This window comes from Panthera onca, chromosome X (genome assembly GCF_046562875.1).
Source record: "Panthera onca isolate mPanOnc1 chromosome X, mPanOnc1 haplotype 2, whole genome shotgun sequence".
Lineage (NCBI taxonomy): Eukaryota > Metazoa > Chordata > Mammalia > Carnivora > Felidae > Panthera > Panthera onca.
The window spans coordinates 87,413,330-87,484,315 of record NC_138357.1 but is presented as its reverse complement, the minus strand read 5'-3'; the positions used below and the strand labels follow the sequence as shown (position 1 = coordinate 87,484,315).

The 70,986-nt window shown below is 46.6% G+C and overlaps 2 protein-coding genes across 4 annotated transcripts; both read left to right on the top strand.

Annotated features, from left to right (window-relative positions):
* Positions 1-44,703: 44,703 nt before the first annotated feature.
* On the top strand, positions 44,704-51,753 carry WAS (WASP actin nucleation promoting factor). Its single transcript, XM_081793270.1, has 12 exons — positions 44,704-44,898; positions 45,220-45,360; positions 46,208-46,294; positions 46,395-46,497; positions 46,610-46,651; positions 46,744-46,794; positions 47,441-47,615; positions 48,639-48,681; positions 48,888-49,041; positions 49,235-49,638; positions 49,901-50,015; positions 51,228-51,753. The coding sequence occupies exons 1-12, from the start codon at positions 44,767-44,769 to the stop codon at positions 51,281-51,283; spliced, it is 1,503 nt and encodes a 500-aa protein (XP_081649396.1). The 5' UTR covers positions 44,704-44,766; the 3' UTR covers positions 51,284-51,753.
* A 2,954-nt stretch (positions 51,754-54,707) lies between these two features.
* Positions 54,708-69,758, top strand: SUV39H1 (SUV39H1 histone lysine methyltransferase). 3 transcript variants are annotated; one of them, XM_081793271.1, is made up of 6 exons: positions 54,708-54,860; positions 58,532-58,677; positions 60,153-60,815; positions 66,930-67,076; positions 67,159-67,288; positions 68,012-69,757. In XM_081793271.1, the coding sequence occupies exons 1-6, from the start codon at positions 54,737-54,739 to the stop codon at positions 68,143-68,145; spliced, it is 1,344 nt and encodes a 447-aa protein (XP_081649397.1). In that variant the 5' UTR covers positions 54,708-54,736; the 3' UTR covers positions 68,146-69,757. The 3 variants fall into 3 exon arrangements, with proteins under 3 accessions (XP_081649397.1, XP_081649399.1, XP_081649398.1); XM_081793273.1 differs by lacking the exon at positions 54,708-54,860 and adding an exon at positions 56,274-56,497 and having other exon boundaries at positions 68,012-69,755; XM_081793272.1 differs by lacking the exon at positions 54,708-54,860 and adding an exon at positions 56,904-57,066 and having other exon boundaries at positions 68,012-69,758.
* Positions 69,759-70,986: the final 1,228 nt, after the last annotated feature.

Here is a 70,986-nt window from a genome sequence, read left to right as displayed (position 1 = left end):
TGCCTGCTTTCTTGGACTCTGAAATCAAATCTCTGAAGTGTCAACAGCAAACACTCATCAGGCATCATTTCTAGAATTCCATTTCTACTCGTCCTAGGCTTTGTAAGTCTGCCCTCCACCTTAGATCCCAGCGATTTTCCCCTGTTGTCCAGAAGTGCTGGACGCTAAAGGCCTGGAGGAAAGAAAGCATCCCCCAGCCAGGAAGCCTGGAGGGCGAGGGCGGGGGCGAGGGCGGGGGCGAGGGCGGGGGCGAGGGCGGGGGCGAGGGCGGGGGCGAGGGCGGGGGCGGAGGCGGGGAGAGCTGGCTGCCACACCTTCCAGGCCCCAGGTGTCCGCCTCCCTGTGTGGATCCAGACACCAGGCCGGGGGTTCTCAAAGTATACTCCGTGGATCAGCAGCATCTGCATCACTGAGAACGTACTAGAAATGCAAATTATCAGACCCCCAACCCAGACCCACTGTGTGGGAACTGGGGATGCGTCCCAGCAGCCCGTGCTTAAGCAAGCCCTCCAGTGGATTCTGAGAATCAGTGCACCAGTTCTGGTGTGTTCAGTGGGAAGTAGCTATTTGGGGCACGTCTTTGGAGGACCGGTCAGATGGTCGGGATCAGTTTATCGCTGCGCACCGTACTCTGCTCAGAGGACGGGCGCGCGCGCACGCTCCGCCAAGGGGAAGGACAGTTTTGTCTTGTGGTTTTATCACTGATATTGGAGCAGGAACCCTTTCTCGCGCCATTTAGGTAGCCTTCCGTTGCTTCTCATTTCTATTACTTTGATTTCAGGAAGAGTGTTCAGTGTAAATAGAAAAATCCACCTCCCCCTGCCAGGAGCTCCTGCCTGGCTCACTGGGAAGCTTGCGACTCTTGATCTCAGGGTCAAGAGTTTGAGCCCCCACATTGGGGATAGAGATTTCTTGAAGAAAAAAAAAGTCCGTGCTACTTGGAGGCTTTTCAGAAAAGAAGGAGCTATATTGTAGAGCTAGAATGGCAAATATAAACCCAACATCCTAGGAATTTCTCATTTCTTTACTTGTTCATACAAACTTTACATGTTTATATATTTCTACATTTCCATGTTTATATTTGCATAAATATGTCCTTATAAAATTGGATTTACTGGAACACATTATTTTAATTTTTTTGTGTGTGTTTATTTTTGAGAGAGAGGGAGACAGAGCAGGAGCAGGGGAGCGGCAGAGAGGGAGACACAGAATCCAAAGCAGGCTCCAGGCTCTGAGCTGTCAGCACAGAGCCGGACATGGGGTTTGAACCCACGAATGGTGAGATCATGACCTGAGACAAAGTCCGACGCTTAACTGACTGAGCCACCCAGGCGCCCCAGGAACACATTATTTTAAAGTTTATTTATTTATTATTGAAATATAATTAACATACAGTGTTATATTAGTTTCAGGTGTACAACATAGTCCTTCAACAATTTGATACACTACTAAGTGCTTATCATGGTAAGTGTAGTCACCATCTGTCACCAAACAACATTATTACAATATTGTTGACTCTATTCCCTAATGCTGTACTTTTCGTCTCTGTAACTTACTTATTTTGTAACTGGAAGCTGGTACCTCTTTTTTTTTTAGTGTTTACCTTTGAGAGAGAGAAAGAACACGTGTGCTTGCAGGAGGAGGAGGGACAGGGGACCCAAAGCAGGCTCAGAACCGACAGCAGAGAGCCAGATGCAGGGCTCAGGCTCACAAACCCAGAGAGCATGACCTGAGCTGAAGTCAGAGGTTTAACCCACTGAGCCACCCAGGTGACGCTGAAAGTTTGTATTTCTTAATCTCCCTTACCTCTATTTGTACATATATCATTTTGGATTGTGCTTTTTCACTTCTGTTTATACTGTTATATAACATGCAATTTTCCAGTGACAATAATTTGCAAAGGCATATTATACAATTTTAAAATAAAAATGTAATAACTATAGTGAAACAATCAGAAATACACATAAAATAAATATTTCAAATCTCAACTTTCTAGAAATATATCCAGTATTATTGGCCTGATTTGCATAATTCCAAACTCTATTTACAACCATTCAGTTATATCTAATATATATGAGCATGGATACAAAATGCCCAAGGCTCATCAGTACTGATGAGCCCTATAAGATATATTTAAGTATATATGTAAGCACATTTATAAACAACAATACATTGTACATTTTTTTCTTTTATACAATTAAGACCATGTCACATACAATGTTCATGCCCTCAATTCATCATTTACCCTCATAATGTCCCTTCTAGCTATTCTCAAAGTGCCTGCTATTTCTTTATTTTTTATAAGTTAAAAAAAGGTGTTTATTCTTATTGGAAATTCAACACATTCATTTGCAAAGTTTAGAACAGTTAGAAATGATAAATAAGCAAATCCTATACCTTTATCCCTCATAAAAAATACACATTTAAAATGTTTAGGTTCAAGGGCACCTGGCTGCCTCAGTCTGTAGAGCATGTGACTATTGATCTCGGAGCTGTGAGTTCAAGCTGCGTGTTGGGTGTAGAGAATACTTAAAACTAAAATCTTTAAGGGGCACCTGGCAGGCTCAGTCGGTTAAACATCCGACTTTGGCTCAGGTCATGATCTCGCGGTTCGTGATTTCAAGACCCACTCAGGTCATGATCTTGTGGTTTGTGAGTTTGAGCCCTGCATCAGGCTCTGCCCTGACAGTGCACAGCCTGCTTCCAGTACTCTGTCTCCCTCTCTCTCTGCCCCTCCCCTGATCACTCACTCTCTCACACAAAAATAAATATTTAAAACAAACAAAACCAAAAAAAATTTTTTTAAGTTTATTTTGAGAGAGAGAGTGAGTGGAGAAAGAGCAGAGAGAGGAGAGAGAGAGAGAGAGAGAGAGAGAGAGTCCCAAGCAGGCCCTGTACTTGCAGCTTGGATCCTGAGGCAGGGCTCAAACCCACGAACCAAGAGATCATGACCTGAGCCAAAACCAAGAGTCAGACACTTAACTGACTGAGCCACCCAGGTGCCCCAACAACAAAAAGAACATTAAAAAAAATAATTTAAATCTTTAAAAATAAATAAAATTTATAGGTGCATTTCATTTTAGGCTTTTATTTTTTTTTATTTTTTTTATTTTTTTAATGTTTTTATTTATCTTTGAGACAGAGAGAGACCGAGCATGAGGAGGGGAGGGGCAGAGAGAGAGGGAGACACAGAATCGGAAACAGGCTCCAGGCTCTGAGCTGGCAGCACAGAGCCCCACGCGGGGCTCAAACTCACGGACCGCGAGATCATGACCCGAGCTAAAGTCCGACGATTAACCGACTGAGCCACCCAGGCGCCCCATAGGCTTTTATAATATTTATATTTTACATAAAAGTGGAATTATTTTCTACAGAGTTTTATATAATATTTCTCCATCATGTTATGATTATTACTCACAAGTTTGTATTTCCAAAATTATCCAAAAAATAAAGGCCTAAACAGGCTAATCCTATTCTTCAGACCTAATGACTTTTTAACTTAATTAGCAGGATGGTTTAATTTAACTAGTAGTATAACCCCTTATTTTTAATCTACCCATATATAGATATAAATATTTTTACAACAAACTATCAGTCTGTATGTACATTTGTTTCACTTCCTGGATTGATTTAGGGGTTTCTATTTCCTGTTTTCTCTCAATGGCTTAGAAGTTATATTTTCTATTCCCATGATTTTAAACTTTTTTTAAAAGTTTATTTATGTTTTTTGGGGGGGGACTGCAAACTGGTACAGCCACTCTGGAAAACAGTGTGGAGGATCCTCAAAAAATTAAAAATAGAACTGCCCTACGACCCAGCAATTGCACTACTAGGTATTTATCCAAAGGATACAGGAGTGCTGATTAGAAGGGGCATATGCATCCCAATGTTTATAGCAGCACTATCGACAATAGCCAAAGTATGGAAAGAGCCCAAATGTCCATCGATGGATGAATGGATAAAGAAGATGTTGTATGTATATACGATGGAGTATTACTGGCGATCAAAAAGAATGAAATCTTGCCATTTGCAAGTATGTGGATGGAACTGGAGGGTGTTATGCTAAGCGAAATTAGAGAAATACAAATATATGACTTCACTCATATGAGGACTTTAAGATACAATACAGATGAACCTAAGGGAAGGGAAGCAAAAATAATATAAAAAACAGGGAGGGGGACAAACCATAAGAGACTCTTTTTTTTTTTTTTTTTTTTTAAATTTTTTTTTTTTTTCAACGTTTTTTATTTATTTTTGGGACAGAGAGAGACAGAGCTTGAACGGGGGAGGGTCAGAGAGAGAGGGAGACACAGAATCGGAAACAGGCTCCAGGCTCCGAGCCATCAGCCCAGAGCCTGACGCGGGGCTCGAACTCACGGACCGCGAGATCGTGACCTGGCTGAAGTCGGACGCTTAACCGACTGCGCCACCCAGGCGCCCCAAGAGACTCTTAAATATAGAGAACAGAGGGTTGCTGGAGGGCTTGTGGGAGGGGGATGGGCTAAATGGGTAAGGGGCATTAAGGAATCTACTCCTGAAAGCATCGCACTATATGCTAACTAACTTGGATGTAAATTTTAAAATTAATTAATTAATTAATTAAAAAAAAAAAAACACTACCCAAAGAGCTACATACAAATAAAAACAATCACTAGTAATTAGATACCTAAAAAAAAAAGTTTATTTATGTATTTATTTTTGAGAGAATCGCTTCTCGGCCTTTTGGCTAAAATCAAGTGTATTTATTTTTGAGAGAGAAAGAGAGAGAGAGAGCGAGAGTCAGCACGAGCAAGCAGGAAAGGGGCAGAGAGATAGGAAGACAGAGAATCGCAAACAGGATCTGCACTGTCATTGTAGAGCCCATTGTGGTGCTCAAACCCACGAACCGTGAAATCATGACCTGAGCTGAAATCAAGAGTTGGATGCTTGACTGACTGAGCCACCCAGGAGCCCCTTAATCTTTATATAGACTTCTTAAACTGAAACCTACATTTTCCTACCAATAATGAAAGTTAATAAGTTATTGTCTGCTTTTTTTTTTTTAAGTGATCTCTACATCCAATGTGGGGCTTGAACTCATGACCCCAAGCTCAAGAGTCCTACTCTTCAGACTGGGCCAGCCAGGCACCTTCTTTTTTCTTTGTAATTGAAGTATAATTGACATATTAGCTTAAAGTGTACAGCATACTGATTCAACGATATACACCATTAAATGCTCACCACAGTAAGTATAATCAACATGCATCAGCACACAAATTATTACGATTTTTTTTTAGTTTTTTATTCATTTATTTAAGTAATCTCTGCATCCAACATGGGGCTTGAACTCCACAGCCCAAGATCTAGAGTCACACACTCCACTGACTGAGCCAGCCAGGAACCCTTACAACATGATTGACTAGATTCCCTGTGCTGTACTTTTCATCTGCATGACTTATTTTAGAACTGGACGTTTGTTCCTCTTGATCCCCATCACCAATTTGTTCTCTGTACTTGAGTCTGTTTCTCTTTTTTTTATTGCCTGCTTTTTTTTTTCAATTTGTTTATTTGTAAATAAGTAATCTCTACACCCAACATAGGGCTCAAACTCATGACCCTGAGATCAAGAGTCGCATGCTCCACCAAATGAACCAGCCAAGCACCCCTGTTGTCTGCTTTTTATTTTTATTTATTTATTTTTAAATTTATTTATTTTAGAGAGGGAGCATGCGAGTGAGCTGGGGAGACGGGCAGAGAGAGAGAGAGAGAGAGAGAGAATATCTCAAGTAGGCTCCATGCTCAGCCCAGAGCCCCACTCAGGGCTGGATCCATGAACCTGGGATCATGACTTGAACTGAAATCAAGATTGGACACTCAACCGGGGTGCCTGGGTGGCTCAGTCGGTTGAGCATCTGACTTTGGCTCAGGTCATGATCTCACAGCCTGTGAGTTCGAGCCCTGTGTCAGGCTCTGTGCTGACAGCTCAGAGCCTGGAGCCTGCTTCTGCTTCTGTGTCCCCCCATCTCTCTGCCCCTAACCCACTCGCATTCTGTCTCTGTCTCTCTCAAAAAAAATTAAACATTAAAAAAAAAAAAAGATTGGATGCTCAACCAACTGTGTCACCCAGAAGCCCCTTGACTGCTTTTTAAAAGCCTGACATAGCACTTTAGTTTACAAGAACAGATTCATTGGCACTGCAGGACACTCTTCCTCCCATCTCTCATGTTAATATTTTCAGTAATTTAATCTCTAGCTTGTCATCGAAAGTGACTTTTCAAGTTTTTAAATTGTTTTTAAAAGTTCATTTATTTTTGAGAGAGCACAAATGGGGAGGGGCAGAGAGGAGGATAGAGGATCCAAAGCGGGCTCCATGCTCAGCACAGAGCCCAAAATGGGGCTCGATCCCATGAACTGCAAGCTCTTGACCTGAGGTGAAATCAACAATCCGATGCTTAACTGAGAACAAACTGAGGGTTGATGGGGGTGGGAGGGAGGGGAGGGTGGGTGATGGGTATTGAGGAGGGCACCTTTTGGGATGAGCACTGGGTGTTGTATGGAAACCAATTTGACAATAAATTTCATTAAAAAAAAAAAAAGAAACCAATGCTTAACCTACTGAGCCACCAAGGTGCCCCTAGCTTGTCATCAAAAGTTATCAAAAGTTTAATAAACATGCTGTTATCCTATTTGATAGTCAGTGTTTATTTATATATGCTAGCATTCTATACCAATTGTTTTGCTCACTTTTTACTCTTGCATCCCATTACTTCCTTTTCTTACTTCTCTGTCAGCTGAAGCACATTCTTGGAACATTTTTCATCTAGAGTCTCTGGGTATTGATTATTGAATATGTATTTGTCTGCTCATAACCATATTTTGCCCTCACTCTTGAAGGTTAACTGGGAGGTGATATAGATCTAGGTTTAAAGCTATTTTGTTTTTGTTTTAATGTTTATTTTGAGAGAGAGAGAGAGAGAGAAAACGCATGCTCCAGTGGGGGAAGGGCAGAGAGAGAGGGAGAGAGAATACCAAGCAGGCTCCACACTTTCAGCTTAGAGCCCTACACGGGGCTCTATCCCACAAACCGGTGAGATCATGACCTGTCCCAAAATCAAGAGTTGGGTGCTTAACTGACATAGCCACCGAGGCACCCCTAAAGCTATTTTTTTTTAGTTTTTTAATGTTTATTTATTTTTGACAGAGAGAGACAGAATGTGAGCAGGGGAGGGGCAGAGAGAGAGGGAGACACAGAATCTAAAGCAGGCTCCAGGCTCTGAGCTGTCAGCACAGAACCTGACTCGGGGCTCAAACTCACTGACTGTGAGATCATGACCTGAGCCCAAGTCAGATGTTTAACTGACTGAGGCACCCAGGCGTCCCAGCCCTAAAGCTATTTTTAAAGAAACTTCTTCAATCAGTCATTTAACCAGTGTTTACTGAGTGTCTACTATGTGTCTGGCACTGTTCTAAGGACTATATACACCAAAGGAAAAACAGCACTTATCTTCTGCATCCAATTGAATGACAAATGAGATACCACTTTGATCCTTATTCTTACAAATTTAATCTGTTTTTCTTCTTAACCTTTTTTCAGGATGTTCTTTAGATAGTTGCTCTCTTGAAGTTTCACTGCTATCTCTAAAGCTTGGAGAAAGCATCAAGCAAAGTGGAGTAGAAATGTCAGAGATACCAGAGCCTATGGTGGAAGAAGGGTCAAAGACAAGGGCCTGCTGGAGTGTATGTATGATGTGGATCAGGAAATCCCCATAAAAATGTCCCCTGGGAGGGCCCAGGGGATACTCAGTTCATCAAAGTGATAAAGAATGCCATGGTGGGGGGCCCTAGCATCATTCACAGGATGGGTGGAGGCACTCCTCTGTCAGCCATTACCAGTGGGAGCCAGTCAGGGAAGGTGGTGGATGGTAGGGCAGGGCGAAGGGGGGGTGAGGAGTGAGAGCTACAAGAAGGGCCTTGGGATCAGCCTGGGATGCTCCACCCATTCTTTTTTTTTTTTTTTTAATTTTTTTAACGTTTATTTATCTTTTTTTAAAATTTTTTTTCAACGTTTTTTATTTATTTTTGGGACAGAGAGAGACAGAGCATGAACGGGGGAGGGGCAGAGAGAGAGGGAGACACAGAATCGGAAACAGGCTCCAGGCTCCGAGCCATCAGCCCAGAGCCTGACGCGGGGCTCGAACTCACGGACCGCGAGATCGTGACCTGGCTGAAGTCGGACGCTTAACCGACTGCGCCATCCAGGCGCCCCAACGTTTATTTATCTTTGAGACAGAGAGAGACAGAGCATGAACAGGGGAGGGGCAGAGAGAGAGGGAAACACAGAATCTGAAACAGGCTCCAGGCTCTGAGCTGTCAGCACAGAGCCCAATGCGGGGCTCGAACTCACAGACTGTGAGATCATGACCTGAGCCGAAGTCGGACGCCTAACCGACCAAGCCACCCAGGCGCCCCGCCACCCATTCCTAAGGTCTCCCAACATGAAGATCCATGAAGGGTTCAAGATCAAAATAACATCTACTCTGGGAGTGCCTGGCTGGCTCATTCAGTAGAGTGTGTGAGTTTGGATCTTGGGGTTGTAAGTTTGAGCCCCATATTGGGTGTAGAAATTACTTAAAAATAAAATCTTAGGGGCACCTGGGTGGCTCAGTTGGTTGAGCGTCTGACTCTTGATTTCAGTTCAGGTCATGATCCCATGGATTGAGACCCAAGGCTGACTCAGCACTGAGCATGGAATGGAGCCTACTTGAGATTCTCTTTCTCTCTCCCCCTCTGCCCCTTTCCCCTGCTTGCTCTCTCTCATAAATAAATAAATAAATAAATAAATAAATAAAATCTTTAGAAAAATCTACTCTTTTTCTTTCTCAAAAATAAAACTGTTTTATCACAAATTTTATAACACAAAAACATAAAAGGGAAATAACTGGAAAGATGTACAGACATAAAAGCTGAAGCATCAATATCTTTAATACATAAATAGTTCTTACAAACAAAGACATTCCAATTTTTAAGAGGGCATTGGATGATAAATTATTTTTTTTAAACACAAGTGGCCAAGGGGCGCCTGGGTGGCTCGGTTGAGCGTCCGACTTCGGCTCAGGTCATGATCTCACAGTTCGTGAGTTCGAGCCCTGTGTAGGGCTCTGTGCTGAAGCCTGCTTTGGATTCTGTGTCTTCCTCTCTCTGCCCCTGCCCTGCTCATGCTCTGTCTCTGTCTCTCAAAAATGTCTCTCAAAAAATGAATAAATGTTAAAAAAATTTAAACACAAGTGGCCAAAACACATATGAAAATATATTCAACAGAGGCGCCTGGGTGGCTCAGTCGGGTGAGCATCTGACTTTGGTTCAGGTCATGATACCGCGGTTTGTGGGTTCAAGCCCCACGTTTGGGCTCTGTGCTGACAGCTCAGAGTCTGGAGCCTGCTTCGGATTCTGTCTCCCTCTCTCTCTACCCCTCTCCCCACTTGCACTGTCTCTCTCTCTCTCTCTCTCTGTCTTTCTGTGTCAAAAATAATAAACATTTAAAAAATTTTTAAAAAGAAGAAAAAATATATTCTACAGCTGCCTAATAATCAAAGAAGTATTACTTCTCTGTGATGCCTTCCTTGATCCCCGTCCCAGGTGATAATCTCCTTCTTGCTCTGTGTTCTCACAGCACTCTACACATAGCCAAGTGACTTACATGTCATGTAGGATATGTCTACACCTCCTACTCCCTGACTGATCCACATACTCTTCAGGGCAAGGGTTGTATCTTTTATTTTATTTTTTAAATATTTTATTTATTTTTCTAAAGCAGGCTCCACACCCAATGTGGGGCTCAAACTCATGACGCCAAGATCAAGAGTACTGAGCTAGCTAGGCACCCATCTTTTATTTTGTTTGGAATACCATACTGCAAAATTGACTTTTTTTCTTTTTCTGTACAGTTCTTTTTTTTTTTTTAAGTTGGTTTATTTTGAGAGAGACTGTGTGCACTCATGTGCATGAGGAAAGGGAAGAGAGAGAGGGAAAGAGAGAGAATCCCAAGCAGGCCCCCCACAGTCAGCACAGAGCCCGATGTGGGGCTCGAGCTCACGAACCGTAAGATCATGACCTGCGCGGAAGTTGTATGCTTAACCAACTGAACCACCCAGGCGCCCCATCTTTTACTGTACAGTTCTATGCCTTTTACCACATACAGATGTGAGCACCACCACAATTAGGATACAGACATTTTCATCACCCCAAGAAACACCTTCATGCTATCCCTTTTTAATGTTTATTTATTTTTGAAAGAGAGAGAGACAGAGCACGAGCAGGGGAGGGGCAGAGAGAGAGGGAGACACAGAATCTGAAGCAGGCTCCAGGCCCTGAGGTGTCAGCACAGAGCCCAACGTGGGGCTCAAACCTACCAACGGTGAGATCATGACCTGAGCTGAAGTCGGATGCTTAACCAACTGAGCCACCGAGACGCCCCTCATGTTATCTCTTCTTAGATATACCCTGCCCCCACCCCTACCCACTGTAAATCATGGATCTGTTCCTATCACTAGTTTTGTCTGTTCAAGAATGTCATATAAATGGAATCATAAAGTATGTGACCTTTCTAGCCAGGTTTTTTTGTTCACCATAATGACACTAAGATTTATGAAAGTTGTACTGTGTATCAAAAGTTTGGAGTAATACTCAATTATATGAATATAATCTATACTACAGTGTGTTTATCCATTTATATATTCATGGATATTTGGATTATTTCCAGCTTTGGGAAACTATGATCAGAGCTGCTGTAAACATTCATGTACAGGTTTTTGTGTGAACATAAGTTTTCATTTCTTGGGGCACCTGGGTGGCTCAGTTGGTTTAAGTGTCTGACTCTTGATTTTGGCTCAGGTCATGATCCCAGGGTCATGGTATCGAGCCCCATGTAGGGCTGCCCACTGACCATGGAGCCTGCTTGAGATTCACCCTCTCTCTGTCTCTCTCCCTCTGCCCCTACCCACCCTCTAAAATTACATTTTTTTTAAGTTTTCATTTCTCTAGGGTAAATATCTGGGACTGAAATTACTGGGTCACAAGATAAGTATGTGTTTAACTTCACACGAAATTGCAAACCATTTTCCAGAGGGGGTGTGCCATTTTGCTTTCCTACCAGCAGTGTATGAGTGATCTAGTTTCTCCATATCCATGCCAGAATTTGGTGTTGTCAGCATTATGTATTTTAGTCATTCTAATATATACATATCTCATCATGGTGGTAATCTGCAATTCTTTAATGGCTAATGATGTTGAACATCTTTTTTTCTTTATTTATTTTGAGAGAGAGAATGAGCGCCAGCATGAGTTGGGAAGGGGCAGATGGGGCGGGGTGAGAGAGAGAATCCCAAGCAGGCTCCAATGCTGTGAGTGCAGAACTCTAGGGCTCAAACCCATGAACCGTGAGATCATGACCTGAGCTGAAATCGAGTCACACACCTAACTGACTGAACCACCCAGGCGCCCCTGAAGATTAAAAAAAATTTTTAATGTTTATTCATTTTTTAGAGAGAGAGACAGAATATGAGCAGGGGAGTGGCACAGAGAGACACGCACACACACAGAATCCAAAGGAGGCTCCAGGCTCTGAGCTGTTAGCACAGAGCCCTATGCGGGGCTCGAACTCACCAACTGTGAAACCATGACCTGAGCCGAAGTTGGACATTTAACCAACTGAGCTATCCAACCAAGCACCCCCTGAACATTTTTAAAGAGCTTACTTACTATCCTTATAAGCCCTTTGGTAACATATCTATTAAAATCTTTTCCTTAATTAAAGAAATTAGGCTTCCTTTCTTTTTTTTTTTTTTTAAGTTTTTATGTATTTATTTTGAGAGAGAGAGTGCACAGGAGGGGCAGAGACAGAGAATCACAAGCAGGCTCCTAGCTGACATTGTGGAGTCTGCAGCAGGGCTCTATTTCATGACCCTGAGATCATGACCTGAGAAGAAATCAAGAGTCAGACACTTAACTGAGCCACCCAGGTGTCCCTGTGTTTGCATTCTTTTAACAGTGTCTCTCACAAAGCAAAAGTTTTAATTTTGATGAAGTCAAATTTAATCATTTTTTTTCTATTATGGATCATATGTTTGGTGTCATGTCTAAGAACTCTTCACCTAATTCCTGGTTACAAAGATTTTCTCCCATGTCTTCTTTTAAAAGTTTGATTGTTTTATGTTTGACATATAGATCTATGATCCACTCACTTTTCATTAATTCTTGTATAAAGGGTGAGGTTTTCATTGCGGTTCATTTTTCACATATGGATGAGCAATTGTTCCAACACTTTTTTAAAAGTTTACTTATTTATTTTGAGAGAGAGAGAGAGAGCAAGTGGGGGAGTGACAGAGAGAGAGAGAGAGAGAGAGAGAGAAAATCCCAAGCAGGCTTCACTGAGGCTTGAACTCACAAACCACAAACTCATGAATGAGCCGAAATCAACAGTCAGATGCTCAACTGACTGAGCCACCCAACACTTTTAAAAATATATATAATTACAGAGGTGCCTGGGTGGCTCTTCGACTGTGTGTTCGACTCCTGATTTTGGCTCAGGTCATGATCTCGTGGTTTGTGAGTTCAAGCCCCAGTGGAGCCTGCTTGGGATTCTCTCTCTCTCCCTCTCTCTCTGCCCCTACCCCTGCTCACAATTTCTCTCTCTCTCAAAATAAATAAACTTAAAAAAAGTGACTGTAACCACTTCTAAAAAAATAAAGTATAATTACAGAGGTTGTTTTTTTTTTTTAATTAAGTAATCTCTATGCCCAATGTGGGGCTTGAACTCATGACCTGGAGATCATGCTCTACCGACTAAGCCAGCCAGAAACACCCACGTTTTTTCTTTTAATTCCAGTATAGCTAACATACAGTGTTATATTAGTTTCAGATGTACAATATAGTAATTCAACACTTCCATACAACACCCAGTGCTCATCACGACAAATGCCCTCCCTAACCCCTATCACCTATTTCACCCATCCCCCCACCCACCTCCCCTCTGGTAAGGATACATTTGTTCTCTATAGTGAAGAGTCCCTTTTCTTTTCTTTTCTTTTCTTTTCTTTTCTTCTTTTTCTTTTTTTGGGAGAGAGGGCACAAGTGAGAGAGGGGCAGAGAGAGAGAGAGAGAAGCAGGGCTCACCCAAAGCGGGACTCATGCTCACCTGAAGTAGGGCTCAAATTCACCTGATTCGGGGATCAAGCTCACGAACCTGTGAAATTGTGACCTGAGCCGAAGTCAGATGCTTAATGACTGAGCGACCCAGGTGCCCTGAAGAGTCTGTTTCTTGATTTGCCTCTCTTTTTTTGCCCTTTGCTCTTTTGTTTGTTTCTTAAATTTGATATATGAGTGAGATCATATGGTATGTTTACCTCTGATTGACTTATTTTGTTCAGCACGATACTCTCTAGCTCCATCCATGTTGTTGCAAATAACAAGATTTCACTTTATTATGGCTGAATTTATATATATATAAATTCTGCTTCCATTATTGGGGCTGCTTCCATTATTGTAAATAATGCTGCTATAAACATAGGGATGTATGTGTCCCTTTGAATTAGTGTTTTTATGTTCTTTGGGTAAATACACAGTAGTGTGGTTGCTGGATTGTAGAGTTCTATCTTTAACTTTTTGAGGAACCTCCATACTGGCTGCACCGTTTTGCGTTCCCACCAACAGCACATGGTATTTCCTTTGTCTCCACATTCTTGCTGATATTTGTTGTTTTTTGTGTTTATTTTAGCCATTCTGACAGGTGTGATATCTCATGGTTTGATTTGCACTTCCCTGATGATGAGTGCTGTTGAGCATTTTTTCGTAAGTCTGTTGGCCATCTGTATGTATTCTTTGGAGAAATGTCTGTTTATGTCTTCTGCCCATTTTTAAAATTGGATTATTTGTACTTTGGGTGTTGAGTTGTGTAAGTTCTTTTTTTTAATGTTTTTATTTTATTTTTGAGAGAGTGGGAGTGGGGGAGGGGCAGAGAGAGAGGGAGACAAAATCTGAAAGCAGGCTCCAGTCTCTGAGCTGTCAGCAGAGCCTGATGCAGGGCTAAAACCCACAGACCGCGAGATCACGACCCGAGCTGAAGTCAGACACTTAACCGACTAAGCCGCCCAGGTGCCCTGAGTTGTGTAAGTTTTTTATAGATTTTGGATACAAACACTTTATGAGGTTGCAAATATAGTCTCCCATTCCGTAGATTGCCTTTTAGTTTTGGTGACTGTTTCCTTCCCTGTGCAAAAGCAATGGTTCTAACATCTTGTTGAAAAGACTCTCCTGCCTCCACTGAATTTCTTTTGCATATTTGTCAAAAATAAAATGTCAGTATTTGTGTGAGTCTATTTCTGAACTCTTCTGCTCCATTGATCTATGTGCCTGTTCCTTTGCCAATAGCACACTGTCTTGGGTACTGTAGTTTTGTTTTAAGTAGGCTCCATGCCCAAGGTGGGGCTTGAACTCAGGACCCTGAGATCAAGAGTCACATGCTCTACCTGCTGAACCAGGCTTGTGAACTGTAGTTTTATCATAATTTTAAAAATTGAGTAGTGTGGGGGCACCTGGAAGGCTCAGTGGGTTGAACATCCAACTCTTGATTTTGGCTCAGGTCATGATCCCAAGGTTGTGGGATCAAACCCCGTGTCAGCCTCTGCACTGAGCATGGAACCTACTTAGGATTCTTTCTCTCTTCCCTTGCCCCTCTCCCCTGCTTGCACAATCTCTCTCTCTCTCTAAGAAAAAAAAATTTTTAATTTAATTTAATTTCAAAAATTGGGTAGTGTGATTCCTCCAACTTTTTTCTTGCTTCTCAAAATTATGTTAGCTACTCTAGTTCCTTTGTCCTCCATATAAATTTTAGAATCAGTTTGTCTATATTTACACAAACTCCTGCTGGGATTTTTTTAACGTTTATTTATTTTTGAGACAGAGAGAGACAGAGCATGAGCAGGGGAGGGGCAGAGAGAGAGGGAGGCACAGAATCTGAAGCAGCTCCAGGCTCTGAACTGTCAGCACAGAGCCTGACGTGGGGCTCGAACCCACAAGCCATGAGATCATGACCTGAACTGAAGTCGGACACTTAACCACTCCTGCTGGGATTTTGATTGGTATTGCATCATATATTTAGATCACTTTGGAGAGAGCTGACATCTTTACTGTGTTAAGTCTTCCAGTCACTGAACACAACATGCCTCTCCATTTATTGAGCTGTTCTTGATTTCTTTCACCAACATTTTGTAGTTTACACCATATATTCCCTGTACATGTTTTATTAGGTTTATAACTAAGTACGGTAAAACCTTGCATTGTGAGTAACTTGTTCTGCAAGTGTTCCACAAGACAAACAAACATTTCTAATAAATTTTAACTTGATAAGCGAGTGATGTCTTACAATATGAGTAGTATGTGATGCTAAATTTCACATAGTGGGCCAATGGGAAATTCATTTTTATATACAAGTGCTTTGGATTACAACCATGTTTCCAGAACTAATTATGCCCGCAAACCACGGTTTACCGTATTTCATTTTTGTTGGAGCTGTTGTACATTTCTTTGGTTTCCAATTCCACATTGGTTTCCAATGTGATTGAATTTTGTTTGTTGACCTTGTACACTAAGACCATGCTAAGCTTACTTATTAGTTATAGGAGGGGTTTTTTTGTTTGTTTATCTTTTGTAGACTCCTTGAGACTTTGTACATAGACAATTCTGTTGTCTGTGAATAGAAGCAGTTTAATTTCTTCCTTTCCAATCTGTATGCCTTTTACTTTTTTTTCCTTAATTGCACTACTTAACAATGTATTACTATGTCCAATAGAATGGTTAGAGTGGACATCCTGGCCTTCCTCCCAATCTTAAGATGAAACCATTCAGTCTTTCACCATTATGATGTAAGCTGTATATTTTTTGGTAAATGCCCTTATCAGGTTGAGGAAAATCATTTCTATTCCTAGTTTGTTGACTGTTTTTATCATGAAAGGGTGTTGGATTTTGTCAAATGTCTTTTCTGTATCTATTGAGATGGTCATGTGATTTTCTTTTATTTAAGACTTGAAAAAAATTTTAAGTTTCATTTATTAATTTTGAGAGAGAGAGAGCAGTGGAGGTGCGTAGAGAGAGGGAGAGAGAGAATCCCAAGCAGGCTCTACACTGTGAGTGCAGAGCTCTACTTGGGGCTCGAACCCACCAACTGTGAAATCATGACTTGAACTGAAATCAAGAGTCGGATGCTTAACCGACTGAACCACCTCGGCACCCCTGAATATTTTTTTAAGAGCTTATTTGCCATCCTTATAACCCCTTTGGTAGCATATCTATTCAAATCTTTCCCCCATTTAAAGAAATTAGGTTTTCTTTTTCTTTTTTTAATTAATTATTTATTTATTTATTTTGAGAGAGAGAGAGAGAGAGTGTGTGTGTGTGTGTGTGCGTGTACAGGACAGGCAGAGAGAGAATCACAAGCAGGCTCCAAGCTTACAGTGCAGAGACCAATGTGAGGCTTACGAACCATGAGCTCATGACCTGAGCTGAAATCAAGAGTCAGGCACTTAATGGGCTGAGCCACCTAGGCGCCCCTTAAAAAAATTTTTTTAAGTAAAGTTTCTACACCCAACATGGGGCCTGAATTCACAACCCCAAGAACAAGTGTTGCACACTCCACCAACTGAGCCAGCCAGGCACCCTGATCATGTGGTTTTCCTGTCCTTTATTCTTCTAACATGTTTTGTTACACGTTGGAGAAAGCCCAACCATTTCAATGATTTTGTTTATGCAAAGAGGGTTTATACAAGCCCTGGTCAGACTGGAGATGCTGTTGGGAAGGCAAAACAGACAGACTGGGTGGATCAGGCTGCAGTTTGCTTCTTTAATCCTTCCAACCCCAGTTTCTTCAATCACACCAAGCTGCCTGAACCCATTGACAAGCTACTACATAATTCTTAAAATGATTGTGAAAGGGGAGCCCGGCTGGCTCAGTCAAGTAGAGTATGTGACTCTTGATCTCAGGGTCATAAGTTCAAGCCCCATGTTGAGTGCAGATCCTATTTTTAAAAAAAAACAACAGGGGCGCCTGGGTGGCTCAGTCCGTTGAGCATCCAACTTCAGCTCAGATAGTGACCTCACTGTTCGTGAGTTGGAGCCCTGCATTGGGCTCACTGCTGTCACCCTATCAGCACAGAGCCCGCTTTGGTTCCTCTGTCTTGGACCCCTCTCTGCCCCTCCCCCACTCTCGCTCTCTCCAAAAATAAACAAAAAAATTGAAAAAAATAATTAAAAGAAATAAAAAACAAAATCCTTTAAAAATGATTATATAATATCCAGCTGGGCTACAAAGCTAATTCCTGTAACTTCATTGCTCATTGCAGAGTAGAAATATTTCTGTTAACAGAACTGTATGCAGAGCATCTTAGAGTCCAGGCCAACACCCAGGTGAGCCTTGGGGGGAAGTTACAGGAAGTTTCAGCCTCATCCAGTTGCCCCAATCAACCTAAGGGTTTGCCTCTGAAGTCAAGGCCTTTGTTTTCCCAAGGAGTTCCCTAATGGTCCTTGATTGCTTCTAATCTGAATATGACTTTAGAAGCCAACCAGACGCACCAAGCAGTTTCTTTCCTATGCTCCAATTCTGCATCACACTGAAGATCAGATGATTTGGAGAAAAATTAATTTGTGCCAAACATAACCAAGGAAGCTTTAGTTAAATTATAGGCTTTATCTCTGAACACTCGGGGTTGACATACATAAAATTCATAATCAATGTAAGTAACATCCAGAGGCCTGTAAGTATTCAATGGTTAGAGATCAAACCTATTTGTGATAGATCGTAGAAATGGCCCCAAATTTCCACTCTTCCCTGTTTCCACGCCCCTGTGCCCTGCGACTTTATAGCTTCTCCCATCAAGAGGTAGAATCTATTTCTTCACCCTTGAATGTAAGCTGGCTTTAAGACTTACTTTGGCCTATAAGACAGTAGCAAACGTGATGCAAGCAGAGGCTTGAGACATGCTTATGAATGCTGCTCTTGGGAACCCTGAGCCCAGGCTAGCCTGCTGGAGCAGAGTTGTGCCAAGCCAATAGATGCTCTGAAAGGGCGGGCCTACGCCGGCTGACTCCATCTTGTTCTGTGTCCTTCACCTTGACCACACCTCCTCCCCTTGAGTAACCCACCCCCTCACCTGCCTAACAGGACTCGGACCCTTCCCCAGGACCCTTCCCCAGCCAATCGGCTGAGGCCATAGCCATTACCTCACCAACTGCCCCTAGGCCCCAATAAAACCTTTGTCCTTTTGAAACTCGCTCTCTCTCCCTGGTATCTCACCGCTGTGTCGGTGCAGGTAGGGGATTGAGCTCGAGCTAGCTCGAATAAAGGCTCTTTGCTTTTGCATCGGACTCGGCTCCCTAGTGGTCTTTGGGGATCACGAATTCTGGGCATAACAGCTCCTCTTAGACTGAACAGCCTGCCAATTGCCAGATACATGAGCAAGGCCATCCTCTACCCTCCAGCCCCAGTGGAGCTGGCCCACACCAGAACCACTCAGCTAACCCACAGAATCACGAGAAATAATTTAATGTTTATTGTTTTAAGTCATTAAGTTTGGGGACTGTTTGTTATGCAGCAAAGTCAGCTAATAGACAATTCTTAGATTTATATATAACACTAACATAAAATTGGAAAGGGGCATTTTTAAGTAACCCCTTGCTGTTGTTCAAACGTCATCAAAAAATATCTTTGCATCAAGCTTATTTTTTAATGTTTATTTATTTTTGAGAGAGAGAGAGAAAGTGGGGGAGGGGCAAAGAGAGAGAGAGAGGGAGACAGAGAATCTGAAGCACTGATAGTGCAGAGCCGGTGTGGGGCTCGAACTCAGGAACCATGAGATCATGACCTGAGCGGAACGCTTGACTGACTGAGCCACCCAGGCGCCCCAGCATTGAGCATCCTGGGTTTTTAAAAAAATTTAAAAAAAAATTTTTTTTAATATTTATTTATTTTTGAGACAGAGAGAGAGAGAGCATGAACAGGGGAGGGTCAGAGAAAGAGGGAGACACAGAATCTGAAACAGGCTCCAGGCTCTGAGCGGTCGGCACAGAGCCCGACGCGGGGCTCGAACCCACGGACCGCGAGATCATGACCTGAGGCGAAGTCAGACGCTTAACCGACTGAGCCACCCAGGCGCCCCTAAGAAAAAAAATTTTTTTTAACGTTTATTCATTTTTGAGAGAGAGAGAGAGACAGAGCACAAGCGGGAGAGGGGCAGAGAGAGAGAGAGAGAGAGAGAGAGAGAGAGAATCCTAAGCAGGCTCCACGCAGTCAGCAGGGAGCCCAATGTGGGGCTCGAACTCACCAACTGTGAGATTATGACCTGAGCTGAAGTCGAACGCCTAACCAACTAAGCCACCCAGGTGCCCCGAGCTTCTTATTTGAAGTGAAGGAAAAGTTTATTTCACCAGTTTCAGGAACAAAGTGAGAGGTGTGCTCTTGCCATTTCTAATCTACACTGTAATGGAGGTTCTAGCCTGTGCAATCAGCCAAAAAAAAAAGAAAGAAAAAGAAATGGAGTGGGGATTAAAAGCATGCACATTGGAGAGGAACAAGTTGAAACTGTCTTTAAAAAAAATTTTTTTTAGAGAGAAAGAGATAGTGTGTGAGCAGGGGAGAGGGACAGAGAGTGAGAGAGAGAACCTTTTTTTTTTTAAGTTTATTCATTTTTAAGAGAGAGAGAAAGAGAGAGGGAGGGAGGGGCAGAGGAAGAAGGAGAGACAGAATCCCAAGCAGGCTCCGAGATGTTAGCGCAGAGCCCGGCACCTGGCTCAAATCCAACGACCATGAGATCATGACCTGAGTGGAAATCTAAAGTCTGACACTTAACTGACTGATACACCCAGGCGCCCCCAAACATTTATTCACAAACAACATGATCCTTTATGTAGAGAATCCTATCCTAAGGAATCCATTACAAAATAACTACTAAAACTAGTGAGTTTAGCAAGGTTTCAGGATACAAAATCAACAAACAAAATCCATTGCAGTTCTATAAGCTAGCAATGAACAAAAGTAAAATTAAGAAAACAATTGCATTGACAATTGTATCCAAAAGAATAAAATACTTAAGAATAAATTTAACAAAAGCAACTCAAGATATGTGCACTAAAAACTTTGCTGAGAGGAATTAAAGATCTAAATAAATGGAGAAACTTTTTATGCTAATAGGAAAGACTCAATATTGGTAAGATGCCAGTTGTCCCCAAATTGATCTATAGATCCAGAGAAATCCCTAAGAAAATCCCAGAGGGCTTTGTAGAAATTGAGAAGCCTGGGGCACCTGGATGGCTCAGTTGGTTAAGCATCTGACTTTGGCTCAGGTCTTGATCTCATGGTTCATGGAGTCCAGTTCTGTGCTGACAGCTCAGAGCCTGGAGCTTGCTTCGGATTCTGTGTCACCCTCTCTCTCTGTCCCTCCCCCATTTGTGCTCTGTCTCTCACTCTCTCAAAAATAAAGAACAAAGGTGGAGAACTTCTACTACCTAATTTCAAAACTTTCCAAAAACCTACAGTAATCAAGACAGTGTGGTATTGACAAAGGCATATAAATTGATAGAATAGTATTGAGGGTCTAGAAAGAACCCCTACATTTATGGCTAACTGATTTTTACAAAGCTACTAAGAGAATTCAGTGGGAGGAAAGACAGTCTTTTCAACAAATGGTGCCAGGACAATTGACTATTCATATGCAAACTGTCAATTTAGACTGTTAGCTCACACCATACAGAAAAATTAACTCAAATGGGTCATAGACCTATATGTAAACCTATAAAATGTTTAGAAGAAAGCATAGGAGAAAATCTTTGCAACCTAGAGGCAAAGAGTTCTTTAAAAAGACACTCAAAAGAGAAGTGCCTGGCTGGCTCAGTCAGAAGAGTATGAGACTCTTGATCTTGGGTGGTGAGTTCAAGTCCCATGCTGGGTGTAGAGATTACTAAAAAAATAAGCAAATGAAAACTTAAAAATAAAAAGACACCACAGGGCACCTGGGTGGCTCAGTCGATTAAGCATTTGACTTCAGCTCAGGTCGTGATATCACAGCTTGTGAGTTCGAGTCCAGCACTTGGTGAGCTCCAGCCCACTTCAGGTGAACACAAGCCCCACTTTGGGTGAGCCCTACTTCTCTCTCTGCCCCTTGTGGGATTCTGTCTCTCTCTCTCCCTCTCTGTCTCTGCCCCTCACTTGCACCCTCTCTCTCTCTCTCAAAATAAATAAAGTAAAAAAAAAAAAAATAGGGGCTCAGTAGGTTGAGTATCCAACTCCTGATTTCAGCTCAGGTCATGATCTTGTGGTTTGTGGGTTCAAGCCCTGCATCAGGCTCTGCACTGATGGTGTGGAGCCTGATTAAGATTCTCTTTCTCTGTCTCTCTCTGCCCTTCTCCTGCTCTTGCCCACATGATCTCTCTCTCTCTCTCGAAATAAATAAAGACACCACAAGAGCCTATAAAAGAAAAAAAGTTGATGAGTTGGACTTCATTAAAATTAAAAGTGTTTGTGCTTCTAAAGACACCACTAAGAGGAGTGCCTGGGTGGCTCAGTCTTCTGACTCCTTATCTCATCTGAGGTCTTGATCTTAGGGTCTTGAGTTCAAGCCCCAAATCTGACTCCACGCTGGGCATGAAAAAAAAAAAAAAAAACTAAACTAAAAAAAAAGACACCTCTAAGAAAACAAAAAGACAGGGGTGCCTGGGTGGCTCAGGCGATTGAGTGTCCGACTTCAGCTCAGGTCATGATCTCACAGTTTGTGAGTTCAAGCTCCGCATCTGGCTCTGTGCTGACAGCTCAGAGCCTGGAGCCTGCTTCAGATTCTGTGTGTGTATCTCTCTCCGCCCCTCCCCTGCTCGTGTTCTGTCTCTTTCTCTCAAAAATAAGTAAACATAAAAAATTTTTTAATAAAAAAAGAAAACAAGCAGTGCTCATGAGGTGTTTCATATTTTTCCAGAAAAAAGTAATACCCATTAAAATGAAAACATTAGGGTGGCTCAGTCAGTTGAGTATCTTGATTTAGCTCAGGTCATGAACCCAGGGATCATTGCCCCATGAGGAGCTCTACACTGAAAGTGGAGCCTGCTTGAGATTCTCTCTTACTTTCTCTGCCCTTTTCCCCTCCTTGCTCCCCCCCAAAATGAAATGAAACGGGGGCACCTGGGTGGCTCAGTTGGTTAGGGGTCCAACTTCCACTCAGGTCATGATCTCATGGTTCGTGAATTCAAGCCCCGCATTGGGCTCTGTGCTGACAGCTCGGAGCCTGGAGCCTGCTTCGGAATCCGTGACTTGGTCTCTTTCTGCCTCTCCCCGGCTCACGCTGTGTGTGTGTGTCTCTCTCTCTTAGAAAAATAAACATTAAAAATTTTTAAAAAATAAATGAAATGAAATGAAATAATGAAATGAAATGAAATGAAATGAATAAATTAGGGGCACCTGGCTGGTTCAGTTGGTAGAGCATGCAAGTCTTGATCTCAGGGTGGTAAGTTCGAGCCCCACATTGGGTGTCAAGATGACTTAAAAAAATAAAATCTTTATGGGGCACCTGGGTGGCTCAGTCGGTTGAGCATCTGATTCTTGATTTCAGCTCAGGTCATGATCTTGCAGTTCATGGAATCGAGCCCTGCATTGGGCTGCATGCTAACAGTGTGGAGCCTGCTTGGAATTCTCTCTCTCTCTCTCTCTCTCTCTCTCCCTCTGTCTGTGCCCCTCCCCTGCTCATCTGCTTGCATTCTCTCTCAAAATAAATAAATACATTTAAAAAAATAAGAATAGAATCTTTGAAAAAATGAAAAAATGAAAAAAATACAGAAATATTTAATATGAAAAATAAAAAGTTCACGACCTAAAATTTCTATCATCTTAGGATAACCATACTGCAGACTTGATATATACCTGTCCAGTATTTATTTCAATGAATATTGTAAGATAAATATTGTTCCTCAGAAAAAAGAAAGAAAATGAAAAGACAAGCCATAGACCATTTTCAAACCACATATCTGATAAAAGACTCGTATCCAGAAAATACAAAGAACTCTTAAAAGTCAATAAGAAGACAAACAACTCAATTTAAAAATGGGCAAAAGAGGGGCACCTGGGTGGCTCAGTCGGTTAATAGTCTGACTTTGGCTCAGGTCATGATCTCTCAGTTTGTGAGTTCAAGCCCTGTGCTGGGCTCTGTGCTGACAGCTTGGAGCCTGGAGCCTGCTTTAGATTCTGTGTCTCCTTCTCTCTCTGCCCCTCTCCCACTCACGCTCTGTCTCTCTCTCTCAAAAATAAATAAACTTTTTAAAAAATAAAATAAATTAATTAATAAACATGGGCAAAAGATTTGAATAGATATTTCACCAAAAAAGATATAGGAATGGCTAAGAAGCACATGAAAACATAGCATCATTAGTCATTAAGGAAATGAAAATTAAAACCAAAATAAGATGCCACAACATGCCATTTAGAAAGGCAATAACCAAAAAGACAGATAATACCAAGCATTGGTGAGGCTGTGGAGAAACTGGAACCTTCATACATTGTTGGTAGGAATTAAAAATGGCATAGCCATTTTGGAAAAGAGTTTGACAGGTTTCTTGACAATTTACTCATAAATTAACCAGGTGACCTAGCAATTTCACTTAGGAATCTGTTCAAGAGAATAAAAACATGTGCGCAGAAAAACTCGTATGCCAATATTTATAGCAGCATTATTCATAATAACAAAAATCCAGAAACTATCCATATGTCCATTAATGATGAACAGATAAACCAAATGTGGTGTATCTGATACACAATGGATTATTGTCAGCAATAAAAAGGAACAAAATACTGGCAACATGGATGGACCTCAAAAACATTACACTAAGTGAAAGAAGCTAGATACAGAGTTCCATATGTTGTATGATTCCATTTATATGAAATGTCCATACAAAGCAAATCCATAGAGACAGAAAGGTGAGTGGTTGCCTGGGACTGGAGTTTCAGAGTGGGCAGTAACTACTAGTGGGCTCTAGAGAAATTTTGGAGGTGATAGAAACATTCTGAAACTGGCTTGTGATGATGTTTGCACGAGTCTATAAATGTACTAAAACTCAGTGAATTGTGCACTAACAATGGGTGAGTGTTATGGTATGTAAACTATACCTTAATAAAACTATGAAAATGTGCCCAGCGCCAGGAAAGATGGACAGGTTTTATCTTGCCCCACCAGCCACAGCAACACCAATTAGTGTGTGCCTGGAAGCCAAGACCAGGGTTCACCCTGGTGCCATAGATGAGACAGAGAGAGAGAGAGAGAGAGAGAGAGAGAGCTGGGGAATGCTACACCCACCACCCACCATTCCCCTGACCAGAGACTGCTGACTTCCCCAAGGACCTGCCATTAGAAACGTGAGAAACTTTTTCCAGAAGTCTTCACAACAAAATATTTCTTTTTCTTAGCTTGAAATCAGACATTTCCAGGCTTCCACAAATAGACCATGGTTTCTGTGCTATCTCCTTATTTCCCCCCAAATCATTACCACTGACAAGTGGGGTATGGTTGCACCAATTTCTTTTTTTTAATGTTTTTTTTTGAGAGAGAGAACAAGAGCACATGCGAGCAAGGGAGAGGCAGAGAGGGAGAGAGAAAGAGAGAAAGAGAGAAAGAGAGAGAGAGAGAGAGAGAGAGAGAGAGAGAGAGAGAGAGAATCCCAAGCAGGCTCCATGCCCATCGCAGAGCCCGACTTGGGGCTCGCTCCCACGACCATTAGATCATGATCTGAGATGAAATTAAGAATCTGACACTTAACCATCTGAGCCACCGAGGCGTCCCTCATTCTTTTTTTCTCTAACTAGAAGTTTGTTTCTCTTAATCTTCTTCACCTATTTCACCCATCCCTCTACGCTCCTCTCCTCTGGCAACCACCAGTTTGTTCTCTATGAGTCTGTTCTGTTTCTGTTTTGTTTTTTAGATTCCACAAAAAAGTGAAATCATATGGTATCTGTCTTTCTCTATCTGACTTATGTCACTTAGCATAATACCCTCTAGGTCCATCTATGTTGTTGCAAATGGCAAGATTTCATTCTTTTTTATGGCTTAGTAATATTCCATTGTAATATACCACATCTTTATTATCCATTCATCTATAGATGGACACTTGAGTTGATTCCATATCTTGGCTATTGCAAATAATGCTTCAGTAAATATGGGAGTATATATATATATATATATATATATATATATATATATATATATATATATATATATTCGAGCTACTGTTTTAGGTTTCTCTGGGTAAATACCAGCAGTGCAATTACTGGATCACATGGTTTTTCTATTTTTAATTTTTTGAGGAACCTCCATACTGTTTTCCACAGTGGCTGCACCAATTTACATTGCCACCAACAGTGCATGAGGGTTCCTTTTTCTCCACACCCTCGCCAACACCTGTTGTTTCTTTAAAAAAAAATTTTTTTTTAATGTTTATTTATTTTTTGAGAAACAGAGAGAGAGCACAAGCAGGGGAGGGGCAGATAGAGAGGGAGACAACAGAATCCGAAGCAGGCTCCAAGCTCTGAGCTTTCAGCACAGAGCCCAACACAGGGCCCCAACTCACCAACTGCGAGATCATGACCTGAGCCAAAGTCAGACACCCAGCTGACTGAGCTACCCAGGCACCCCAACACCTGTTGTTTCTTGCCTTTTTGATAGTAGCCATTCCACCAGATGTGAGGTGCTCTCTCATTGTAGTTTTGATTTGCACTTCCCTCATGATGAGTGATGTTGAGTGTCTTTTCATATGTCTGTTCTTCATACCCATCCTTGCTTTCTTCTCTGGACCTCTGGAGTCCCGGAGGATGACATGGCTGTATTCTGAGATTATGTCCTTCCTGCTTTTTTTTTTTATGTGAAAAATGTCCTTTCTTTCATAAAATTATGGTGGGAATAGTTAGAAGTTGAGGCTTTCTTACTTTTTGAATGTCTTAACTTGGGGAAATTGAAAATTGGCCAACCTCTGCCCCCTCCCACATATTCACATACATGGCTACACCTGTTTTTTTTTGGGGGGGGGGTTCATTAGTCCATAATTCATTTGACTAGTATCCACATTATATATCTAAAATTTCTTACACTGTAGAAATTTATGTAGTATTTATCATAAAGTAATTTATAACAAAGTCACCCATATTCTCCATATCATCTCTAAGAAAGGCAACCTTTGCAGAAGGGTGGATCTGCTAAAGGAACAATAGGAAAAAACATAATTATAGCTACAAGTTGGGTCCTGTGCCAGGCATCGCCTCAAGGAAATGGCCAGAGGCAATCTTGGATGAATGAAATAGAGAAGTAGGGGTGCCTGGGTGGTGTCCCACTCTTGATTTCAGCTCAGGTCAATCATGTTTCATGGGATCAAGCTTCGTGTCGGGGTCTGAGCGTGAAGCCTGCTTGAGCTTCTCTCTCTCCCCCTCTGCCCTTCTCCCCTGCTTGTGCTCTCTTTCAATCTCTCTAAAATAAAACTTCAAAAGTTGAAGGTGCCCAGCGCACCAGGGCAAGCTGGGGAGCAGGAATCCCTGCCTTTCAGAGCTGAGAGCACTTCTAAGAAAGTGGATGTCCTGTATTTGATTTTATGTTTTCTGCTGTGTGGCTCAGGGCTATCGTCCTTCTCCTGTGGCCCCACAAACACACAGCAATAGAGAAAAGAACAACAATTCCGGATGCAGTGGGATTCGAGGCAGAGGTGACCACAAGGAGGTACTATCTAAGCGGTAGCTGCCAAGATGTAAATAACATGTAATGTAACAGTGCTGCTGCTGCTGCTGCTGCTGATACTGATGATGCAGAAAAATACAACGTAGAAAAACTTGGACTCTTGGCTATGGAGGTCTTGTTTATTCAACTGTATGGGATCTAATCCCAACTGCTAATGTTAAAATTTTGTTCTCTGGTGGCCCTGTTCTTTGCTTTCTACCTTTTTAAAAACTGTTTCCAGAATGTATATGTCTCTGGTTTGAATACGATAAGGGGAATAGCTTTCCCCGCCTGCATGGGTTTAGCCCTGATTCTGCTCTTTATCTTGCATGCCTGTGCCCTTTCCCAGTGATGATTTTCTGGAGAGGAGAGGCCAGGCATTTTATTATCCTTATGCATTGCTTGGCAAACTGCCATGTGCAGGAAGGTATTTAATAAACGTTTTTTGAAAAACAATTTCTAACCTCTTTGGAATCATCGCAGAACTGCAACCAAACACCGGTAGAATCCAGTGGCTGATTAAGGCCTAAAACATGAGCAATTTCTTTTTCGTTTATTTTTTTATTTTGAGAGAGCAAGAGAGAGTACAAGCCGGGGAGGGGCAGAAGGGAGATACAGAATCCCAAGTAGGCTCTGCGCCTTCTCCATCAGCACCATCAGCACAAGCCCTACTCAGGGCTCAAACCCATGAACCTTGAGATCATGACATAAGCCGAGATCAAGAACAGGAGGCTTAACTGACTGAGCCACCCAGGCGCCCCAAACATGGACAATTTCTACCATGAACATTTCAAACACGTGTCAACTGGTTAGTAAAGAAAATAATTTTTAAAAAAATGAATCTTCAGCAAGATCCCAATATGTTTTCCCCTGTGATTCCAGTGGAACCTTGACTTTGGTTATTCATCCTCCCTGAGCTTGGCAGCAGGAATCTCTTCTAGGTGCAGGCACTGCCGAAAGGTGGCCTTCAGGTCACTCTGTGAAAGGAGGTAGCAGACGCAGTTTCTGGTTGAAGAGCCTCAACCTCAGTTCCAGAGGCACTGATTCCTTCTCTCTTACAGGAGGGTGAAGGGCGGCACCTCTGGGAGCAGAGGGCAACTGTGGGGAGAAGGGGGAGCAGGAGGAGCAGGGGGAGCAGTGGGGAGCAGTGGGAGCGGGAGGAGAAGGGAGAAGGGTGGGGAGCAGGGGGAGCAGCAGGGAGTACTGAGAGCAGGGGGAACAGTAGAACAGCCTGGAGTAGTGGGAGCAGGGGGAGCAGGGTAAGCAGTGTAAGCAGCCCCAGTGGGAAGCAGCAGGTAGCAGCTGGGAAGAGGCTAAGCGGAAAGATCAGGACAAGCAGGGGTAGCAGCGGGGAGCAGGGGGAACAAAGGGGAACAGGGGAGCAGCGGAGAGTAGGGGGAGCCTGGGGAGTAGGGGGAGCAGGGGGAGCAGCGGGAGCAGCGGGGAGGCTCCTCCCAGTTGTCGCCCAATTAGAAAGCCAGTGATTTATCAGAAGGCAGAAGACTCACAGGACCAGGCCAGGGTTCCCTTTGTTCCACCTCTTTTCCCATGCCAGAACCAAAGAAAAAGGCACGTTGAATGACAAGAATTAATGGTGTCAAACAAATAGAAAAAGAGACAGAGGCTTCTCAGTCTGTGATGGGAACTGTGTGCTGTTTGGCCTGGGCCTGAAGTTCATGGTGCCTTGGGCAGAGGCAAACTGCCCATGCCTACTGGCGTGAAATCCAAAACTATTAGACCAGGGAAATCTGAATTAGGGTCTGAGAAACAAACGGAGTGCCCTCCACATTTACAGGAAAGCAGTACATTATCCATCAGGCACATACCATATACCTTCCTCCATCTTTTGGTCTGACCTGCCCCAAATGCTGTGGAGGGAACACAGAAATATGAGTCACTCTTTGTTCCTGTCCTCATATTGCTTCCAGCCTTCCGGGAGGCAGGGGACTCATCCCCGTACTGTCTAAAGAGAGAACTAGCCTAGTGAGGGAGTGAGGGCCACAGCTGGAAATCAGGAGGAGGGCAATGTGTGACTGAGCAAGCAGGGACTAGGGGACGAGTGACATGCAAAATGCCTTAGAACTACTGGCAAATAATAGGTCACTTGCAATAATACCCCCTTGTAAATAATAAATCACTCACAGGTAAAAATGTGCTCACTTCGTCTATGCATCAGCATCTGACTGTTAAGGCGTGAGGTTCAATTCTCCAGTCCACAATTTATATTCAGATGATTGTTCTCATATTTGAATTGAGAAAATTATTTGGGTGAAACAAACTATGTGTTTCATCTCTAGTGATGTCAGTTGATTTTCCTTCCCTCAGCTGCCCTCCCTCCACCCCATCCTCTCCTCCAGCTCAGGCACTCTACATTACCATTATTTTCTGGAATGTCTCCCTAACTAGCAATGAACTAGAAAATGTGGGTCTCATTTGTTTTTGTACTCTGTCCCCTACCCCAGGGGGCCCAGAACTGGCAGGCCCTATGTAAGGGGGTGGACTGTGGGGTACTGGAGACTGGGGGAGTGCATCATTCACACGTTCATTTATTCACTCATGCAATAGCCATTTCGGGTTTTTGCCTCCCCAGTTTTGTGGTTTATGCCTTAGTGTTATTTGTTTATTTATATTTGTTTGTTTGTTTGTTTTTAAGTTTATGTATTATTGCGAAAGAGAGAGCACAAGCTGGGGAAGAGCAGAGAGAGAGGGAGACACAGAATTCGAAGCAGGCTCCAGGCTCTGAGCTGTCAGCACAGAGCCTGACGCAGGGCTCAAACCCACAGACCGTGAGATCATGACCTAAGCCAAAGTCAGACACCTAACTGACTGAGCCACACAGGCATCCTATTTATCTATTTATAAATGTTTATTTATTTATCTTTGATAGAGAGAAAGGATGCAAGAGTGGGGAAGCAGCAGAGAGAGAGGGAGATAGAGAATCAGAATCTGTGCTGTCGGCACAAAGCCCGATGAGAGGCTGGAACTGCGAGATCATGACTTGAGCCAAAGTCTGACGCTCAACCAACTGAGCCACCCAGGCGTTTCTATTTAATTATTTATTTTAAAGATTTTATTTTTCAGTAATCTTCTCACCCAACGTGGGGCTCAAACTCATGACCCTGATATCAAGAGTCACTCACTCCACCCACTGAGCCAGCCAGGTACCCCCATAGCTATTTCTTTTTTTATTTAATGTTTATTTATTTTGAGAGAGAGACAGAGAGACAGAGAGAGAATGAGAATCCCAAGCAGGCTCTTTGCAGTCAAGCCCAACACGGGGCTGTATCCCATGAACTGTGAGATCATGACCTGAGCCGAAATCAACAGTCTGACACTTAACGAACTGAGCCACCCAAGCACCCCAATAGCTATTTCTTTAATGTCCTCATACACCTGAAACTGCAAAATGAGGCTGTAACTCTCTTGCTCACTTACAGAGGAGGGATCTGCGAGTTGGTAGTAAATGTGATGGGGCAAGTCCAGAAAGCCTGGGGAGTATGCAGAAGAAGCAGAGAACCTGAACTCAGTGTGCCAGGGAAGGAGTTCCTGGGAGAATGGGATTGCAGCTAAGATCTGAAGGATGCATAGGAGTTTGATAGATGAATGGGGCTGAGAGGCAGTGGTGGGGGTGGGGGGGGGGTGCACTGGGAGCCGGATTTTAGAAAACAGGGCCCAGCCTTATCCGTACTGGTTTTGTGACCTTGAGCAAACAAGTCACCTACATTCTCTGAATCTCAGTTTCCTTGTTAGTAAAATGGGGACAAAATAGCTATCTTGTGGGTTTGTCATGAAGGTTTAGAGCAGAGGATGTAGATAAAGCATCCAGCAGAATGTGCAGCATGTAGCAGATCCACGATTGCAGGCCATCAGACCGTATTTCACAAGTTATACAGTCTGCCAAAAGGGAAATTGATCCTGAAAGTTTCAACCTGTGGATGCAGAGACGGGCCAATCTGCACCCTGAGTCTGGGGAAGGGACCACTGATGGTGCTCTGGTCGGTTTAGTTACCACCTCTCGCCACTGGCAGCAGCTTCACATTCTATAATAAGAGGGAAGATTTGGTGTTTAGGGTCCCAAATTTCCCTGGAAGTGAGCAGATCAGATTTACCCAAGCAGGGAAATGCTCAATGCTCAATTCTGTGCCTAAAATAGAATCAAAATTATGGAGACTGAAAAATCCCACATTTTTGTGGAGTTCGCCAAATTCAGGAAGCATAGTTAACTGTATTTTAAAAGACACAATGCTGTATGATGTCCTTTTCTTTTTTTAACATTTATTCATTTTTGAGAGACTGAGAGAGACAGAGCATGACTAGGCGAGGGGAAGAGAGAGAGGGAGACAGAGTCTGAAGCAGGCTCCAGGCTCTGAGCTGTCAACACAGAGCCTGACACGGGGCTCGAGCCCATGAAACGTGAGGTCATGACCTCAGCCAATGTCAGACACTTAACCCAGTGAGCCACTCAGGAGCCCCATATGATATCTTTTTTAAAAAAGATTTTATTTTATTTTATTTTATTTTATTTTGTTAAAGTTGATTTACCTTGAGAGAGAGAGAGAGCATGAGAGAGAGAAGGGAAGAGGCAGAAAGAGAGGGAGAGAGAGAACCCCAAGCAGGCTCCCCCCCTGCCATCACAGAGCCACACATGGGGCTCAAACTCACAAACCATGAGAACATGATCTGAGCTGAAATCAAGAGTCGGACACGCCACAGACTGAGCCACCCAGGCACCCCTAGAAGATTTGATTTTTAAGTAATCTCCACATCTAATGTGGGGCTCGGGGTCCCCAAGATGGAGAGTTGTATGCTCCACCTATTTAGCCACCCAGGTGCCCTGTAATGATGTCTTTAGAATTCGATAGTGGCTGCCAGGGCCTGGCAGGAGGAGAGAGGTGAAGGGAATGGGGAGATGTTGGTCAAAGGGTACAAACTTCCAATTATAAGATGAGTAAAATCTGGAGATCCAAGGCACAGCGTGGTGATTATAGTTAACAATACTATATTGTATACTTGACGTTTGCTAAGAGAATAGAAATGAAGTGTTATCTACACACAGTAGCTCTATGAGGTGATGGGATGTGTTAGTAACTTGATTGTGGTCCTCATTCCACAATGTATCATCTATCAAACCATCACATTGTACACCCTAAATATATACCACTTTTATTTGTCAATTCTCTCTCAGTAAAGCTGGAAAGAAAAAAGAATGAGATAGTTTATAAACTTTAATCATGAATCTCTTGTTTTGGAGCCAAGCAATCAATTTTTGCCTGCTGACCTGTCCATTTTCACCTCTGGATGGAAGCCCTGTGAGGGCAGCAGCTCTGCTCAGGTTTTTAACCACCAGGCTGAACGCAGTGCCTGGGACAGAGCTGGCACTCAAAAATATTTGTTGAATGGATACATTTTGGTTCGGTGGATCTAATGCATTCTACAAATTTTATAGGTGTTCCTCTCGTGCCTAAGATTGAATCCTGAATTCTTGTGCAGTTACTCACTGAACTATTTGAGGAAAATAATTAGGTACTGAGGATGGTGGTGTCACCTACCAAATCACTTCAGTGACAATATTAGGTTTTTCCCCCTTGAGGTCCCTGACCAATCCGCGGCTCTATGAGCCACGCAAACACGCACGCTCCTGTCTGTGTGTGAGTATGCATGTGAAGTATATACACACATTCGTTTGCCAGAGTTTCTGGAGATCTCTCAGCCATGTGGCTCACCTTTCCCTCTGCAACCTGGGGATGTATTTCAGTTACCTTTTTTATGCTTATGTATTTTTGAGAGAGAAAGAGTGGGAGAGGGGTTGAGAGAGAGGGAGACAGAGGATCTGAAGCAGGCTCTGCACTGTGTGTGAGACAATGAGCTGAGCCAAAGTTGGATGCGTAACTGATTGAACCACCCAGGTGCCCCTCAGTTTCCTATTTCAATCAGTGTTGGACACAAACCTACTCACTGCTTAATCAAAATATGAAATGGAAAGTCTCAGCCTGAAAGTCAGTGCTCATGTGGGCAGAGAAATAAAAGACCTTCTTTTTAAAAAAAAATTTTTTTAATGTTTATTTATTTTTGAGACAGAGGGAGACAGAGTGTGAGTGGAGGGGGGGTCAGAGAGAGAGGGAGACACAGAATCTGAAACAGGCTCCAGGCTCTGAGCTGTTGGCACAGAGCCCAACGCGGGGCTCGAACCCACAAACGGTGAGATCATGACCTGAGATGAAGTCAGATGCTTAACTGACCGAGACACCCAGGTGCCCCTAAAAGACCTTCTTAATGACACTGCATTAGAAATGTCTTTGAAAGTCTTCAGCAGAAATCACACCTTTGGAAAAGGTGGGGTTTCCTCTCACCCAATGCCAACAAGTTGCTGATGGAAATTACAATATGTGTTTTTAAAAACATTTTTATTTATTTATTATTTTTATTTTATTTATTTATTTTTATTTTATATTTGCCCCTCCCCCACAGAGTATAAGCGGGGGAGGGGCATAGAGAGAGGGACAGAGGATCTGAAGCAGGCTCTGAGCTGACAGGCTGATAGCAGTGAGCCTGATGTGGGGCTTGAACTCACGAACTGTGAGATCATGACCTGAGCCAAAGTCAGATGCTCAACCAACTGAGCCACCCAGGTGCCCCACAATGTGTTTTAACATTGTGGATTTAACTTGAAATCAAGAAAAAATTCCAACTACTCTTTGACAATGTAAAGCACTCTGTAACATGCTGAGCGAATGTATTAAAATAATCAGGCAATTTTAACACTTTTCTCTCTGATTTTGAAAAATGCTGTTTCTACACTTATTTTTTGTTAATGTTTATTTATTTAAGTACTCTATATCCAACATGGGGCTCGAAATCACAACCCCAAGATCAAGAGTCAGTGCTCTTTGGACTGAACCAGCCAGGTGTCCCTTTCTACATTTAAACTTATACATTACTAAGGGCACCTGGGTGGCTCGGTCAGTTAAGCATCCGACTCTTGATTTGGGCTCAGGTTATGATCTCACGGTTCATGAGTTTGAGCCCCATATCTGGCTCTATGCTGACAGCATGGAGCCTGCTTGGGATTCTCTCTCACTCCCTCTCTCTCTGCCCCTCCCCTGCTTGTGCTCTCTCTCTCAAAATAAATAAACTTAAAAAAACCTACAGCACTAGGGGCGCCTGGGTGACTCAGTGGGTTGAGTTTGGCTCAGGTTATGGTCTCAAGGTTGTGGGATCAAGCCCTGTGTCAGGCTCTGCGCTGGGCTTGGAGCCTGGTTGGTATTCTCTTTCTCCCTCTCCCTCTGCCCATTCCCTGCTTGTACTCTCTCTCAATAAACAAACAAACAAATAAACAAACATATACAGCACCTTCATCTTGGTTATTCACACTAATAACTAGGTATTCAAATTATATACCATCACTTGTCCATAATATACCTTGTAGCGCCATTTCTCTAGCAAAGCCTCATAATTGCTTAAAGAAGCCTTTCTTTGTTTTTGGATTTTCCAGTAGTTATCACCGCAATTTCCAAGACAGCAAAGGCTACTACTGACTTTTAATCTGGGGAAAGAGAATTGAAGCCGACAAGTGTTGAGTTGGGGGACTGGAGGGTCTGTCTCCTTGTGGTAGTTCAGGCCTCCCAAGGATTGGGCCTTTGGCCACCAAAACAAAATTTGCTCTTGAGGAACACTGCCAGGTCCACTCAGCCCTGGTCAGGGAGAGAAGAACTGTGTCAGTTCAGTTGCTGTTGCAATGTAACTACAGAACATAGTGGCTTTGAATTACAACTGTGTATGGTGAGCTGGGATCAGCTGGTGGTTCCTCTCTTAGAGTTTCCCCTGCTCTCTCTTGGCTGTAGTCAACTGGAGGGTTGGCTCACAAGTCTGGTGGTTGGTGCTGGCTGACATCAGGGGTGTCTTGGTTCTCTGCCACACCTCCTCTCAAGAAGCCAGGTCGGCTTCCTCACCAGGAGGGCTCAGAGCCCTGCTCCACTATGGCCAAGGCTGCATCCTTCTTAAGGACTAGTCTCTGGATCTCACATAATGGCACTTCTGCTGTATGCTGTTGGTCACAGCAAGTCACAAGGCCAGCCTAGTTTCAAGGGGTGAGGAAACAGACTCCAGCTCTGGATATGGTAGCTGCAAAATCACATCGCTAAGGGGCAGGACTGCAGATACGGGGGAATGTTTGTGGCCATCTCTGTTCATCTGCCAGGGCTGCCATTACAGAATACCACAGACTGGTTGGCTTAAACAAGAGAAATATATTTTTCTCACAGCTCTGGAGGGTGGAAGTCCAAGATCAAGGTGATGGAGTTTTGGGGTGATGGTGGGGTTCAGAGCCAATGGCCAAGAAAGAATTCTTGAAGACGTCTTTGGTGCAGAAAGGTGATTTTATTAAAGCACGGGGACAGGACCCGTGGGCAGAAGGAGCTGCATTGGGGTTGGGAAGAGTGACTGATTATATACCTTCAGGTTGGGAGGGGGTTAGGGACAGCATAAGTCTCTAAGGAATTTTAGGAGCCAGGTATCCAGGACCTTGAGGGGCTAGCTGTTGTTAGGAAAACGTCATTTAATACTGCTTAGTAAAACCTCAGTCATGAGAGCCTTCAGATATGTGTATCAGGGGCCATATGCTTAGAGTATAATTGCCAACATATACTTGGGGGTTAAACATAAAGGAGGTTTGCAAAGGAAGTTTTCTGTGTTTGAAGAGACTCACAGGATCCTGGGGGGTCGGGATAATGTTAAGCCAAGATTTCTTTTGCCCCTAGCAAAGTGTCATCATTGAGGCAGTTGGGTTCCTAGAAGAAGGTCACTCTGCCTGTTTGAAAGACTCGTCAATGGGCTGTAGGCAGTAAGGGAATATACTTTTTCATTTGCCTTTGTTTCCCACATCACCATGGCAAGCACTTAAACTCCCTTACATCTTGATGAGCGTGATATTAGGGCTCCAGGAAACAGAGTCTATAGGTGTCTGGAGATTAGGCTATGGATTAGATTGCCTTTTATTTGAAGTATACTGTGACTTTACTAAGTTGTCCGTAAACTGAAGGAGACTCCTGTCCTGCACGACTGTGATCTCTATCAGTCAACCATTTGCTTTCTTTCCTTTCCCCTGTTCTTGGGCAGCTGGGAGTGTCTGAGGAATATCACACATATCCCACCTTGAGGGGGAGGGTGCTGTTAGCCTGTATTTCGCCCTCAGCTTGCTCAGCACTCCCTCATCAAAGGTGTTGGCAAGTCTGGTTTCTCTTGAAGTCTCTCTCCTTGGCTTGCAGATGGCCACCTTCTCACTGTGTCCTCACGTGGCCTTTTCTCTGTACACAAACCTCTGGTGCCTCTTCCTCCCCTTTTTTTAATGTTTATTCATTTTTGAGGGGGGAGGGGCAAAGAGAGAGGGAGACACAGAGTCTGAAGCAGGCTCCAGGCTCTGAGCTGTCAGCACAGAGCCCAACACGGGCCTGAACCCACAAATGGTGCGATCATGACCTGAGCTGAAATCAGATGCCTAACTCTAACCGACTGAGCCACCCAGGCATCCCTCTCTTCTTCTTTTTGTAAGGACACCAGCCCTATTGGATAAGGGTCCTGCCTTTGTGACCTCATTCAACCGTAGATGTCTCTTAAAAGTCCCCATCTGCAAATACAGTCACATTAGGGGTTAGGGCCTCAACATATTAATTTTCAAAGGACACAATTCAGTCCATAACGCTCATCTTTGCAAACAACCTACCCAAGTGCACTTAGTTACAAACCAATTACAAGATATTTTACTCCAATTGGTTGTTTGATTTCAACACGTGGTTTCCTTCATCTGGGAAAATAAATCTGGGATGAGGCTCAGAAGCCGCCTGGCCACTCACTGCACCCTACCTGGCACCTATTTTTACTCTTTGTGGAACCCAAACTGCTAGGGCGTTCAGGGATTTCACAAGCAGATATTCAGAGCTGATTCAGGAGGAAGGAGAAATTCTGTTTGGTACCTGGCCTCACTCATTGCCAGATACCCCACACCACTATAATTCTTTTATAATTCAAATTTTACATAGGAGTTCATCTGTCTTTGATAAGACTATGACTAATTAATCAGAAAAAAAACCACTAAATCCCTGACCTCCCAAATGTCCCATCCCTCCCTGCTGTGGAGCTAGACCCCAGGCCCAGACTCCTATTTGCAAACATTGACAAAGTATCTTTCAGTCACAAATCAAAGAAAATCAGGAGAAAAAAAAAAAAAAGCTTGAGAAGGTTTTGCTTCGACTTTAAAAGACCATCGTTGGCAAAAAAAAGAAAGAAAGAAAGAAAGAAAGAAAGAAAGAAAGAAAGAGACATTAAAACTTCCTGACTAACTTGCAGGACTCAAGCAAGCATATGTGCATATCTATCACCCCATTTCCTAAAAGCTCCATTGATCATAAAATTATAAAGGCACACACTGTGTTTTCCCATAGCTGCCAAACCTAGCAAATAAACAAAAACCAATTTTTTTTCAAGTTGCTTGTAATCAAGGTCTAAACTGGGGTTGATGATGAAATCTGTGTAATTTAAAGGGCTACAGATGAACAACGAAAACTACATTTCTTGCAGGTTTTCTTTTTTAATATATTTTTTTTTAATTTTTTTTTTTTAACGTTTATTTATTCTTGAGACAGAGAGAGACAGAGCATGAATGGGGGAGGGCCAGAGACAGAGGGAGACACAGAATCTGAAACAGGCTCCAGGCTCCGAGCTGTCAACACAGAGCCCGACGCGGGGCTCGAACTCACGAACCGCGAGATCATGACCTGAGCCGAAGTTGGACGCTCAACCGACTGAGCCACCCAGGCGCCCCTCTTTTTTAATATTTTTTAATGTTTATTTATTTTTGGGAGAGAGAGAGAAAGAGAGACAGAGCATGAGTGGGGGAGGGCCAGAGAGAGAGGGAGACCCAGAATCGGAAGCAGGCTCCAGGCTCTGAGCTGTCAGCACAGAGCCCAAAGCAGGACTCAAATTCATGAACTGTAAGATCATGACCTGAGCCTAAGTCGGACACTTAACTGACTGAGCCACCCAGGTGCCCCTCTTGGAGGTTTCCTTTAAGCACTTTATTTTAGATAGGCTCATTCTTTTATTCAGAGGCTAAAGATTGTCTTTAGTTCCCCTCCAGTCCTCTTCAATTGTATCACTTTGGGGTGTATTTATTGCCTGTTGGGCTATACCATAGTATAATAATTAGGGCAAGATCCCAAACGAAAACAATGCACCTCTCACCAACAATGGCCCCCCGGGGGGGGGGAGATATTAAACTGAAGTATATAATGTTATAAACCCAGCCACCATCAGAAACATCCAGTGATGACAAAGTACCCTGACCCAGCACGCCACACACCCATACACACACTTAAAATAATCTTCCCAGGATCAGAGCTGACGCAGAGGTCAGCTTGTGTTTTCAGCAGTGGAGGCAGCACTGGCCATAGATTTGGAGTTTCCAAGCAAATTAAAGGAAATGTGCCCCACCTGGTGAAGGCAGGGGGCTCAGGGCTCAGGCTTCCTAAAATTGAGGTCACCATGTGAAATTATCAACAGTTACTTGACTTTCAGCATGAAACTGACCCAGGACAGTGAACCGAAGCCCCACTCCTCCATCTACATCATCTACATCCCTATGAATCATGTATTTATTATTTGTATGTATTTTATAATGCACATATATATGCTTAAATTTTAATTTACATACATATATAATGTAAAAATTGCAAACTTTAAGACAGGTAACTGGCTAGATCACCTACGATGTATATTAAATTTTTTTAACGTTTATTCATTTTTGAGAGACAGAGTGAGAGAGCAAGCAGGGGTGGGGCAGAGAGAGAGAGAGAGAGAGACACAGAATCCAAAGCAGGTTCCAGGCTCTGAGCTGTCAGCACAGAGCCAGAGGCAGGGCTCGAACTCACAGATGTGAGATCATGACCTGCGCCTAAGTCGGCGCTTAACAGACTGAGCCACCTACGTATATTAAATAACACATGTCAATCACAATGATCCTGTCCCCTCTGGTTCGAAAACTGGGGAAAATATTTATTCTCTTAAACATATTTTGTCAAAGTCCTCGCCATGAGGGATTTTAACTGTTGTCAGTTTTGTACCCATCTGTCAGAGGAGTAAAATTAATGATTTTAGCACACTGAACCCAAAGACCACAGATGTTCACTCTGCAATTTATGGTATTGGGAGAGCCAGACAACCAACCTGTGCCCGTCCTACTGCGGCTTAATTTTATTTTATTAAAGTAACTTCTTAGAGTATTTCCTAGAACCCAAACTCAGAGAATACTGTCTATTCTGCGTTAACTAGAGAATAAGTGCACCCAAGAACAACTGGGTACAGGCAGGAAAACCCTACTGGCTTTGTTAGAGTTTACAATTTAGCGTTTACACAGGGCATCATGGCCCGGTATGTCATCTCACTAACCCCCAACAGGAAGCACCACTTTTTTACAGGTGAACCAACTGACCCTCCTGAGGTGGTATTCGAACTCACCATCCGAAATCTCCAAAGTCTCGCTTCAGTGGCTGGGCACCCGGGTCTGGCACCCACTGCACATGCCCGAGCCCGTGACCAATGGGAGACCCGCGCGCGCGAGCGGAGGCGGGCTGTTAGGCTCTGAGACCCAAGCAGAATTCTACCATCGACCAATAAGAGCCCACGGCAGTCTCTGATTCCCCAGCCCTGAGCCAATTGGAGGCTCCGGTACAATGACAGAGGCTTCTAAGAAATCGAGGGGGGTGAGAGTGGTTAAGATGGCGGATGCGAGAGAGGTTGAGGGCGCGACCTGAGCGCAAGGCACGCCTGAGGCGGGTGGGAGTTGGGAGGACGGGACGGGAATCTTGGGACAAGCAAGATTGCGACATTCCCCTCTCCATTAGGGGATGAGGCAGCTGTCGCAATCCTCCCCCACAAACAAACGGTATGTTGTAAGGTGGCCATCCCCTTTCTAGTGGTATGATCCTGGGCGGACTGTTCCATTTTGCGTTCCTCCCCACACCAGCAGTGGTGCTTTCCAGGCTGCAGCGTTATGGCTGTTCGGGGCTCACAGTCAAGGGTGTCAACACAAGTGGATGTTCCTAGAGTCACACACACAGGGGTTTGGACACGCAAGGGGTCACACACACTCGGGTGTGTACAATTCTGGTGTCACAGACTAGGGAATGGACACACACATTGGGGTGCACGGAGGTAGCGGGCACCTATCTAGGGAGAGTTGTGACTTTGAGGTTGTGGACAGGGTAGGGACTTGGAGGGGACACAAACCTAGAAGGGGGTAGGAGGGCTTGCCTGGCGGTGTTTTCCTGTGCTGGGCCAGGGGGAGTAGGGCAGGAAACAAGTGGTGGGTGGCATCTCCCAGGTTGGCCGGGAGGGCGCCAGGAACATGTCACAGCCCTAGAGGAGTCTGGCCAGGGCCCACGGAATGGCTCTCTGAGATGGTCTTTGCATCTCAGGGATGCAAGGGAAAGTTGAAAAAGGGCAGTGGGAAGGTGGTCGTGTGCCCTGGGTCTCTGACCGTCCACCAATTAAAGTGCAAAGGAGGAGGGTGAGGAAAGGAAGGGGGAGAGGGTGGGAGAATGCTAGGCTGAAGGGATGATAGTTCGTTTATCCAAGTCACTGCTGTTTCATAAAAACAACCATGCGTGATTATAACATGTTAAGCCCTGTCCTAATCACTTGGACATGAATTATCTCATTTAGCCTTCAAAACAACATTAACTGCTATTATCTTCACTTTACGGATGAGACAAGGGAGGCACTGAGAGGTTCCCAGACTTTTAACAGCTGGTAAGTGGCACAGCCAGAGCCAGAGCCAGAGCCAGAGCCAGGCTGTAAGGCCCCAGAATCTGTGGTTCTAACCACTGAGCCATTCTTCTCTCAATTTTTTTTCTTCTTTTTCTTTTTTAATATCAGCTCTAAGTCCAACATGGGGTTTGAACTCATGACCCTGAGGTCAAGAGTCACCTACTCTCTACTGACTGAGCTAGCCAGACACCCCACCACTGAACCATTCTTATCTTTTCAGGTATCTCTGCTTTTCTGTGCACCCCCTGTCCTTACTCCATCCCCATCAGGACTAGAAATCAGCCCCTCTCCTGAGAACCCCTAAAGTACCCATTTGCCCATTATATCCATGAACAGTTTAGACACCTCTGTGGGAGAGGCTGGCCCCTGCACACTCTTGAGTTCTTTTCTTCCCCCTTTCCCTAGGCAGGAGGGGTGAAGAGAGGACAGGGGAGCCTTGTGGACAGCGGGCAGTAAATCACAGCATAGATAGCTGGACTGTACGATGATTACTCAACAAATGCTGACTGAGCTGCATGCAGGGTCTTGTGCTAGGGTGGTGGGGATACTGGCAAAGAACCAGACAGACAAGGGTCATGTTCCTTCCTGACCTGGGGGTGTGTTTTGGGAATTCCTGGTAGGCAGACTTCGGTTGTCACAATGATGGGGGTGCTTTGGCATTGAATGGGGGGGTGGCTAGGATGCTGGGGGACAGTCCCACACCACCAACCCTTGTAATGTACCTGGATGTCATTCCAGGATGGTGAGAGGATAGGGTCAGATGGTTGGAAACTGCCGTTTCCTTAGGCCTGTCCCTAGGAAGCACCCCTCAGTCAGGGGTACAGAGGACCAGGAGAGGCAGGGAAAGAAGGGGAGAAGGATGGCATGGCAAAGGACATTTTGCCATCTTGGCCTCAGTTTGGTCTTATGGGACAGCAGTAGGGCCCCCCAGTAGGGCCCTACCTGTGCCTACTTCTCCTCCATGGACTCAGTCATGTGGTAGGACCAAAGTGGGGAAGACACCCCATGTCTTATCACTGACTGTGTCTTATTTCCTACTCAGGGCTTGAGGTGTGGCAATCAGGATCTTGTAGGCAAGATCCTCTCAGAATAAAGCAAAAGATATAAACAGGAAATGGTTCTCCATCTGGTGACCCCGGAGGGGTGGAGGGACATCAGGATGGTGTAAGTTATTGGTTATATCCTGGTTCTGGGGGGTTCCTGGGTATTCACTGGATTGCTAAGAAGTGAGTTTGAACCACTGCTCCCAGCTGTGGTGGACTGGTATTGGACCCACCCTCCTGCTGCGAACCATAAAAGCTAAATTGAGGTTTTTGTTCTTTTAAGTCTTTTTGAAGGTCCTGGAGAGCAAATTACCTTTGAGGTCCTCACTTCACCAAGTACTGTCATCCAGTATAGAAAAGCACTGCATCGATGGGAATACATAAAAGTAAAATAAACCAGCTCCAAATTATTAATGCAGGTCAACAAAGTAATTCAATAATCTGGATAATGGGAAAAATGATTTCTAAGTCACTATATTCCAGGGTGGGGACACTCATTCTATGAGGGACTAAAATAAAACTCTAGGTTTTTTTATTTAGAGAAAAATATAAAATTTATTTATTTATTTATTTTTGGAAAAAAATATAAATTTTAAACTTGTCTGCTACTTAGAACTGGAAGTATATAACTTTTAAATATTAATTTAGGGGTGCCTCGGTGGTTCAGTTGGTTAAGCGTCCAACTCGATTTCTGCTCAGGTCATGATCTCACGGTTCGTGGGTTCAAGCCCCGCATCAGGCTCTGTGCTGACAGCATTGAGCCTGCTTGGGATTCTCTCTTTCTTTCTGCCCCTCCCCTGCTCACTCTTCTTTCTGTCTCTCAAAAATGAATAAATAAACATTTAAAAAAATGTTAATTTAAAAAACAACCAGCAAATGTGGCAGAGGTTTAAGGCCTTCTGATGTAGACTCAAGGGAGACAGATCTAGTGGCAGAGAAAGAAGGAGGTGGAAGGTTGAGAACACAAGGCCGAGAAGGAGCAGAAGAATTTTCTCTCTGCTCCCACGTGGCACTTGACAGATTAGGAATCGTTTCTCATGTATTTGGCCTCAGCTCCACCGTTCACAAGCTGGGTGATCTTGGGCAAGTTAGCTAACTTTTCTGGGCCTCAGCTTCCCTATGGGTAAAATGGGGATAAGAGCAGTGTTTCCCTCGTGGGGTCATTTGTGAAAGTGAAACCAGTTAATAAATGTAAGGCACTTAGAAAAAGCTCAGAAAACATTAAATCAGGGGCACCTGGGTGGTTCAGTCAGTTAAGCATCAGACTTTTTTAATTAATTAATTAATTTATTTATTTAAATTCAAGTTAGTGGGTGCCTGGGTGGCTCAGGACTTCGGCTCAGGTCATGATCTCACAGTTTGTGGGTTTGAATCCCCCATCGGGTGAGCTTGAGCCTTGCTTTGGGTGATCTTGAGCCCCGCATTGGGTGAGCCCCTCTTTTCTCTCTCTCTCCCTCCCTCTGCTCCTCCTGGGATTCTCTCTCACTCTGCCCCTCACTCATTGTGCCCTTCTCTCTCTCTCTCTCTCTCTCAAAAAAAAAAAAAAAATTCAAGGTAGTTAACATACATAAGCATCTGACTTTTGATTTTGGCTCAGGCCGTGATCTCATGTTTCGTGACTCTGAGCCCCACATTGGGCTCCACACTGATAGTGTGGAGCCTGCTTGGGATTCTGTCTGCCCCTCCCCCGCAAAAAAATTAAAAAATTAAAAAAAGAAAACCTAAATCCGACACTAATCCCTTATTGATTCCTTCAGTAAACATTTATTTGGTGTCTAGTTTGTGCCAGATACTGGAGATACACATGGCACAGGGCAAGAGCATGATGAGCAGTATTAAAATGAATGAATACAATGGCTCTTTGAGCAACAAAGCAGAGCTTTGCCCTATGAACAAGCCAGAAGGCGCTCCAGGCAGAGGTACGAAATTGCCTAAATTGTCTGGTGAGTTGTGGGTGCCCAAGGCTGAGTTGTGAGGAGGGGAGGGAGGGAGGCTGGAATTGCCCCATCAGAAGGAACTTTGAGTTTCGGCTTGGGAGAGAAGCTCTATACTTGCTTGAAGGTTTCCAGGCACGAGTGTGGGTCCCACCTTGAGATGTGCTGTTTCCCTGCAGGTACCAGAGAATGTCAGTCACACCCCAGACCTGCTCAGCTGCCCCAGACTGCTGTATGTGCCTGAGAGCTTCATGTCCCCAAATGGTAAACTGAGGCCCATGGAGAAGTGAGGACTGAACTACCACTTGCGAGCTGGGAGCTACTGGGAAAAATCATGGAACCGCCGTGTGCCTCAGTTCCCTCATTTCCCACTATCAAATGGACATGGTAAGAGTATATGCCCCATAGGCTGTTATGAGGATTTAGATGAGTCGATATTTACAAAGAGGGCAGAACAGTGTGGCACACATGTTCAGTGCTACATAAACGTTGGATAAAAATAGAATGTTGTGTGGGGAAAAAGCAAGGCTCTGAAGATGACTGACTTTTAAAAGTTCAAAAGCAATGAAAACTAAACAAGATGTTGACTAGGCATTCATATATGCTATAAAGGGATGATAAGCAGAAAATCATTTGGGAACTGTGGGGAGGCAAGAGTAAGGGATGGGGAAGTGAGCTGGGTGCAAATGCATTGTTGGGGTCTCAGGAGAGGGGTGGGATCCCAGGCACTCCCAGTGTCATTAGAAGAAAGGTTTAAACACAGTAATTCTTCAGCATGAGGGGCCTTGGGCCTCAGGCCCAGACCAACTGGATGCTTTGGGGAGGAAGGAGACTGCCCAGCTCCATGACTGCTCCCTGCCATAGTGTCCCCCGGCAGAAGTGCAGCAGTGGCCTAGCTCTTGCTGTCATCCAATCAGCGGGAAGAGGATCTGAGCCAGTCAGAGGGAGATGGGCCTCAGGGAGTAAGAATAGAAGAAGAGGACCTGAGCTGGTCCAAAAGATGGGTCTTAACCAGTTGAATGGAAGAGGGCCCCAGTCTGAGGGAGGAGGGTCCAAGCCTGTTCTAGGGAGGGAGGAGGAGGCCAGGCCCACCCAGGGGCCCCTGGAGGACTTGTTTCCCTTGTGGTTTTTTGCACTTCCTGTTCCCCTGCTCACTGCGGAAGTTCCTCTTCTTACCCTGCACCCAGAGCCTAGCCGGAGAGGACAAGGGCAGGAGGCACCATGAGTGGGGGCCCTGTGGGAGGCAGGTCTGGGGGTCGCGGAGGACCAGGGGTTCAGCAGAATGTACCCTCCACGCTCCTCCAGGACCACGAGAACCAGCGACTCTTCGAGATGCTGGGTCGGAAATGCTGGGTGAGCTGGGGATCTCCTAGCCCTCCCTGTCTCCCTCCCTTTCCTCCTCTTCCTCTACTCCTCTCTGCCTCCTCATCTTCCCCATCCTTCTCCTTTCCTCTTCTTTCTTCCCCTCTTCCTCTCCTCCTTCCCTTCTCCATCATCTCCTCTCTTAGAATCCGCTTAGCCCCATTCACCGATCCCAGGAAGATCTTGATTTCCAAGTCTGTCAACTCTCCCTCTGGCCGTGGCTCTTCCTTTGGAGCCCTAACAGCCATGGACATGGGAGAACTAGACCCTCTGGCTGACCAGATTCCAATGAGCCCTGCTCTTCCCTCCCAGACACTGGCCACCGCCGTTGTTCAGCTCTACCTGGCACTGCCTCCCGGAGCAGAGCACTGGACCAAGGAGCATTGTGGGGCTGTGTGCTTCGTGAAGGATAACCCCCAGAAGTCCTACTTCATCCGTCTTTACGGCCTTCAGGTGATTCCCACCTCCCCGCACTGGACATGCAAACCAGTTTTCAACCCTGCAAACCCATACCTGTGTCCATAGCCCCAAGGCCTTGGACAGATCAGTAAACCTGAGCCCTGGGACCAAAGACTTCATCCAGATGTCAAACTCTGGTTTGCCTTTCTTTGTTTTTGATAATTGACCCAGAATCTCCATGTCAAGATCTATAAAACCCCAAATATTAGTATAACTCCTAAATCTAACAGTATAGTTCTGTTTCATGAACTCCAAACAAAAAGAGCCCTGTATTTTTACCTTAACTTCAAATCTGTTCTAAACTCAACATTTTGGGTCCCATAAATTCCCTATCATAACTCCTGAACCCTAAATGTTTGCCTAGCTCCTAAGCCATAGCTCTGCTCCACAAACCTCAAATCGCACATACACCTTGGCTGAATCCCCCACCCCCAAAGCTTTCAAGTCTATATGTCTGAACCTCAAATATCAACCCCAACTCCCAGGACTGGAGCCCTACCTGTCCAAATGAAGGCCCCCATAAAGGAAGGATGTAAGATGGAGTCTGTGAATGGGTTCAATTTCCTAGGACTAGAGTCCTAAATCCTCCTATTCAAGCCCCCAAGTCCCACATCTAGGGCCCTGAACCCCAAATCCAAATCTCTGACTGCAGTGTCCAACTCTCATACTGTACCTCAACCCTCCACATCTGACATCTAGACCCCCAACTCCCTGATGCTAAGCTGGAAATCTCTAATGCGATCCTGGGGCCCCAAATTATGATATCATTCTCCTTGCCCAGATAACAGAGGCCTGCCACCCTGGGCAGGCCTCAGTGCCAGTGTGTTTCCCACCTCTCCAGGCTGGCCAGCTGCTCTGGGAACAGGAACTATACTCACAGTTGGTCTACTCCACTCCCACCCCTTACTTCCACACTTTTGCTGGAGATGTAAGTGGCCACTCAACCCCTGGGCCTCAGTTGGGATGTGGGGAGGAGATGGGAAAGGTGTGGGGGGCCTGGAAGGCTATTGAGCCCAAGATATGTGCAGGACTGCCAAGCAGGGCTGAACTTTGCAGACGAGGGCGAGGCCCAGGCCTTCCGGGCCCTGGTGCAGGAGAAGATACAAAAAAGGAATCAGAGGCAAAGTGGAGGTGAGGAGGCCTTGGGGGAGAAAACGAGGTTGGGCAGGAGTACATGCAAGGGTAGGGAGCTGGAAAAGCTCCTCTTATGGTTCTGGTTCCCAGTCCATCCGTCTCTCCACAGATAGACGCCAGCTACCCCCACCACCAGCACCAGCCAATGAAGGTGAGTCCTCAAGTTCAAGGAAGGTAATAAGGGGCTAGCCCAGGAACCTGTGGCAGGGTTGTAATAGCTCTCTATCCATTCCATCTCTCCAGAGAGAAGAGGGCCCCCACCCCTGCCTCCGCATCCAGGTGGAGATCAAGGGGGTGAGTGCTGATTCTTTCCTGTGTCTCTGAGTGGACAGGTGGGTGGGGGAGTGGATGGATAGATGGGTGGGGAGTGGGTGGATGGATGAGTAGTTGGGTGGGTGTAGAGATAAGTGGGCGAATGAGTGGGTAGATGGATTGGTGGTGGATAGATGGTTGAGTGGGGGATGAGTTGATGGGAAGATGAAAACATAGATGTATAGGAGAATGAGTATGTGGATATATGGATGAATAGATGGATGGATGATTGAGTAAATCAATGAATAAGTGAATGAATTGAACAGCAAATAAATGAATAATTGACATAACATTTCAATCAGTGAATAAAGCGATGATTGAATGAACGACTGACCGAATGAATAATTTCACAAATAATTGGGTCAATGAGCCATGAATGAATGAATCAATACTTAAGTGATAAGCATGAGTGAATGAATAAATAAATGAATTGGTGAATGTAAGAATGGCTTGTAGAATCCACTCATCCACTTCTCCATAAACCCTACTTGGACCCCTTACCCACTCCCTCTGTGACCATCAAACACACACACACAGATTCCCTCAACACTCTTCCTGTGTCTTGCCCCTATGCTTTGGTTGGTAGGTTAAGTAGGTCAATGGCTCAATCACACTATTTTCCCCACAGGCCCAGCAGCTGGCCCCCTGTCCCTGGGGCTAGTAACAGTGGACATCCAAAACCCAGACATCACAAGTTCACGATACCGTGGGCTCCCAGCACCTGGGCCTGGCCCAGCTGATAAGAAACGCTCAGGGAAGAAAAAGATCAGCAAAGCTGATATTGGAGCACCCAGTGGATTCAAGTGAGAACCTCTCCCCACTGGTCCCACAGATCCCTCTGGGGGGGTGGATGAAAAGTTGGACAGGAAGAGAGCTGAGTAGATGGAAGGATGGGCACATGGGTGGGTGGGTAGGTAGATGTGTGGATAGGTGGGTGGATGCAAGGCCAGGACTAGGGAGAGGCAAGCGAGGTGCCAAGGTTGCAAAATTTATAGAGGTAGTTACTCTAAGGGTCATGCAACTGTAACTAATGACTCTGAGAGTGAGGGCCCCATTAAATTTTACGCCTTAGGCACCTCACTTGCTTCACCTTAGTCCCACCCTGGGTGGGCTGGTGGGTGAATGGATGGGTGGGTAGATGGGTAAATGGATGGATGGATGAATGGATGGATGAAAGAGTGAGTGAGTTGGGGAATGAATGGATAGGTGGGTGGATGGATGGGTGAATGGGTAAATGGGAAGTGGGTAGGCAGATGGATGGGTGAGTGGATGAGTGTGTGGACAGATGGATGGATATCTGGTTGGTTCACAAACAAGGTGGATGGGGATGGACAGGTGGCCAGATATGTGGATGAATGGACAGTTCAATGGATAAATAGACAAAAGTATGTGGTTGAGTGGGTGGACAAAAGAGTAGATGGATTGAAAGGTGGGCACATGGGTAAGTGGTTGGGTGGATGATCAAGTATGTGTGAAGATAGATTGGTGGACAAATGGGTAAACAGATGTATATAGGAAGATGAGTAGAGAAACAAATGTACAATAGATCAGTGGTCTGACAGGTGGATGCAAATGGCTAGGTGGGCAAATGGATGGGTGATGGATGGTAGAAAAAGGGATGGGTAGGCAGATGGGCACCACAAACTATGGACCCCTTCTCATTCTATAACTGTTGCTCTCATTCAGTCACTCAGTCATTCACTTGTGACTCATTCATTAATTCTGGCTCCTCGGAGTCTCTCTGGGCAGAAGGCAAGAGGGCTTCACTAGGAAGGGAGGAAAGGAAGCGCAGTGGGGTTTCACTGGGATCTCCTCACCTCCCCCAGACATGTCAGCCACGTGGGGTGGGACCCCCAGAATGGATTTGACGTGAGTAATTCCAAAGACCCCTTGACCCACTTAACTACCCACCTGCCCTTCCGTAGTCCACTGGCTCAGACCTACCCCTAGACCCCACCCTTTCTACACCCCTCTCAGAAGATCCCTCTCGGGGGGTGGACCTATTGATAATCTGTGCCCCTTCCCTATCCACTTTATTCCCCCACCCCTGCCCTGGCCTTTTTCCTCCTGGGCAGGTAAACAACCTGGACCCGGATCTGCGGAGTCTGTTCTCCAGGGCAGGAATCAGTGAGGCCCAGCTCACAGATGCCGAGACCTCCAAGCTTATCTACGATTTCATTGAGGACCAGGGTGGGCTGGAGGCTGTGCGGCAGGAGATGAGGCGCCAGGGTGAGTCCCCCCACCCCTTCTTCTCCAGCCCTAGTAGCTGGTTTTTAAGAGATATAGTCACTCAGTCCTCATGGAAACCCTTATACTGCTTGAGTGAGGAGTTGATCATTTGGGGTACCCATTTTATAAATGAGCAAAACTGAGGCTCTGAAGAAAACTATAACAATAGCTATGTGTTATTTTCCCCCCTCAGAGCCGCTTCCACCGCCCCCACCGCCATCCCGAGGAGGAAACCAGCCCCCCCGGCCCCCTACTATTGGGAACAACAAGGGTCGTTCTGGTCCACTGCCCCCTGTACCTTTGGGAGGTGCTCCACCCCCGCCAACTCCCCGGGGACCCCCACCCCCAGGCCGAGGGGGCCCTCCACCACCACCCCCTCCAGCCACTGGACGTTCTGGACCACCGCCCCCTCCACCCTCTGGACCTGGAGGGACTCCTGTGCCTCCACCACCACCACCACCACCACCACCACCCAGCTCTGATGATGGGCCAGTCCCTCCCCCTCCTCCTGCTCTGGGGCCTGTGGGGGGCCTGGCCCCCAGTGGAGGTCGGGGGGCACTTTTGGATCAAATCCGGCAGGGAATTCAGCTGAACAAGGTGAAGATGGGCAGGATTGAGGGTTGGGGGTCTGGGGCTCGGGTGTGCTGGGCAAGCCAGGATATTAGGGGGCCAGGGCTGAAATTAATGGAGGTCCCAGTCTTTGGGGTTTCAGTAACAGGGCTGGGAGGTTGGTGGGGCAAGGTAGGCTGGGAACCTTGAAGGGGACTGGAGTGTATGGGAGGGGAAGTAATGAAGGGGCAGGGAGGAGTGCTCCAGTCATGGGCTTTGAACCCTCTGTGCTGAACCCTGCTTGCTGCAGACCCCTGGGGCCCCAGAGAGCTCAGTGCTGCAGCCTCCACCTCCGAGATCGGAAGGGTTGGTGGGAGCCCTGATGCACGTGATGCAGAAGAGAAGCAGAGCCATCCACTCCTCAGGTGAGAGCCTGCCCTTTGCCAGGACAGAGCCTGGTTCCCAAGGCTAGTGTTGGTGTAAAAATAACCCCAACGGTTACCATCAATAGTAATAGTATCCATACATGACTCTTGTATCAATCTCCTTTTTGACAATGTTAACATTGTCATTATGGAACAATAATATAATTCACTCTATCTTTTTTTAAAGTTTATTTGTTTTGAGAGAGAAAGAGAGTGAGGGCACAGGCATATGTAGGAGGGGGAGGGGCAGAGAGAGAGAGAGAGGGAGAGAGAGAATCCCAGGCAGGCTCTGCACTATTAGTGCAAAGCCTGATGACCGGCTCGAACTCACAAACCTGTGAGATCGTGACCTGAGCTGAAATCAAGAGCTGGAGGCTTAACTGACTGAGCCACCCAGGCGCGCCTGTTTCACTCTATCTTTGATGATAATATTATCATTAATGCCAAGGCATGTCCACAGTATTAATATTAATCCTGTATGTTCAGTAGTGTTAACATTAGTCCACATGTGATGATATTATAAAGAACCCCGCCTTGGACAATAATATTAACTCTAACTCCATGTGTCAATAGGTGAACATTAGCTCATTATGTGATAATTATATAACTAGTCCAATCTTCATATAATAATGTTAACATTAATCCCCTGATGTGTCAACGATATTGTCATTATATGACAATTATATGAGGGTAATATGGACCTCAACCTATTATTGGCAGTATTAACATGTATCCCAGAGTACATCCACAAGATCACTATGAATCCATTATATGACAATATTGTAATGAATCTCATCTTTGATAGTGATATTGTCAATAACCCATTATGTATCAACAATATTAACATTAACTTGGTATGAAATAGTAATATTGTAATATACTCCATCTTTGCTAATAATATTTAAATCCACCCAATTAAGTAACAAACCCGCTAACGTTAACCCTTGTGTGAGCGACAGTAATATCCCAATTAACCGTATTTTTGACAATGACATTAACTTCGACTCCAACTCCAACCCATACCCTAACTCTTGTTCCTCTGAGGGGGTCCCTTCCTCATCCAACTGCACAGGCCCCGGATGTGATTTCCAGCAGGAGACCTCAGTCCCCCAGGACCCTGAGTCCTGACTCTCAGACCCCAGGAACCTCACCCCACTCAGGTCCCTTGAACCCTTATGCTCATCCTGAGACCTGCTTTCTCTGTCCCTCCAGACGAAGGGGAGGACCAGGCCGGTGATGAGGATGAGGACGATGAGTGGGACGACTGAGTCACCCTGCCCACCTGTTCTGCGCCTCCTCCCCTGGCAGCCGCTGTTTCCTGCCCTCCACTCCTGGCCTCCAGGCCCTCAAGCCCCATTTCTCCCCCACCGACCCTTCCAATGCTGTCATCTCTGACTGATCCCCAACATTCACCCTAGCAAATTGCCAGGGCCCCTTTTTATATAAAACTTCTAGGGGCGCCTGGGTGGCTCAGTCGGTTAAGCGGCCGACTTCGGCTCAGGTCATGATCTCGCGGTCCGTGAGTTCAAGCCCCGCGTCAGGCTCTGTGCTGACAGCTCAGAGCCTGGAGCCTATTTCAGATTCTGTGTCTCCCTCTCTCTGACCCTCCCCCGTTCATGCTCTGTCTCTGTCTCAAAAATAAATAAACGTTAAAAAAAAAATTTTTTTAAATTTCTAGTTCTCCTCACATAAGGATTTTTAAACAGAAATAAAATAACTGTCTTTTTGTTTCTCTCAATCTGTTTATATTCCAAATATGGAAAGTTGGGGTCCTTTTTCCATATAGTCTCTTTTATTCATCTATACCATTTCATTTATTTAGCCTTACATGTATATATTCACTCATTTGTTCCCTCATTGATTTCTTTGCTTCCTTTTGTCCTTCTTTCTTTCCACATTTACTGCCAGGCACTACTTTAGGGGCTGGGGATAAGGCAGTGGGGAAAAAAACCTAGTGAGGCCAACATTCTAGTGGAGGAGACAGCTCTAAAACAAGGAATCAAATACAAACAAAAGATACAGATCATGGTTAAGTGCTGTGATATGCTGAGGGGGAATGACATTCAGATGGAAACTTCATGGAAAGCCACCTGGAGGAGGTGACAGTTGTGCAGAACCTAAAGAGAGAGGAGTCAACCAATAAATATTTGGGGGGAGGGCACTGCAGGTGGAGGGAACAGCCAGTGTGAGGGCACTCTAGTTGGAGGGAACATCCAGTGCAAGGGCCCTGAGGTGCTTGGTGTGAGGGTGAGTGTGGTGAATGAGCAGGAGTTATTTATTATTAATTTACTTATTTAGTAATTAAAAAAACCCCAAAACATTAAATCAGCATTATATTAGATCAAGAGACTACTCAGTGGTCAGACTTACTCTCCATGCCCACAACTCACACACCAGGATCCTGATGGGCAGGACCCCCTCTCAATTTTTAAATTTGGTTCTGCCCAGTTCTCAGTGCAAACCAAGTCCTGGCCGATGGCAATGAAAGAGGCAAAGACTTAGTAATCAGATAGATCTGCTCTAGAACCCAGGCAAGATGCCCCACCTCTGAGCCTCAGTTTCTTCATCTATACAATGGAGGTTTACAGTATGTAACCGATTCCCAACTGAGATCGCACTGAGTCACCCTTCCTCCTCTAGGAATTACTCACCAGAAAGAAAAAAGGAGCAAGTCAAAACTGTCCCTGGTGTTTAAAGCTGTTTCCAAGGGAGTGATTAGTACCTCTTGCTCACCAGAGCCTTAGAAGAGGTGCCTACTCCTTCCCATTTCTAACATCTGGTGGATTCAAGATCTCAAGTATCCTACCTTTTAGAGGACAAGGAGGGGAGTGGGGAGAAAGATAACAGTGAGGAGGAATCCAGAGAGGAAAGGCCTCATCCATCTGCAAGACTAGTGGAAGAATTTCTGAACCATCCAAGGTGCAGGCAGGGGCTTAGGGGAGGGAATGAAGGAGAGCCAGGGTGAAGGGGGAGGTGTGGGAGGTGGGAGTTGGTTTTGCTCCTTAAGAATTTGCCTGCAGCCTCAGAAGCTGAAGAAGGAGGGAATCTCAGGTTCTTTTTAATGCTTTCATTGTTCTTCACCTTTCACTCCCCTCCCCATCGCAGGTCGTCCAGGTCCCAGGAGCAAGCTAAGTCTAGGAAGGGCCTGTCAGTATCACTTACCTGCCTCCCCACCCCCTGCTAGGAAACCCTAGAAATCCAGTGTTCTGGGACCCCCTCAGCAGGCTTTGTCCTGGGGAAGAAACTTCCATCACACAACCTCTGAATCCCCAGGAGCGCTGCCTGGAGCAGGCACAGACTTGGCTTAAAAGTATCCACTGTGGACAAGTTGCTTGACCTTTCTGGACCTCAGTTTCCTCAGTCTTTCCATGGAGACTAAAAATGCTTACTTCCCAGGGTTGTGGAGAGAATTAAAGTAGATGGCGTCTGCAGAGTGCCTGGCTCCTTGAGTCATCTATAAACATTAGATGCTGCTGCTGCTACTGTTCTTCTTGTTCTTACCGGTTGTCACTGATCCTGAGTCACCGCTGATTATAAAATGCCCCATTATTTTATGTATCACTAAGAAAGACAAAAAACTGCGGATTGAATTATGACACCAGTGCTTGAGAAATGCAGCCCAATTTCAGAGATGTTAAAAATGACATGCTCCTGGAACACTGGCTGGGGATGTTCCTTAACCTGCGTTCTGGTTCCACATGGTTGTTTGCTTGTGAGAACTCATGATACTGGTCACCCATGGTCTGTGCACTCATGTATGTGTAGTACAATCAAATATGAGGTTTACATTAAAAACAGATCAAACCTGTACAGCTTGGAATGGAAAAGACCTTATACTGGCCCCAGCACTAGGTAAGGCAATATACACAGTTGGCACTAAATTAATGCTGAATGAACAGACAAGTGGCTGGGAGTGGGACACAGTAATAACAAGGTGGCATCTTACTTTTGATATCTGAACAGATGCTAGTCGAGAAAGATTCTTTTCCACATGAGCTAGAGATGCCCCCACCCCAAGGTCACTCATCTGAGGTTTTACAGATGAAGAAACTGCCTAAGGTCACACAATGATGGAGCTAGTATTTGAACCAGATAGCTAGGCTCCAGGATCCACTACACTATATACAATGTTTGGGGAGGACCGAGGTATAAAAAATTAATAGAGGGAAACATTTCTAAAATGGACTCAGGATGCTAGAAGGGGAGGCTGGTAGAAGAAGCTTACCACTCAATATCAATTACAAGAAAGGTTGTCAATTACACACACCCCCCCCCCCAAGAGAAGTATGTCAAAAGGCAAGAATGATCAATTACAGGCCCCTTGCAGGGAGAGATGTACATTGTATCTCCTACAAGAAACAGACTAGTCCTGCAACTCAGCCAATGACAACCCATCATCACTAGGAACTCTTACTTTTATCCAATAGACTTTGGTTCCAAACAACCCCTCCCAAATTCCTCCTTCTCCAGAATGTAACGTTCCTCTCCTTTGTTTATTGAACTGGCATATGGTTTTGCCACACCTTGCTAGTCTTGCATTGCAATTCTCAGCTATTCCTGAATAAATGCAGCTGTTGCTTGTTAAATAACTGGCGGTTTTTAACCTTAACAAAGGAATGTTTCCCAATACCCACGGACCCCCTACATGACCCCCCCCCCCCCAGGCTCGGTCATGCTTTAAATCATCCTTGTGGGTTGGACAGGCGTCCTGGACTCCTGGGATGAGAAAGTTCTACCCGTCCAGGGAGACCGGGGGACATGCGAAGACCAGCATGTGTTCTAGAAGGAATAATGAATGCAAGAAGATGCGTGGTGGGATGTGCGCTGTTGACTGTTCCACTCGTGGTAAGCAGGGGCTGACATGCAACCTCAGACTGACCAGCCGTTTCTCCAACCAGCTCGTAGCTAGACTTAGCAGGCCATTTGCTTAACTGTATGACTGTTTGGTTGACTACATAACTCATGGACCAACAGGGAGAGGGGCAGTTTGAGGAACTGACAGTGCAATTTCCTGATGCTGTGGGGTACTCAATGTCTAACTAAATTACACCAGCCTGGGGCTGTCTGGGGCTGGTTGGTGGTCAGATAGTGTAAAGGATGGGCAGCCTCCTGAAGGACTGCCAGGCTGCCTGCCTGGGTGGCAGGACGTTGTGAATGGCCTGACTCTTGCTAGGAGTCACATCTGGCCTGAGGGAGTGTCTGGATGTTATACTCTCTGATGAGGCGTAAGAGGGAATTTCATGCTGCCTGATGGAGAGATCTGTGACTGCCTGATAGGTAGCTGTATCTGGTGACTGTCCACCCTGGCCAAATCACGGCATGCTTGACAGACCCTGTAGTCAGATGCTGAGAATGGCTGCCTGGCTGATTGACAATATGATGAAGGGCAGTGAATGAGTCACAGGCCAACCGACCAATTGAAAGATCAGTGTAGCTGCTGGATTCAATGGCTGTGCCAGGCTGGAATCAAAGCCGCCTTGAGGCGGCCCCCTGGGTCAGAGGAGACTGATTGAATGACTGACCAATGTTGGGCATACCTTGCCTGAGAAGGGACAGGCTGCTGAGCCACTGTCAGGTGGCGTGGAGGCTTTAGTTGCTGTGACTGCTTTGAGGGAATAACTGCCTGATCATGGTGTGAATGAGGAGTAACCCGAGGGAATTAGAGAGTGACCAACTAGCATTGGATGCGTGACTGCCTGAGAGGGCGACAGAAGATGCTGACAGTGACAGACTGTCCTGAAGTAATAATCACGGCCTGCCTGAGGGCATGGCTGGTGGCTCTGAGATAGTTTTCCCAGGGGGATTCAGAGCTGCCCCTAGAGCAAGAGTAAATGGAGAGAGCGGCTGCTGGACTGTATGAAAGAGAGAGAGAGGGAATGACAGGTTGGCTGACAGGGTAGTTGTTAGCGCCGTGCGTCTGCCTGGAGGCAGGAATGGATGCTGCTGCTGTTGACTGACTGGCAGACAGCGTGAAGGGGTGGTGGCGGCGGAGTCTAAACAGTTCTCTGCGGTGATGGGCCCATTGTCTGATTCGAGTCTGGGGACTGTCCGTGGCGACAGTCCATCTTGGGAGTCACGGCCTGCTTTGGGTTAAAATGTGGTGACGACTGACTGACGGTGGTAATTGGGGGTCTGACAAGACAGAGAATCCCCCGTACGGCGGGCTGACAACGTGATTGGCTGACGACGTAATAGGCCTGCGTACGGGCAGGGCCTCCGGCGAACTCAGTTGCCGCCGCCGCCGCCACCGCCCAGACGCACTCTGGGAAAGCTCTGGCGAGCACCCGCCTCCGGGACGGAGCGGGGTGGCGGGGAGGGGTCCGGTCACGGCTCGCCGGTTGGTCCGCGCGGGCGCTGCTCGCGGCGCCGCGCGGCCAATAGGCTGCGTGTTCTCGGCCACGCCCGCGCGAGCTCTCTTCTCGCGAGGCCGGTTAGGCCCGAATGTCGTTAGCCGTGGGGAAAGATGGCGGAAAATTTAAAAGGTGAAGCAGTGGCGGCAGCGGCGCGGGCCTGCTGGCCGGGCCGGGTGGGCTGGAGGGGTGGCGTCGCGGGCTCGGGGCCCCGGCGTCCGAGGCCACGGAGCCGGGAGCCGGAACCCTGGCGCGGAAAGGATGGGGCTCAGGGAGCCCGGGCCTGGCGCGCGGGGCTGGGCGGGGCTGAGGGGAGGGGGCGCGTGCCTCGGAACGCGGCGGGCGCGGGGCTAAGTGGGGACGCGGGAGGGGGGCGCGCGCCTCTGATCGCGACCAGTCGGCGCGCGCACGCGCGGGGGCTTGTCGGGGAGGCCGCGCCCGCGCGCGGGAAAATCGGCCGCCGGTGACCGTTACCCGGTTGGTGTCCACGCGAGACGCCGGAAGGGGAGGGAAGGGAAGGGGACGGACCTCCTTTTCAGAGTGAGGGGACAGGGGACTCTTCAGGGAGAGGGTATCTTTTTTCAGCGTGATGGGGGAAGGGTTTGCTGTAGCGAAGACTCCCCCAGGAAGAGGGGAAGGGGGCTTCTCTAATAGAAGAGCTGGACTCCCTCGTGTGCAGGGAAAGAGGGGTGACTTTTCCAGTATGTTGGGGAGGGTGGGCTCCTCTGGGTGAGGAGAGCTGCGGGGAGGATGGGGTCCACAGTGTGAGGGGGACGTCTGAGGGGTAGGAATCCACCTGTGGTCAGTGCGGAGCCAGCTGCTGGAGATGTTACTTGGGACCGCTTCAGTGGGGTTTCAAATGCAAGTTAAGGGGGTTGAAAGGGAGAGTCATCATAGGGGAGGAGAGGAAAGCGTGGGCACAGGCTTGAGTCTCCACTAGGCCTGCCTAAGTGGGGGGGGGGGATGTGCACACGAAATAATTTTGCAAAGCTCTTGTACATTTTCAGGGTGACGTCTATAGTATTTCGTTATGACTTCAAATGTTTGGTTTTCGTAATGGGAGGTAGAGAATAATAATAGGATGAGGACTGACTGCATTTAGAATAAATGTTCCTGTGAAACGATTTGATAAAATGGCTTCTAAAGCACATTGTGCCTTGAATCAGAAGCCCTTTTTTTTTTTTTTTTTTTAATTCATGTCTTGAAAATTTCTGGCAACCCCAGAAACATTCCAGTTATATTTGAAAGAATTGTCAATTACCTGTACTGTTCTGCTGGTTCCTGAATTCAGAGCATACTCCTTTGGGTGAGCTTTACCCTTCAGAGAAATGTAGATGAGACAGACCATCAAAATGCCGTGGGAAAAAATGTACCTTGTAGGTTTAAGGCACCCAGACTAATCATTCAAGGAAGCTTCCTGAAATCTAATACCACTCCGCAATCTCTTATTCATAATCCTGAAATCTAAAAAGCCCTGAAAACTTAAATTTGGTGTCAAAACTGGATTGTAAAGTGGGACTGTCTTGCCTCTTTATTTCTCCTACTTAATGTGAAAATTCTGATTATTGCTGCAGAACTATTAATATGTTTGTGGATTGATGTCCCTGACCATACAGAGGGTGTTAGGTAATGTATGGGGTATACCTAAAACTACATTTGTAAAAATCCAAGGAAATCTGAATTCCTAAACACCTCTAGCCCCAGGAGTTTCAGATAAGGGATCCCCGACCAGTCTTTCCAGTTAAGCTTTTGTTTGGTGCCTAGAGGTTGTAATCCCATCCCCACCCATTCCCTTGGGGCAATGCACCCTACTGAGGTGGGGGATTGTTCTCTTTATTTTGCTAAGTGGGGAGAGGGATGATTAGGTCCTGAACCCAAGGCAGGTTTGCTGGCAGTTTTAGGAACAGTACGGAAGCTCTGGGAATAGATTGCTTTAGGACAATCCCTGCAGCAGGTCTGCTTTGAGGTCTGCTGTACTAGGGGTAGCTCTGGAATGAGCACTGGGGTTTGAAGGAAGTGGCACAATTTCGTGGTAGAAGGGTCTTAGCATTGGTAAAGCCTGTGGATGAAGTCTCACTCAGAAGTTCCAAAGAGGATTTGAGGTCCCCTTTGATCCCTGGCTTCACCAGGATGCCCAGTAAGTTCTTTCTGGCTTCCTTGTTTTAGGCTGCAGTGTGTGTTGCAAGTCTTCTTGGAATCAGCTACAGGACCTGTGTCGCCTGGCCAAGCTCTCCTGCCCTGCCCTCGGCATCTCCAAGAGGAATCTCTATGACTTTGAAGTCGAGTACCTGTGTGATTACAAAAAGATCCGCGTGAGTCTGGGGTGACCATGGCCAGGGCAGGGGTGTGTCAAGGAAGCTGGCTTACTGCCCCCTTGCTCCCCACTGCCTGCATCTGTTTCCAAAGGGAGTTTTCTCCTCTGATTTTAAAAAATTAGGATTAGTAGGCCATCTTAGATCATCCTTGTTTTACAGGTGAGGAAACTAAGTGGCTTCCTCAGGGAGGCAGGAGCCAGAATGAATCCCCAAATAAATAAGTCTCTCTTGCCACCTCCACAGGAATACAGACCAAAGTTTGAGATGCTGAGTCCAGGACTAGAGATGATGATAGCTAGCGGTTATTGAGCACTTTGAGTGGGCTGGGCACTTCCTCTCAGAAACTGCTTTAATCCTCCCAACAACAATGCAAAATGGGAACTGTTACCAGCGCCAGAGGAGGTAATGGCAGGATAAAGAGTGGAGCCAGCATGCTTGGGTTCAGGTTTTGGCCCTGTAACCCCGGGATACTTACACAGATTCTCTGTGGTTCATTTTCCTCATCTGTAAAGTGGAGATGATGACTATCCGTGTCTAGCTCCTATAGAGTTATGAGGATTAAACTGGTTAGGACAGTACCTACTACATACTGGATACCGTAAAAATGTTTAGCTTTTTTTATTTATAGATGAGGAAACTGAGGCCCAGCACAGTTAAATAACTTGCCTAAGGCCACACAGCCAGGGAGCAGCAGATTGAGGGTCTGACTGTAGAATCTGTGTAGTTAAACTGTATCGTATAGCTGCCTCTCTGCAAGAAAAGATCCCTCTGGCTGCTGAGTGGGGAGTGGACTGTAGGGGCCAGGGTAGACCTGGGGGGGGGGGCAGTGAGGAGGATACTACCGCAATCCAGGCAAGGGTTGACACTGGTGGCAGTGACGATGGTTTGAAGTGGTCGGATTCTGGATGTAGTGTGAAGGTGAGCTGACAGGGTTTGCTGAGGGTGGATGTGGGAGTGAGAAGAAGTCAGTCATGACTCCCAAGAGTTGGGGCCTGAACAGCTAGAGGGAGGGAGCTGATGAGAGGGAAGAAAGGGGAGGAAGCAGGTTAAATTAAAACTTGAAATTTGGGCAATAATAAGGCGGAGAATGGGATTTGAACCTAGGGATCCTCAGTCTAGAGCCCATGTTTTTTTCTTTATATGGTGGGGTGGGGTGTAGAGGAGAGAGAGAGACAGAGACCAAGACAGAGAATCTCAAGCAGGCGCCATGCTCCTGGCAGAGCCTGACAGAGGGCTCAATCCCTTGACCCTGGGATCATGACCTGAGCCGAAATCAAGAGTCAGCTGCTCAACTGAGCCACCCAGGCACCCCTAGAGCCCATGCTTTTTAACCACTGCATGGAGTCATTCCAGAAGAGATGAGGGGATGGTTTGGGTGCTCTCCACTGGCTTTGGGATGTCAGTCCCAGGAGTGCTGGTCCAAGGGTTTTGCCACTTATGGTGCCCCCCTCCATCCCCTGGTCCCCCAACAGGAACAAGAGTATTACCTGGTAAAATGGCGTGGATACCCAGACTCAGAGAGCACCTGGGAGCCACGGCAGAATCTCAAGTGTGTGCGCATTCTCAAGCAGTTCCACAAGGACTTAGAAAGGGAGCTGCTCCGGCGGCACCAACGGTCAAAGCCACCTCGGCACCTGGACCCAAGCTTGGCCAACTACCTGGTACAGAAGGCCAAGCAGAGGCGGGCGCTCCGGCGCTGGGAGCAGGAGCTCAATGCCAAACGCAGCCACCTGGGACGCATCACGGTGGAGAACGAGGTGGACCTGGACGGCCCCCCGCGGGCTTTCGTATACATCAACGAGTACCGTGTGGGTGAGGGCATCACCCTCAACCAGGTGGCAGTGGGCTGTGAGTGCCAGGACTGTCTGTGGGCACCCGCTGGAGGCTGCTGCCCTGGGGCATCACTGCACAAGTTTGCCTATAATGACCAGGGTCAGGTGCGGCTGCGCGCCGGGCTGCCCATCTACGAGTGCAACTCCCGCTGCCGCTGCGGCTATGACTGTCCCAACCGCGTGGTACAGAAAGGCATCCGCTATGACCTCTGCATCTTCCGCACGGATGATGGGCGTGGCTGGGGTGTCCGCACGCTGGAGAAGATCCGCAAGAACAGCTTCGTCATGGAGTACGTGGGAGAGGTAGGGAGACGGGACCCGGTGTGGTGTGCGCGCGTGTGTAGCTCTTCCCACCATGTGCTCACATTGTGTGTGCCCAGCTCGCCTCACTGTGTGCCTGTGACTTCCCTGCTTTTCCTGTCCAGGGAAAGGTGGGGGTGTTTAACCTGAGTGTGATAGGGACACCCTGGCAGGGGCACGTATTTCAAGCTGGTAGTTGAAAGCACATTGAAGTACTTCTGTACTGGGTTTAACCTCCTAAGGGTACCTAGCAATGAGGAAAGTGGGAACTGAAATCCAGGCAGCGTTCCTTTTAACAGGCATTGTGGTCTGCACAAGGTTGCGTCACCCAAAAAGGCACTATTTCTCATTTCACAAGGGTCCAGCTTACCGCCAAGCAGTGTCTAACCAGGAGGAGCACCTTTGACTAATCTGCCCAAAGGAACACGATCACTCTGCAGTAGGATGTACACATGCCTTATGTTGGCTGCCTCTTTCTCCAGACTTGCGGGACACTGGGGAAAGCCTGTGTATACAGTTGACCCTGGAACAACACAGGGGAGGCGGGGCGAGGGGGAGGTTAGGGGCTCCCAGCACATGCAGTCAAATTTGCATGTGACTTTTACTCCCCAGAAACTTCACTACTAATAGCCAGCCTACTGTTGACCTCACCTATAACATAAACAGTTGACTAATACATATTTTATAAGTTACGTGTATTATATACTGTATTCTTACAACAGAAGAAGTAACCTTTACGGTACTACACTGTATTTGTCAGAATCTGCATGTAAGTGGACCCACAGGGTTCAAATCTGTGTTATTCGAGGGTCAGCTGTATTAGGCAGGCTAACCGATATACCAAACAACCCTCAGATCTTAGTGGCTTTACACACTAGAAGTCTGTTTGCTCCTATAACAGTCAGTCCATCATGGGTATTTGGGTAGTATCTTTCTATACAGTGGTGAGGCCACCTAGGCTCCTTCCCTCTTGTGTATTTGCTGTGCCTTCAAGCCTTGGAGCCACCCCTGATCCTCACTCAGCATTGCTGGCAAGTGGGCTGAGAGGGTGGAAGGAGAGGTTGCTAATGGTCCAGGCTTGGACACGGTACCCATCACTTCTGCCCACACCCACTGCCTGGAACTGAGTCACTGGCTTCAACCTCGGTGCAAGGGAGGCTGGGAACTGTGATTTAGCTATGTGCCCAGGTGGAAAACAAAAGGAGTTCGAGTAACCAGCAAGGGTCTATAACAGCAGGTGTCATGTTCTAAGGTGAAATGTGGTGGGCATTTGGGGGTGGAGCCGTTCTTTTTATGTAGGACCATCTCCTGCATTGGGGAACATTTAACATCCCTGGGTTTTGACCATTTAAATCCATGTGTGTGCTGTCATGGTGACAACCCAAATATCTTCCTGTTTACACAGGTCTCTTAGGGGTGTGATATGGTTGGAAAGGGACACACACCTAAGGGTGTCCACACTATAGTAATGACACTGGTGGAGGGGAGAGGCTTCCAGTGATGAACTATAGAGTCATAGCCCCAGGGGGCAGAGATGACCTAGAGGCAGAGCAGTCTACACTGCAGAGAGGACCCTGATAGTCTAGACAGGAAGTCCACATCCAGATAATCCTGATGGTCTGGTGAAAGAAATGTCCACACATCAAAGGACCTAACAGTCTTGGGGGAGGAGGAGGTGGCCACACCCTAAAGGGTTCCTGACAGTCTGGGGTGGGTGTCCTGACAATTTGCAGGAAGAGAGGTCTATGTCCCAGAGTGACCAGGAGGAAGAGAGCAAGCTCTCCACACTCCCGAGAACCCTGGTGGTCCGACTTAGGAAGTGTCCACACTCATACTGTCCTGACAATCAGGAAAAAGAAGTGTCCTCACCCCAGAGGGATCAGGACAGTCTAAAGGAGGTCAGGTTTATACGTAAGAGAACTCTGGCAGCCTGGAAGAAATGTCCACATCCTCAGTGTCCTTACACTCTGGAGGAGGTGTCCAGACCTCGGAGGGATGCTACAGTGTAGAGTAGATGTTAACAGCCTAGAGGGATGTCACCAGTCTGAAGAAATATGTGTGTATACTCCAGAGCCCCTGACAGTCTGGAGGAGGACATATCCAGCCCCCACAGGAACCTGACAGTTCAGAGAAGGGAGTGTCTCCAGCCTCGCTGTACTGACAATCTTGAGGAAAAGTTCTTTATAACAGAGGATCCTGACAAGTGAAGAAGAGGGAGAGTCCACAGTCCCCAGGCACCCCAGAGTCCCCTGGTCAGGATGCTGTTCTGGCTGCTCTTCGTGTCTACTGTTCCATGCTATAAACATTGGGGCTTCCGGGGCTTCTCACCTCAGTCCCCACTCTTCCCACTCCACACACTCTCCTCAAGCTATTACTTGACCTCCTTCCTGCCACATTCTGTGACTTCCAGGCCCCCTTCTGACACTCTCAGAGCTGTGGGGCTTCCTGATGGCACTATAGGCCCCCAAACACTGCCAGAGCCAAACTCCTCTTCGTGCGTCCCCTGTAAGGAGGCAGCACAGCCAAATGGTTGGGGGGGTGTGTGGAGCCCTGGAGCCCGACTGCCTGAGGTTGGAGCCTAGCTTCACCACTCAGCAGCAGTCACTTACCCTCTTTGTGTCTGTTTCCCAGTCTGTAGAATGGGGGTGATAGTAGCAGCCACATCATTCACTTGTTATAAGATTGAAATGAGTTATGATGTGTGCAGCGCTTGGAGGAAGCCCTCTAACAGTAAGCCTTCAATATGTGTTAGCCATTACAGTCCAAAATCCAGAAAATCCCAAATGCTCAGAAACCCCAAAGTTTTTTGTAACCCATCTGGCTATAAAACCCAACCAGACCTGATAGGGGCCTATTTGTAGTTTATTTATCCCACTTGGGGTGAATATTCGTGAATTTCATCGTAGAACTATTAACTTACTCCGTTCCATGGTGCTGTCCCAGACCCTACCTGATGTCCTGTAATGGAGGGCATGCACCCCATACCTGTTCACCACACTATCCTTCTATGCTCTGGACATAACATTCACTCTCCCTTCTCTGCACCAACAGCCCTTCCACATATGTGAGCTGCCCTTCCTTGCCTTCGCACCCTTCCACATTCTGTCCGAACATCCCCACCCTCACCCAGAAGAGAACAACAGCCCGTTTTATCCATTCTGAAACCTGAATTCTCTTCATATTTTAACGACGCTGAAATGAAGATGAGTCTCACTTAATTAGTTTAATTAAATGATGGCGCATCATTTAATTAGCTGTTTTTCCTTTCTTGGGAAAGGGCACATAAAATAAGGGAGCATGTTAGATTCGGACAAAATCACTACTCAGCCATTCCTAACATTGCTCCGTGTCCTAGCTAAAGCAAAAAGAGAAACCTCTTTCACGACCCCGATTGCATTGGATGTTTACAGTAATAGCTCCTGCCAGTTGGGATTATTGTCATTGTCACCCCCATTCTACAGATGAGAACTGAGTCCCAGAGAGGTATAGTAACGTGCTCAGAGTCATCAGGCTAATAGGTAAAAAAGAAGGTCCAAGTGTCTAAAGTTGGTGTGCTGCCAGACCTGGTGAAGGGTTGTGGGTTTTTTGTTGTTGTTGTTGTTTGTTTGTTTTGGCTGAGGAAACAGGCAGAAGGAGAGAACATTCAGGATCCCATATCCAGATGGGGGCAGAGCAGTGACCAGACTCTAAGTCTTCTGGTTACTGTTCACCGTCAACACCTTTTCCAGGCTGCTAGCTTATAGCCCATCTGTCTTCCCCAGTCATTCTGGAGAGCTGCTAGGGAGCAGGGACATGGCCTGCTGTGTTTCCGAATTTTCAGGGCACACCCGCCCTTACAGAGTGGGATTGGAAAGAAAGAAGACCAAGAAGGAGCCGTTTGTGCCCTGGAGGGCTCACCCTGTGACTCACTCTTGGTGAGACTCGGGGAGCAGGTAGAGGCAGAACAGGCGGGAAGATGGAGACCAGGGAGGATGTGGAATGGAAATAGCTGGCTCGGACACCACCCAGCATGCTGTGAGCCAGCAGAGGCTGCCCTTCAGTCCCAGGGCTTCAGAGAGCTTCGGGGAGGCAGCAGCTTCCTCACGGCGACTGGGGATCAGGAGGTTCAAGAATACTGCAGAGAATGCTGACTCAACAAGGAAAGAGTATGTGTTCTCAGGAGGTGAAGGGAGACTGACCCTGATGAACTCCTCCTCAGAACACTTCTGTGGCTCCTACTGCATCCCTCAGGAGAGAGTCCCCGCTCTTCAACCTGGTGTCAAAGCCCTTTTCTGACCTGTAGCTTGCTTTAGATGGTGTATTGCTTTTTTACTGCCCTGGGAATCCTAAGCACCGTGTTTTCCGATCAGCATCATGCACTGCAGATATCCAAATCCATTTCTCTTTTACTAGACTGTGACCCCTGAGGGCCAGGACCAAGCCTGGTTCCTTTGTCTCCCCTGACCCAACTGTGACTCCCAACAGGGGCCCAGCCTGGTCCCTGTCTCTCTCCCTGCAGACACTGGCCCCTGAGCACTGGGACCAGGCACAGGATAGGCCTCATAAAAAAATGCACCGAATGAATGAGTGAACAAACCAGCACAAATTGGGAGTGTCAGGGAGGCAGGTTCCTCAGAATGGAGCTTGAGTGCAGGGCAGTGAGCACTGTGGCCCGAGGGGTAGACCCTGGTCTTCTCAAGGTGTTGATTAGGAATTGGATCAGAGCAGAGACTGGAGGTGCTGGTGTAAGAGGCAGGGAGGAGACCGGACACCAGTGCAGCCATCCTGGCTGGCAAAAGTGGAGGGTGGTGAGGACTGGAAGTAGGAAGGGCATGGTCATGGCTGGCATGAGGGCGAGCAAGGAAGGAAGCCAGGGCAGCTTTGGGTTTGTGTCGAGTGGCAGGGGTGGTGGTGGCTAGTGGGTCTCTGATGAAGGGAGGGGGGAAGAAAGGGTGTGGGGGGAAGAGAGTGTTGGAGTTGCTTTTAGGACCTCTGCAGGACTGAGGATAGGTTACTGGGCTAGAGAGCAGAGTAAAAATAAAGGGTACTCATGGTGTTTCTGCTTTGTGCTGTGCGGGCACTTGTCTCTGAGGGGTTCGCAGAGGTAGCTGGAAGCCCAGGGGTGGAGAATGAGATCTGCCCCAGTCTGGAGGCAACCTAGGCTGAGGAGCAGGCAGTCTTGGGGTCCACAAGACCCTCAGCCAGAGTCGGGCATGGTTGGCTGTGCCTGGGAATTACCAGAAGGCAAGGCTGTGGTTGGCTGGGGGTGGAGGAGGGAACACGAGGGGTGGAGAGGCGGGGGCTTTCCAGGACATCCAGGGACCCATCTGGGGAAGAGGAAATGCCCACTGCTGTCTTAGATCCTGGCTGCTGGCACTGTGCAGCATCAGGGCTGAAGGAGGGTCTCTTTCCCGTGTTCTTGCCTCCTTTCTTACACCTTCTGCCTCTGAGATTCTGGCCTCTGCTTCTTTCTTGCTATCTTATCTTAGACTCTCAACAGGGGTCTTGATCTTCTCTCTGGACCAGGGTCTTTAGTATTAAGATTCTGTCTAAGTCTCTGCCTTGAGCTCTCTTGTCTGAGTCTCCTTTCCATTCATTCCATCTCCCTTTCCCACTGGTCCAGGCCACTTTTTCCTTTCCGTGTCCTCCACCCCTCCTTGTTCACAGCTCAGCGCTGGTGCCTTCTCTTGTGCTGGGTCTCACAGCACCTCAGGCTCTCTTCTCTTGCAGCCTCTCTCTTTCTCTCCCACTCGCCCACCCCTCTCTGTGAGCCCTGGGTCCTTCTCTTGCCTTTTATCTGCTTAGCGTGTCTCACTATGGGTCTCTGTCTCACTCCTGGACCTTGTGGCCAGCCTCTGTCCACCATTGAGAGACACCATGCCATCCAGAGGCCTGAGGAGGGATGGGTGGTGGGCAGCTGAGGCCCAGCGCCCTTCTTAAGGGGGGCTCACAGACCCTCTGCATCACAGCACCCCCCCCCCCCGCCATGTATCCATACCTGCTACCCCTGCTGAGCCAGCCACAGCTCTGCTCACTTGTTCTCCTGGCCCAGGGGGGGCCAGGCTGGGGGTCAGGAGCTGTGCTGGTTTTCCTGAGCCTTCTTGGCCATTCTCCCCTCCCCCACGGCCCTCTCCCCAGATCATTACCTCAGAGGAGGCGGAGCGGCGGGGCCAGATCTACGACCGCCAGGGCGCCACCTACCTCTTCGACCTGGACTACGTGGAGGATGTGTACACCGTGGATGCAGCCTATTATGGCAACATCTCCCACTTTGTCAACCACAGTGTGGGTACCCCACAGGCGGGCGGGGGTCGGGAGGAGCAGGCTGGGGCCCCTCCTCACCCTCCCGCTGTTCTTTTTCGCCTAGTGTGACCCCAACCTCCAGGTGTACAACGTCTTCATAGACAACCTTGATGAGCGACTGCCCCGCATCGCTTTCTTTGCCACAAGAACCATCCGGGCAGGCGAGGAGCTCACCTTTGATTACAACATGCAAGGTGGGGGTGGCAAGGGACTGGGGGCAGGGGCATACAATGACATGGGACACAAGGACCCCTCCCCAAGGAGCTTTAAGATGCTCTTCCTGACTCCCAGCCTCCCATCTGGATTCCTGGACCTCTGCCTACCTTTCGGGGGTCCCCTCATTTCCAATCCCTGGACCCCAACCCTGAGACACTCATACAGACTTTTCCTAAAGACTCCTGGGGAGGATGTTTGGCTCGAGAGTTCAGATATTCCTCCTGACTCATCTGAATTTCCCCAGTCACCCAACCCTCCTCACTCCTAACCCCCTTGGCCTTGCTCATTCCAAGCATCTGGACACTCTTGGGGTCTCCAACCAGTCCCCTTCTTGACAAGCTAGCCACCTCGGAGACACTCAAGGGGTGGGGGGAGATCTTTGACAGGAGAGTTCAGATGTCCCTCTGGACGTCTAGGTGACCATTCCTGACTTCTGTCTGACATGGCCCTCCCCCATGACAGCCCCCTGCCTCCCTCCAAAACCCCTACCTCCAGCCATCTTACTAACACCTGAACACCCCATCCACCACGAGTGCTGAGCCCAGACCACCAACCCCACAACCCCCACCTGACCCAAATCCCAGATGTGCTCCCAGCACCCAAGATTCCTGGGTCTTATGGTGAAAAGGGCAGCGGGACACTTCACCTTGGCCTTCTAACAAGTCCCCTCCCCCCTGCCTTCCCTGGCTGTGACTCCACAGTGGACCCCGTGGACATGGAGAGCACCCGCATGGACTCCAACTTTGGCCTGGCCGGGCTCCCCGGCTCCCCCAAGAAGCGGGTCCGTATTGAATGCAAGTGTGGGACTGAATCCTGCCGCAAATACCTCTTCTAGCCCTTTGAAGTCTGAGACCAGACTGACAGTAGGGGCCTAAAGCCGCCTGCCCCACCTACCCACCGCTGCCCTCCTGTTGAGGAATGACTGCCTGGGCCTCCTGCCTGCCTCTACCTGCCCCCACCTGCCCCGTGCTTGGGCCTGTGGGCTTGTGGTGAGGACTGACTGACTCTAGGAGCCCCTTTTCCCTGTCCCAGCCCCATCTGTGGGTTGCACTTACAAACCCCCACCCACCTTCAGAAGTAATTTCAGAACACCAGGACTTTTTGCAGCTGAGAATCATGGCCTATACAGGAAGTCCAAGGGATGAGCCCCAGCCCAGCCCCAGAATAGAACTGTTTTTGCACCTGCTTCTGCCTGGAACTTGGGTCTGTTGCAGGCTCTCTCCCTACTGCCCCAAGGGTGTGGGGAAGCAGTCCCAGGGCAGGCGGACATCAGAGCCTGGAGTTCCCAGCCCAGATGTTTCCCCTACCACAGAAACTTTGTACTAGTGAAAGAAAGGGCATCTCCAGGGCTGGGGCTGCGGCTGGTTTCTGCTTATGCTCCTGTACTGGGTCGTGTCGTGCCCAAGAGTCCTAGGGTCTTTTTCAGGGTTGCACAGCTGAGAAATGGACGTTCTTATGCCACTGGAAGAGAAGTGGGTGCTCACGGCCCACTGACCAGTGAGAGGAAGGCAGTCCAGATTTTGCCAGTGCTTAAGGTGGGCTGGGTCTGAACTCGCCTTGGGAGTGCATATAGAAAGGCACCCGGGGCTCTTGAGAGTGTGGAGGGTAATGGGAGCCCTGACCTGGGGCGTGATGACTGCTGGGACTACTTAGAGCTGGAACCAAGACCTAGCTAGGCTGTAGATAGCACTTAGGACAAAAATGTGCATTGATGGGGTGTTGATGAGGTGCCAGGCACTGGGCAGAGCACCTGCTCCACGTGGATTGTCTCAGGGAAGCCTTGGAAATTATGGAGGTGGACCCCAGGAAAGGGTGCATGTGGCAGAAGGCAAAGTGCAGGCCAAGAATGGGGGTGGGGCGGGCATGGTTTATCCATGAGGGTACGATGAGGTGAGAGGGAAGCCTCTGCCAGCCCCAGCCCTCTGCACTCCCTTTCGGTCCGCTGGCCTCAAAAGTGACCTGCCCGCAAACGTACAGAAGGCAAAGGCTCTGATGGCTGCTTTGCCCCCTTGCTTCCCCCATGAGGTCTTCTCTAGGAAGCCTTCCCTGACCACCTGTGCTCAGAGTGCCCCTACGTGAGACTGTGTGCCCTGCCACCAGATGCCAGGTCTGTGTGTCTGTGTGTCTGTCTGTGTCCGTGCTTCCTGCCCCCCAGACTGACCTTCAGGCATGGACTGAATCTGATTCTCCTGTTGTATATCCCTTGGCCCTACCCAGCCTGGGGTGGGCATCAATAAATCGTTGACTGAACAAAGCAAGGTGTGGGGATTGAAGGCCTTGTGTAGGTGGGGGTGGGGGGGCACAAGAGGCTGGGTGCTGGGGTGCCTGGGAACATTTTCCTCAGACTGCAGCCATTTGGTACAATGCTCCCTACAGGGTACCATTTGCACCATCACCCATGTAACGTGTGACCTAAAATAAGCTTGCCTTTTAATTTTTCAAATATACTGTAAAAGTGAAGTAAATCCACTGTTGTTTAAATGGACTATTATCATTTACCATAAACAAAAATCACTAAGAGAAAGACGGTGGAAATACAGAAATAGGATATAATTTGAGCTGGACTCTCCCTTGCTCTTACAGGCTTTGAACCCAGAGCCTACCTACTGCATTCAAAGAGAAAAGTCTACGCATGCTGGGGGAAACTTTCTGCAAATACTTATTGAGTGCCTGTAGGTGCCAGGGTAGAAAACCGAGAACAGAGATGACATTCCTGTTAAACTTGTTTCCATCACCCCTCAGTCAGGAATGTGAGCCAGTGCCCTTTGGTTTGTTCAGAGACCTCACATGCTGTGACACAGATACCTATTTTGAAGACTGTGCACACAGGTGACAGAATCCTAAATGGGTCCAAGACCTCACAGGGCACCTAGGACACACGCCTCCAAACAGCTCATAGACCTTATGCCCAGATATTGACCCTAGACCTCTGAGACCTCACACCCTGGATTATCTATCTCCAAGCAGCTCAGAGAGCTCACATCTAGACACCCCAGGCAACTCAGGCTGCACTGAAACTGTGGGACACTGACTCCCACAGAGCTCCAGGACCTCGAATGCCACCTTGCACACTAGGATTCAGACTCCATACACGTCAGAGAACAACTTTCTGGGATAGAGATGCACAAACATTTCCCAGACCTCACAACTTGGGATACTGCTGTCCAAGCCACTCGGAAACTTCACACCCTGATCAATTCCCAAACTGTTTTGTTGGAGACCTCACATCCTGGGGCAGTGCTCCCAAAGTGGAGATGTGACACCCTGGACATAGATGGCCCAAACACAGACCTCATGCTCAGAGCACAGATCCCTAAATGATTCTGAAACCTTGGACACAGGCCCCCCCCCAAAATTGCTCAGGGACACCCCGGAAAAGAGAGCACTAATCCCAGAGACCTCTACCTAGAACAGAGCACCACAAATAACTCAGAGGCTCAAGCCTTAGACACAGACCCCAAGGAGCACAGAGGTCTCACAGCCCAGAAACAGATCCTTGTTAATTTCAATCCTGGGTTGCCTGGGTGGCTAAGTTGGTTAAGCATTTGACTTCAGCTTAGGTCATGATCTCATGGTTTGTGAGTTCAAGCCCCCTGTCCGGGCTCTGTGCTGACAGCTCAGTACCTGGAGGCTGCTTCATATTCTGTGTCGTCTTCTCTCTTTCTGCCCCTCCCCT

Excerpts from the sequence above, each read along its gene's own strand:
- WAS (XM_081793270.1), top strand. The coding sequence starts at position 44,767 with ATGAGTGGGGGCCCTGTGGGAGGCAGGTCTGGGGGTCGCGGAGGACCA. Across the intron at positions 46,652-46,743 it reads ACCAGCACCAGCCAATGAAG|AGAGAAGAGGGCCCCCACCC; the intron begins GTGAGTCCTCAA and ends CCATCTCTCCAG. Across the intron at positions 47,616-48,638 it reads GGAGCACCCAGTGGATTCAA|ACATGTCAGCCACGTGGGGT; the intron begins GTGAGAACCTCT and ends CACCTCCCCCAG.
- SUV39H1 (XM_081793271.1), top strand. The coding sequence starts at position 54,737 with ATGAGAAAGTTCTACCCGTCCAGGGAGACCGGGGGACATGCGAAGACC. Across the intron at positions 54,861-58,531 it reads TGTTGACTGTTCCACTCGTG|GCTGCAGTGTGTGTTGCAAG; the intron begins GTAAGCAGGGGC and ends TCCTTGTTTTAG. Across the intron at positions 60,816-66,929 it reads TCATGGAGTACGTGGGAGAG|ATCATTACCTCAGAGGAGGC; the intron begins GTAGGGAGACGG and ends CCCTCTCCCCAG.